Source organism: Thalia democratica, chromosome 5 (genome assembly GCF_965202585.1).
Source record: "Thalia democratica chromosome 5, ktThaDemo2.hap1.1, whole genome shotgun sequence".
Taxonomy (NCBI): Eukaryota; Metazoa; Chordata; class Thaliacea; order Salpida; family Salpidae; genus Thalia; species Thalia democratica.
Window position 1 is genome coordinate 72,162,176 of NC_139169.1, and position 72,089 is coordinate 72,234,264.

Below are 72,089 nucleotides of genomic sequence, written 5' to 3' on the forward strand. Positions count from 1 at the left end.
TTTGGCATTAACTTGTATTGAAATTTATCAGATAGGAAGTTATTTGATGTACGCAAGTATGTATGAGCGTTTCTAAAATAAAATTGTTGTTAAAAAAAGTTAAGGATATAAAAAGTTTTGAAGTTTAAAAAATTTTGATTATTATTTGAAATATATAAAGCTTAAGTAAAATATTTTAAATTATAAAAACAAAATTCTAGGTTTAAAAATAGAAGACAAACGAGTTTTTATTGGTTATTTTAAAACTCAATAGCAATTTAATCAAAACTTCTAACTTTTTTATTCGCGAAGTTTATTTATTAGTAAAATTGAAATTCAAAAAGTTTAAAATCCATAATAGGCACATAAACACAGTTTACCGGGTGGCTTGGCGTTTAGCCAACAGATCCTTTGCTCTACTGAGCACAAAAGATAGTTTTTTTCAAGGGAGTGTTCAACGTTTAAAAAAAGCTTAAACATCTTCTTTTAATTAGATGATGGAATTTACTTTTAGGTGAAAACCCTACGTTAGTGCTTAATACTGAAAATCCGCCCATCCTACATTTGAAAATAACTGCTATATTAACTTAAGCGTGAAAATTTTATGCAAACCAAACAAAACTTTTTTACGATCGAATGTTCAACTACCACAACCACTTTAGCATTTTATTAATACCTCAGTAGTCATGTTATAATCAAGATGCCAGTTAATTACAGCTGTTAATATCAGCTGTTTACTATAGCAACTAAAATGCTAAAGTAACAATTTGTAGCTAACTTTTTCACATTTTTTACCTTAGATTAAAATTTCATTAGTTATTTTTTTTTTACTTTTGTTTTAATAAAATTAGTAAAAAGTTAACTTTTAAAATTTTTAATTTACATTGTACTTTATTATTATAACATTTTGTTTGTAAAATTAAAACAGTATATCATATTAATTTTATACATAAGCTCTTTCTTTTATAACAAAACTAAAGTTCTTTAGCTTAATGCTTTAAAAAAAAACTTATAAAGTACAAAAAAAAAATTTCTGTGATTTTAAGTTTTAATTAACATTTTTGTTTATTGACTATAACTTTTTGTATCATGTGTTTAAAAAAAATACATAATTTTTTCAAGGTACCACAAATTTAAATGTTTCAACATCTTAATATATTTATAAAAGTTTTTAAATTTTAAATTTTAAAAATTTTCAGGAAAAGTTCTTTGAAATATTAATGATATGGTTATACTTAATAAAAAAAACAAATTAATATCAAAATGTTAAAAAATATATTCATCCTCCTATGATCTTAAAAATCATTTTTTTTTCTTTTATTTCTCATTAACAACAATTTTTAATGGGCCATAATAATTTTGGTTAAATTCAATCTATAAAAATAGAACAATTAAACCAACGCCAGGCTTTAAAAACAAGTTTATTGTTAATGAAAAATTGTTTTTAGATTTTTAAATGTAGTTAAAATTTAATAATATATATTATTTTTATAAATAAAATTTTCAACATAATGGTGAAACTATTTTTCATCCTTGTTATTAGTGCAACATAAACCTTGGCAAATTATTAATTTTTAATTTAAATTAATTTATTTTTAAACTACATTTTAAAATCTAGAACAGTTCTATTTATTAGAGAAAAGATTAAACATTGCATGTAACATATTGAGGTGAATATTTTACCCTTATTTATGTAAAAATATTAAAAGACAGCTATTCTACAATATACTATAAATAATTAAACTTAACTATGAAATTCACCTATTTTATATTTTTTTTTAAATATAAACAATTTTGAAAAAATTACAAACAGGTAAATTATACACATAAACTTATTACCCAAAACACTAAACCTAGTGTTAAATTAAAATGAAATAATTCATTCACCTAAAAAAACAATTAAATTTTAAAATATGCTAGATAAACTTATGTGTATTATCATTGTTTTACTAAGAAATGCTACAGATTATCAAACTGCATACAAAAACTGCTTGTTCAAGTAGGGTAGTTTTAGAATATTTTAATAGAAACATTTAGCAGTTTTATAAAGGATATTCATTTAATTTTACAAGATGAAGGCATTGATATTTAAGTAATTTTGTAAAATTCTTGGAAAATTTTTCAATTTTAATCACACTTTAAAGAAATTTAATTAACCTTTTACCATTCAAAGACTTGTTTTTAAATATAAGGAATTTAGTAAATTTAAACTGACAAAATCTGGTATTTTTTTTTAATTTAGTCAAATTTCCTGACTGTTTTCAAAAAAAGATTTACTTTACTATTCCTGTTACTTGTTTTTATTTTTGCTTTTCCTGAGTTTTCTGACTTTTCCTGACCTTGTTGCAAGTCTGCTTAATTTACAAAACTAGTTGTAAAAACTTTGAGTTGTATACTAAAACTTTCAAATATAAATTTTTTTTTAATAAATTACCTAATTATAATAAAAAAAGACTCAATGAATTTGCCATATCAAAAATTTAAAATAGAATTCATCGAAGCAAATAGTAGTTTCAAGTTTGTTAATAAAAATATTAAATTATATTAATAAAAGGAATTAATAAAGCTTTCAATTTTATATTTCATCTTATCAATAATTATAAAATTAGTAGTAAATATTTTACCCTTATTTATGTAAAAAATATTTAAAAACAACTATTCTACAATAAACTATAAATAATTAAACTTAACCATGAAATTCACCTCTTTTATAATTTATTTAAAAAATTTAAACAATTTTGAAAAAATTGTAATGAGGTAAATTATAAACATAAACTTATTACCCAAAACACTAAACCTAGTGTTTAATTAGAATGAAATTATTTATTTACTTAAACAAAAAACAATTCAATTCTAAAGTATGCTAGATAAACTCTTGTGTATTATCATTGTTTTACTAAAAAATGCTACAGATTATCATACTGCCTACAAAAACTGTCTGTTCAAGTAGGGTAGTTTAACAAAATTTTAATAGAAACATTTTGCAGTTTTATAAAGGATATTCATTTAATTTTACAAGATGAAGGCATTGATAATTAAGTAATTTTGTAAAATTCTTGGAAATTTTTTCAATTTTAATCACACTTTAAAGAATTTTAATTAATTCTTTACCATTCAAAGACTTGTTTTTGAATATAAGGAATTCAGTAAATTTAAACTGACAAAATCTCGTATTTTTTAATGTTTAGTTAAACTTCCTGACTGTTAAAAAAAAACCTTACTATTCTTGTTACTTGTCTTTTTTTCTGCTTTTCCTGAGTTTTCTGACTTTTCCTGACCTTGTTTCAACTCTGCTTAATTTACAAAACTAGTTGTAAAAACCTTGAGTTGTACACTAAAACTTTCAGGTATAATTTTTTTTTAGATAAATTACCTAATTATAATAAAAAAAGACTCAATAAATTTGCCACATTAAAATTTAAAAATTTTAAATAGATTTCTACTTAGCAAATAGTAGTTTCAAGTTTGTAAACAAAAATAATAAATTATATTCAAATTACTTTTAAGTGAAATCTATGTCTTAATAAAATAATTTATAATGAATCTTAAAAAATTATAATAATAAAACTTTATTTTCAAGTTTAAAAATTCAAATAATTTGATAAAAGTAGGATATAAGAAAAAAAAAATTTGTCTATTTCATCTAACTTTTGGAAAAAAAAATCAAATAATAAATTAACTTAACATCAATTAGTTCCAAAGCTACAATGTTTTTAGTTTATTAACCATTTAAATAAGTGGAAGATACTTTTCTTTAATTTTTCTAACCAAACATTACCTACAACTATAAGGTTAAAAGGTAGTTATGATTAAATTAACAATAAAGTGACTAAAATTAACCTTATGAAAATAAAAAACATAAACTTACATTTAAGGCATTCATATTTATAAAAACAATATGGTTTTAAATATGTTGGTGTAATTGAATATATGAAACTTTTATGTTCTCAACTTGTAAAATACAGCTTTTTCTTTCATAAGAAATTTTAATTCTATTGCCGGGGATTTTATTTTTTTTATTCTACTGCGGGGATTTTGTGCTCTCCGATTTAACATCTCTGTTAAAAACGAGAAATTAAGTCTACCCTAAAAAATTTAACTTTAAAGTTTATAGAATCAATTCATTTTTGTGTTTTTAAAATGCTCATACTACGTTTATTCAGCATTAAAACTATAACTATAAATAATATCTTACGATTAAAAGCTATTTGAGAAGTCTTTTTAAATGTTAAAAAAAGATATTAGTATTTTAGTATATCAGCTTGTGTAAAAATAACTGCTTTTTTCACTCTTTAGAAAACACGGTATGCATAAAAGCTTTTAAGTTATATTTTAAGTTTAATTAGTTTAAAGACTTGACTAGACACAAAAGTAACGTTATTTGTTAGACATTAGTAAAGTTTCTACATATTTGATAATGTTTTCTATATATTTTCAATACAAAGTTATACAAAAAGAAAACAATATGTGTCTTTTATTTTTCTTATAACCTCCTCCTTAACAACTTATTAAGTTTCAATTTATATCAAAGGATACTGTAGTCTAGCTAGACTGGTCTCCTTGAGCCTGCGTAAACCCTGAAAAAAAGGAAGTTTGAATCAACGTTTTTGAATCTGAAATTTTTAGTGTGTTAAAAGTTTTGGTTGTGCTTTCTTATTAATATTTTAAATGTTGAATGTTAAATTTACAACTCCTAACTACAAAAAAAAAAATTCTTAAGTTTGGATAAGTGTAACTGCAGACAGAATAACTGCAAACAACTGTAGCTAATCTGTGCAATAAATTAGGCTTAGATTTTAAATAATTTTGTATATAACGATAGATTTTTTCAACCATACTCTTCTCCATTTTTATAATAACTGAATTTAAAATGCAATCATCATTCACAATGAAATTATTAATGATAAATTTTTAAGTTTACTAAACAGTTAGTAGAAGATGAGCTTATATGCTGCAAGTTTTTTTTTATGTGAAAATAACATTCAGATGGATTAGGTTAAATAAAACTCTTACTAGCATTATATTTTAATTTTCCTTCATTTTTTTATTTTTATAGTTCACTAAAATCTTATCATGTCGATTCAACTAGTTGACCTTGTCATTTCTACAGTTTTTTTAACGTAATATATTTATTAATTTTTTTTTACTACCAAACCAAACTACAAACCATTGTTGCTTTACCTAAAAAATACTTCAATATTACGAATACTTAAGTAATATTTTTTCTTTATTAACATTCAAACATTTATTTATAAAGTTAAGACTTAATCCTCAAACAGCATAATTTTATTAACTAAAAGTATCAAAATTAAAAAAAAGTTAAAACTTCAATATTTAGGAAAAAGTTAAAGCTAGGAATGTCTATAGTTGTTAACAGTTGAGATCACACAAGAAATTTTTAGTAAATTACAAAAATTAACAGTTGTAATAAAAAACAGTATCAAAAATGGTGTTGGTGTTTTTATAAATTATAAATATTTTTTATTTCTTTGAAGGAAATACATTTTTTATAACTATATCAATACTTCATTATGGTTCTACCATTATAATTTTTTTTTTAAATAAGTAAACATTTCTTCAATTTGCAAACAGTTTTATTAAAAGTTACTTTTTTCATAAGAAATTTTGCCTATGATAATCCTTAAAAAAAATCTAGAACCTCTCATTTTTAAAAACTCAGTTTCTTCTTAGTAATTTACCTATCAAAATTATCTGTCGTATCAAATCTAACAACTTTATTTGTTAATAAACTATTAGTATTTTGAAGATGTTTTAAAATAATATTTTCTATTGCTTAAATGTCCTAATAACGTTTTTGGTTGTTAAAATATATTATTGTTAAATGAGGGTTTAGATAGTGCTGTTGATTTTCCAATTAAAGTAATTAACTTAGTTTATACAAATTTATTTTTATAAAAAGGTGTTAGGTTATTTGAAGAACTGTTTATTTTGTTACCTGTTTTGCTAATGATATTATAAAATAAATTAATATAATCAAGATATGCCATATTGTCAACTAGTTTTACATAAGCTAACTCAAAAATTAAGAGGTATAGTAACTATTTTTAAGTTTGAGTAACAATTATTAGAAATTATACTTAGAACTATACTAGCCTTAATGATAGTATAATAAGTGTTAAGTTTTCAAGGTTTATAGTTTTAATATAAGATTAGATAAAATTAAGTTGTTACTTAAACAAAATCTACAAGTTTATTGTTTTTGAAAGAAATAAGTCATTAAAATTTGTTAAGATATATTTTTATTTTCATTTATTTAAGTTTATGGTTTTATAACTACTATTCATGACTGAATATGCATAAAAAACTTTTATATGATCTAACAAAAAAAAAATGAGTTTAAAGTAATTTTAAGTTGAAAAGAATTTTAAGTATTACAAGTAACATTTCCTGAAAATTTTAGTTAGTTATTTTAAAAACGTAGAAGAAGACATTTTTTATTTATTTGCTGTAATACTTTGCTCTTTTTGTTAGGATCCTAATGTATACTTGACTTTAACTGGCTATATCTTAAAAATTTTTGTGAATACAGTAAAAAGCAATTTACAGCCAAGTCAAAACTCTACAAGTTAAAATAAAGTTGTTTAAACATAGATTTACCCTCATGAGTCCTTTACATTTTATTTTACTTATTTAGAGTTTTTTTAAATTTTTTTGATAGCTTAATTAAAAATTCAAGGTTGTAAACTCTTTTTTTTGAATGTAAGTAAAATAATTTTCTTTTGATTTTAAATGATTTTATTAATGTCAGTTTATATTTGTTTTATAACAATTTTGTGCTAATATTTAATAAAAAATTTTACATATATTAAGAAACTTTGACTTGATTTCAAAATAAAAGTTTTTTATAAAACTCAATGCTAAATTGAAAGCAATAAAATCTTAAAAAAAAGCTGCTTATTTCAATATTCAGGTTGAATAAAAGTATGACAGAATTGAAAATAATTGTTAGGTTTAGTGCTAACCAAAAACCTCTTAATTATAAGGATGAAACTCCTTTGAAGTTTACCAAACCAATTTTTCAAACACTTTTCTTGTAAGTTTGTTTTCATTAAATAACCAATTTTGCAAAAAGTTATGCTAAAAGATAAACTAACAATAGTTTATATTTGTTAGTTTTACCTTTATAATCATATATTATTAAATTTATATAGTTTTAATATTTTGTTTATAAATACAGGGTTGCCAATTTACCTGGAATTTGACAATTTAGGCTAAAAACACCTTGAGAAATTAAAAAAAAAACCTGGAAAAACCTGGAGTTTTTAACAAAAATCACTAAAAATCTAGAAAACCTGGAATTCTAACAGTTTTCACATGTTCACTGGTAAAATTCCGATTTAACTTAAAAAACCTAATAAAAAAAAAATTTTTCATCATTAATTTTTTTTTATTAAAAAGCATATTTAAAGTAGCTTTACAGAATCATTTCATTATTTTTATACTGTTTAACACAGTTTCTTACTTTAAACTTAACTTTAAACTAAAATAGGCCCAAAACTGTGTACTTTTAAAAACCTGGAAGAAATTTGAAAAACCTCAAAAAATTTTTGAAAAAACTAGTGGCAACCCTGTAAATGTTTCAGGGAGTTAAATATTTTAATAAACTAACTATTTATAGGTTGATTTCAAAAATAAAGTATTTTGCATATATAAAACATGTGTGTCAGCTAAGTTTGTAAAACATTTTTTTTTTCAGGTTTATGGCAACTATGATCCGTGAGTTTAAAGCTTGTAAACTTGTTAAACTAAACATCTGTATTTATTGGGAACGGGTCACTTTTGCACGAAGCGACACTTTTGCATGGCGACTCTTTGAATCTTTTGCACGAGCGCCACTTTAGTACAAGGGGACACTTTTGCATGGCGTCACTTTTGCACGAGGGAACACTTTTGAACAGCGTCACTTTTGCACGGTGTCACTTTTGCACAAGGAGACACTTTTGAACGGTCGTCACTTTTTAACGCAGGGTCATTTTTGCACGGTGACATTTTTACACGACATTACGTACGTTGCATGGGGACATTTTTGCAAAGCGTCACTTTCGCACAGCGCTATATTTTCACAGATATACTTACGAACTGGGGAAATTTTAAATAATCATTCAATTTTGAACGGAACTTCACTTTTGCACACTTCTGATTTTTATTTTCTCAAATAAAAATTTAAATAATTTTTTTTTGTTAACTTAATAATATTCGCTTTTAAACGCAAGTTGTTTTGAATGAATAAAATTTAATAGTTTTTTAATGATATTTTAAAGTAAAGTTTTTGTAAATTTATTCTTTCAAGAATTTATTTTACAAACTAAGTTACGGTCAAAGACCTCGTCAGTGCTTAAATAAAGTTCTTAAATAAAACTTTTAATATAAAGTTTTACGTAGAACAATATAACAACGTACACACTATTCATAAATTCATATTTATAACCTTAATTTAAATAAACTAGATGAAAAAAATTTTTATAATTTAAATACTATTTTCAATACTTTGAATAAAAATAATCTGAATCTCGTTAATTTTAAAACAGAGATATAGATTAATTTACTAAAGCTTTAAAACACTAATCTTGAGAATATTTTTTTTACCTATATTCTCTTGATGTTAAAATTAGCATTATATAGTTGTTAAACAATATTTCAAATTTATTTTAAACTTATACAATTGTTAAACTAAAAAAAATTAGTTAATTTATGAAGTGTAAAGGTATTTCAGATTTTACTTAATGCTACTTTATTTTTTATTTTTTAGTGTGAGAATAAAAAAAACAATAAAATAGCGCATTTTTCATGATATATTTGATACATTCATGACTTGGATTATTTCATTACTATAATGTTGCATGATCATGATAAGCCAATAAGAGAGTAACATTTGGAAGTTTGAACTTATTTTCAAAGAAAATATACCATATTAGTCTTCAACCGCTGCAATATTTCAATAATAAGGCTTAGCAGAATTCTTTTTTTATCGGTCAGTTGAAAAATCGAAAAAACTGCCATTTGAATTAGTTTCTTGCAAAAACTTTAAAGAGTTTCGATTTAAATTAAAATAGTTTTATCTGAATTATATTTGTGTTAGTACAATTAATAAGTAATTTTTATCAACCATTGATTTAATTTTAAGATTTAGCTTAGTTTATAGTTTAATTTTATTAGCAGCACCTTATAAAAACATCATTTTATTAAAGAACCGCATCATTTTATTTAATACATAAGTTTTACAGTATTTATCTTCATATTTTATAAAAATTAAGTTAAGTTATGTTATTAAGTTACCTTTAAAAAAAAAAATATTATAAAGAAAACTTTTTGTAAAAAATTGCAGCTAATTACATTTTACTTTCTTTAAAGAAGTTGTAACCTATAATTCAAGTATTCACACGTTTGTTATTAGTGTTGTTTATCTACTTCTAAAAGTTAATCTAAAGTTGTATATATTTTTTTTTTAGTTCATATATTACTAAACAATATTCATAGCAAATAATTAAACAAAACATCCAGTTAACTTTCGTTAATTTTATTTTCTTTCATTTTTCTTTCATTTTTCTTTTTGTTTAATTGATTGTTCATTACTAAAAATCTAAATATTTAAATGATAAAAAAACTATGTGTAATAGCTTGAAAGAAACTTTATAAGCATGTGGTGTACGACTCGATAACCGAAAGGTTCCTTTGTACACCAGGTCATTAGACCGAACTTTTTGAGCGCTTTTTTTATCGTTCAATAAACAATAATTTTATTTGCAGCACCTTTATTTTATTGTTAATGAGTCATTTTTCCAATGTATTTAATTATTATTCATATAGTCAGTCTATTGTGAATGTCCTTGTAGTGTTAGGTTTTTATTTTTGTTGTTAATCAATGCATTTAAATATTTGATTTTGATCATTCTACATCAAAGCGTAAATAAGTGTAAGTTTGTGGTCAAAATTTTGCTTTTTATGTTAACCTATAAATTTTATATCAAATTATGTTTTTATCTTTGTTTTAATAAATAAACTACTTGTGTTAATTTTATTTTTTTGTTATGTGTCTTTTAGTTTAAGTGGTCTAGGTTTTGATACCTGGTCCATTGTATGGACAGTAAACTCGTAAACATATTGTAAAATATATAAAAATACATAGTTATTGATTAATATATTAAAGTAACAAAACTAGAACAGTTTACTTACTCTTAAAGTACTTTTTTATCCTAGTTTCTAAAAAAAATAAGTTTTTTGTCCCTGGTATGAAACTTTTATAAATAATTTTATTTTGTCTTATTGTTAGTTTATTTCTAAATTACCTTTGACTGATAAAGATTTTAAATCTTTCATTTTTTGCCTTTAATATAAGTATGTTATAAAATTTTAGTTTTCAGTTTCTTTTTATGTTACAGATTTTGTATTAGCTAAAAAACGTTTTACCAAAATACAAAATTGATGTTCCGTGCGAAAATGTCATCGTACGAAAATGTCGCTGTGCAAAAATTTCATTGTAAAATGTCACGTTGTGCAAAAGTATCGTTGTGCAACAATGCTGCCGTAAAAAATTGTCATTTTGCCGTAAAAATGTCGCCGTGCAAAAGTGTCTCCTCTTGCAAAAAATATGCCGTGCAAAAATGACGCTCGGCTAAAAAGTGACGACCGTGCAAAAGTGTCTTCTCGTGCAAAAGTAATGCCGTGCAAAAGTGTCCCCTCGTGCAAAAGAGTCGCCGTGAAAAAGTGTCTCCTCGTGCTAAAGTGACGCTCGTGCAAAGGAGTTGCCGCTCGTGCTAAATGTGCGAGTGCGTGCAAAAGTGACGTCGTGCAAAGGAGTTGCCGTGCAAAAGTGACGCTCAAAAAAATGTGACACTCACCCGTATTTATTATACTAATATTAGGAAATATACATGCACGTTGTTTAAATATCTTTTACATTATTTATTGTTAAATGTTTTTTTATTTTGTTAATTAAAATTTTGTAATCTCAAAACAGAGAAAAGAATTAAATCAAAAAAATATAAAAATTGTTAAAATTATTCAATAAAATTTTAGTTGGCCTTGCCGCTATGAATTCGTCCTTCAGTTCGAACTGTTACCAGAGCAACGAAGCTCATGAAATTGTAAAAGACGAACTTTGTGAGTTTTCAACAAAATCACTAAACTAATCGGTAAAAATATCAACTGTTTTCCGTATATTCATTGCAAAACGTTTCAAAATGATAAATTTTAAATAACAGTTTACATGTTACAAAACTAAACAAAATATAAATAAATTACAGTGAAACAGTTTAACACTTTGAATTGTGTAAAGTTAGAGTTTCTTCCTCTTTTATGCGACAGTGAATCCGAATGGCCAGAAATTCTCGCAAAAAAGCAGTTCACATGTGAATCATCATTGAATGAAGTTGATAAAGACGACCACACAAACTGCACATGGTTTGTGAAACTTTATAGAATAAAAATTAACGAGCGTGAACTTAGCGTTTTTTAGAAATTTTATAAAAATGTCCAAACTTAAGACAAAATTATTTTCCTTATCTAAATAGCTAATTGAATTTTTTTTCTAAAGAACGGTCCTTTGTCTTTAATTTAAAAAAATTCATTGAATTGTGGTTTGACTTTTTGAGTGGGACCAGTTTAAAAATTTTGTTTTTTTTACTGTTGTTTTATTTATACAAGCTTTTCTCCAATTTTTTTTTTCTAAGTTTATTTTTTAAACATACTTATTAAAATGAGTTTAATGATCATGATGTTGTAATTTTTTTTCAATTATTTTTTATACCATAAGCCTGAATAAACTTTTTAGAAAAATCCCAATTTTGCATGATTTTTGATTTTCAGATATACAACTTGTTATGCAAAAACAAAATATTTTTTTTAATAATTTTAATTTTTAACAGATTTATATAGTTATGTTTTATGATGTTTTGATATTTTCCCCAGTTTAATATTGCTTTTAAAATATATGACCCATACAAGTTTTACCTAAACTCTTAGCACTTGAGCAAGAAATCCCTCAAATAGCGTTGCTAAGAATTTAGCTACTCATACGCTCTCAAGTAAAGTTCACGCTCGTTAAAAATTATACTTCTTTCGTAATACTTAACATTAAAATTATTTTCAAGCTATTTTTAACCAAATAGTAATGAATTTTTTTATGTTTTCTATATTACATTTGATTTTAGATGTTAAACAGTGTTTTAAAAAGCTACTACTTAAATATAAAGTAAAGTTTTTACTTATTTTTTTTTGTTTATAATTAAAAGCGCATGTTTATACTTTTTTACTGTAAATTGTGTTTGTAAGACTCAATGACCAAGAGGTCTTTTCGTACACCCAGACCCTTAGAAAAAAATATTTTGAGCATGTTCTTTTTGTTTTTTTCAACAAACGTACTAATAGCTATAATAAATATATTTAACACTTAAACACATATTTGTTGCATAGCCCTGTAACGTAAAAAAAATTGTATTTAAAATATAAATCATAGCATAAAACAACTTCATTACCGCCGAAATGTTGTTCGTCTAATAAAGTATTTGCGGACAAAATAGGATCAACAAAACCATCGGCGAAAGTCTACAGAGCAAAAGCCTGGACTTTCGTATGCCATTAGACAAGCTCAAGTTTAACAAAAGAGTTGATCATACCACAAGCTTTAGTAGAATGAGACCGGTTTCGACCTTATTAAGACTCATTAGTCAGTCACAACCAAAAAACCTTGCAGGTCAAAAACCTGATGATCAAATTGGTATGATCAACCCCTTTCGTACAAAATAGATTGTTCTAGTTTTCAACGTAATTTGTTTGTTTGGATTTCTAGCATATAATGTCTCATTATATTTCGTTTTTATGTTTAATTTATTATTATAAGTTTTAAGTAGCTAAGTATATTAAAATACAAAATTATTTTATTCAGCCAACCTGTTGAAGAATTTTATAAGAAACGTACTAGTGAACTAAAAAGTAAGTTTGTTTTTATTCAAAGTTAAATATTCTAAACCGGTATAATAAATTTATAATGTGTATATTAAGATATATTTAAAAAACAATTATCATTGAAAAAATGTTTCATTTATGTAAATTTTAAATATTTGCAAATGTGCAAATGAAATAAAATGTTTTTTAATTTTTTTATCTCTATTTTTATTAGGCTACAGTATCAAAAGCATACTCCTTTTTTTTTGAGCTTAAGATAATTTATATATTTTAAGCTAGAATTTACTAGTTCCACTAATATTTTATACAGAAATAAGTTTTTTTGAAGAGCACAAACTTTTAACTAAAAAAGTTAAAAAACTGACTAACAATTATAGTTACTAAAAGTTATCAATACTAATCATAAACCAATAACTTACCTAGCTGGGTTGGTGTCAAAAAAGAACATCGTTACTTTAGCACGGGATAACAATTTAAGATTAAATTATACCTTTTTTTATGCAATCCGTGCTAAAGTGTCATTCCGTGTTAAAGTATAACTCCGTGCTAAAGTGTCACCCCGTGCTAAATTGTTATTCCGTGTTAAAGTATAACTCTGTGCTAGAGTGTCACTCCGTGCTAGAGTGTTACTCTGTGCTAGAGTGTTACTCTGTGTTAAAGTATAACTCTGTGCTAGAGTGTCACTCCGTGCTAGAGTGTTACTCTGTGCTAGAGTGTTACTCTGTGCTTAAGTGTCACTCCGTGCTAGAGTGTCACTCCGTGCTAGAGTGTTACTCCGTGCTAGAGTGTTACTCTGTGCTTAAGTGTCACTCCATGCTAGAGTGCTACTCTGTGCTAAAGTGTCACTCCGTGCTAGAGTGTTACTCTGTGTTAAAGTGTCACTCCGTGCTAGAGTGTTACTCTGTGCTAGAGTGTTACTCTGTGCTTAAGTGTCACTCCGTGCTAGAGTGTTACTCTGTGCTAAAGTGTTACTCTGTACTAGAGTGACACCCGTGGTTATCTGACCTGGTTCCCTCAAGCTAGTCAATGTGACTATTGTGATTTAATTTACAATTAAATTCCGAAAACCAACATAAACTTCTACGATTATAATTGCTGTTAAATTTTTTAACTCAAAAATATAAAGCAATAAGCAAAGTTTTAAATCAAAGCTTATCACTGTGTAGAGCGAAAAATTAGTAAAAAACTTTCTGGTAAATAAAAATAATATTTTCAACTGAAACGTGATAACTGGGTCACTAAAAAGCAATAGTTATTGTCAAATACTAAGTAAAGAGCTTAATTTCAAGTTATTACTACTTAAAAAAATTTAAATACAAAAAATTTAAATGAAACACATACTATTTAAATCAAAACATATAACAAGTGTTTAGTATAGATTTGTCTATACCAATCAGTTTAAACCTTTGTGTTATAGCATAGCTGATGACGATTTTTATTTAGATCGAATTGAAAACATGAGATTTGTTTTTTTTAATGTAATTATGTTTCACGAACTGAAAATAACTTAAACAGGTAACTTTAGGGAAGAAAAATCGTTCAGCAATTTTTTAGCATTTCTGGTGACCAAAAATGGCTACTTCTCAATAAGCCCCATTGCCATCTTTGTGATTTCAATTGCATTGGCGGGTGAAGCCACGCTCATTGCTGAGCTAGTATCTATATTCAGGTTAATTTATTATACCTTACTAGGTTTTAAAATGATAATCTGACTTCGATTTTTGAAAAGGATTATTTGCTTTTAATTAGCGGCCTGTTTTTTCAAGTTACAAGTTAAAGCAGTTTTAGTTTGATTTGCAGTTAGTTAAAGCTAAAAAAATCATTTTATGAAAGAGTCTTTTGCTTATTTCAAACAACTTTTATTACGTTTAAATATGCACTTGTTTCTGGTTTTATCTCATTTAGTTTTGCAAAAAAAAAACATTTTCAATTATACTTTAAAGTAGTAACAAACTGTTCTATTTCAACAACAGCACCTACAAAAAGCTGAACAGAAGAAAATCAACCGCTGTGAAAGACGTTGAAAAAGCAAACTCCGACGACGAAAAAGCAGGTGACTGTAAACTGAAAGAGGACGAGCGTAAAACAGTGAGAGCAAGGCTTATTTTGTGTGCATTCCTTCAAGTGTTATTTGCAGCGTTTTTTGTATGTTGGATGTTTGGTTTCGAGACGGAGTTAGGAACCCAATACAAGTAGAAAATTGATTCAGTCGTTCGGTAGCTCGCGCAAATGACTCTGGGTCATCAGAATTTTTAATTTTTTTTAAATAAATCGTATACTAATAGTTTCTATTTATTTTATCTTATGTTAATATGTAAAGTATAAATGTTTTTAATCAGTAATAAAAAGCATTATAACCTATTTAATTTGTTGGGTATTCAAGTGTTTACGAAATTTAAAAATAGTTTGTTATTTACTAGTGGGGTGCGGTACGAATCCACTATAAATCACTAGTCAAGGGGACTATAAAGGTTGTTACTAAACTAAGGTTTTTAAAACAACGAATTTTTTTCAAAAACTTTTTTTTATGAAACATAAGTGGATTTTATTATACCAATTACAAGTCGTAATTTTATATTTTTCCGTTTACAACACCAAAACAATTGTTTGAATAAATTTTATTGAAGTTTTAAGGGAAAAAATTATGTGCATTTATAATCTAAAACAGTGTTCGATGCAATTTTTTACAAATGGGGCAATAGCCTCAACGTTTTGACAAATTTAAGTGCTGCGTCTCCATCAAACAAGAAATAAGTAAAAAAAAAAATCCCAGTAACATATCCTAATCTATTACTAAGCTTATGTATATAATATGCTATAGTGTTGACGATGTAGTGGGTATTTGAGTGTATTAAGGCTTTGTAAAAAGTAAAACATAAAAAACTGCTTATCTTCAGAGATCATGTACTAGTAGTATATCTAACTATCAAGTACAAAAGTTGACAAAAGAAAATTTCTACAATCTGTGTACGTTTTTAAATTGTTGTCATTAAGGGATTAAATTTTCTTCAATGGGATTAATATTTAAAAGAATAATTAATTAATGATACTGTTTTAACACAATAGACCCGCTAATTGCCAAAATCGGCTATGCGTATTAGAATATAAAAAATAATAATAAAATATAAAAACAATGATGCAATAAAACAAGTAATAGATACGAATAATAAAAATAATTTAATAAAAAACGAAATCTGTTTTAACATACAGTCATATTATAACATACATTTAACTATTTTCGCTAAAACATTTGCATAATACTTACAATTGTAACCGAGATAAAAAGCTAATTCAAAATTACAAATCTACAACGGTGTTTTAGCTCAATTAATCAATTTTTTAAAATCTTTAAAATGAACTCCGGATACTTTTTAGTTATTGTTGAAAAAACTTAACTATTTAGTTTGGTAAAAAAGTGGTTAGAACTATATTTTAAAATTATGGAATGGATATAAAACTTTTTTCAAACATATATTACAGCTATCTAAATAAAACGCACAAAATTTTTTTAGTATTTAAGTAGTAATTGAGTAATTTAAGTTTATGAGAAAGTGTTTAGTTCGTTAAAAAGGCTTTAGAACTAAACGTAAAGGAAGGATATTTTAAATGTGTATTGATTATGGTTGTATCTACCACTATAAACTCTAATTAAAATGAATAATGAAAAAGTACTCTTCTTTAAACTTCAGCCAACTTTAAGTTAAATTATTACATTTATTGTTTCTTTAGGTTTTAATTACAATTATGAGCAATTTTTTTCTTGCTAGCTTTGAAAAACTTATAAGAGCTTATCAAACTTTTAAGTTTAGATAAGCTTTAGAATTTTCAGAAAATAATTTACGGTTAGCCAAAGTTATCTTCTAAATTGCTACACTAGTTACAAACAAAATTTTCATCCCTTATGCGGAATGTACAAAAAATTTTAAACAACTTATGATAATTAAATCTCATAAAAAATTTAAAATATATTAACATCACTTCATTTGAGTACTTACGATGTTTTTAAGACTGTTAGAAGTACAATAAACGTTTTTCAATGATTAAAAAACTAGTAGTTTTATTTTACTTAACTGTCTTAGGATATTTTACAGCGAATGTTATATGCTAATATGCTCAAATCTTTAAACTATACTATTAAAAGATTTTAATTACCAAATATGTAGTAACAACAATTTGAAGACTGAGCTTAATTACCACTAACAAGTTTTTTTTAACTATTTTAAACTAAAATATTTTGTATTTCATTCCTTTACCCATTTGTAATATTATCTGTTATATCTTTGTAACATTGTAAACTGTACTTACGTAACTTCAATACACTAAATTTGATGGAACAGCTAAAAAAGACAATTTTTTTCACCTTGTACACTTAGTTGTGTTAAAAAAACTTAATTGCTAAACAACTAATTTTACTGAAAACCAGAGATTTAGCCCATTAAGTTTTTAATAATGATATTTAATTCAATAAGATCTATTTTACTAAGATTCATATTAGTCCTATTAAAAAGTTCATTAATTTTACCAGGTGGGCAGTAAAAACGTATAAAAACCTTGCTAAAAAACGGTGTTAAAACCATTGCTAAAGATTAATTTGAGTACTAAATTTATAAAAGCATAAATAACAGTTATACATAAACTTAAAAATTTCTTTAACCATGTCTAAGATATAATAACTAGTTGCTTAACTGTAGATGGTGACTAGCAGCTAACTGTAGATCACTTTTTAGTTATTTGTACAAGTTTAACAAATTGATAACAGAATATTAAAATTTAGTAACACACGAAAAAATTTAAATTATTTTTTTATGCAACAAAACCTTCTTTTAGTTTTATTGACGACTGAAAAACTATTAAATATAAAACACAGCTCAAAGATGGAGATAACATCATAAAACTAAAATATAGATGGCAATTCAAAAAAAAAAAGATAAATTGCAACATATTCATTTAAGATTCACAAAATTAAAACAAAAATGAATGAACAACCATTTGAAGCAGAGTTGCGACTCGTTAAAGCACTTTTAAAATTAAATTAAACCAAATATTTTGTTATAATTTACAACTGAGTAATACAGATAATGAAGTTTAAAAACTTAATTAGCTTCAGATGATGATATGATATAAAAATTACTAATGAACAAACATTATTTTTCTGTTAGAAAAAAAACAAATTTTCTTAATTAACTTTAAATAGAAGTAAATCGTTACAATAGGCTGAACTTAAATAAGCTGAAATTTTTAGACAAATAACTGTTTAGTGCAAGTAGCTGTCAGAATTATTTGACTTGTTTTTTTTTTGCCTTCGTTAATAGCAAGTAAAAATCAAAAGGCGTGATAAAATGTCCGTATATATAATTTAAGCTTTGGTTTAAAGAAAAGAACGAGTGTCTGAATATGTGAGCCATCCAAATTATATTACACACATCGAAGCAAATTGCAATAAAGATCAGAAGTCCATGAAAAAATTTTGTGACACTGTAAAAAAATCAAAGTAAAATTTTGGGCATTATTTATGTTAAAGAACAGATTAGTTTAAAATATGATATTTCGACCACTAACATTAAACTTATGTTTCCAAGTAAAAAAGATATTCATAACATTTATAATAGTCTTTATTTATTTTATTTTCAAGCATAAAAGGACATGTTAATTTTTGAATTTTTTAATCTACAGTAATAAATTAACCTAGGTTCACTTAAAACAAAAACTTTTACATAAAAAATACAAATAGAGATCGATTAACATTTTAAAATTTCCATTTAAAATTTTCAAAAAACAAATTCTTTTTTATCTTGCAATTATGTAGTACTTTTAAAAATCTTAAAGGGTCTTTCAATACTAGGACTTTACAATGAAATTGCAAGTCTGACAGCTGCTAACGTACGTGATTTAGGAAATTAAAAAATTAAAGATAAAGACAAATATGTGGCATATGGATGTAAAGTTTATTATGATAATTTCTTCTCTACAGAAGCGCTAATAATTAAAAAACCTCAATTCAATTAAATAATCAACTTGGTCCTTATATAGAGGTTTAAGGCCTGATATAGTTTAAGAGTATTTCTAAATTATCGTTTTTGTTTTTTGATTAGATTTTGTTTAACTAAGCTTTTTTTGTGTTTATTGCTTGTCTTACTCTGTTTAACTTATTTCCGGTAATTTTAGGAGCATTTAAGTTATTTTTGATAAGGGAGCAGTAATTTCGTAAGCTTGCTTAAATTGTAACAAAAGTTTAATAAAAAAAAAGTGTTTTGCCTTGCAATAAAATGGTACTTAAAAAATGCTTTTTTATTTCTTATTAATTGGCTAAAAAAAAAACTTTAAACGTATTTAACCTTTAGAAAATGACTATTAATCAACTAATTTTTAACATAAAAAAATAATTATGTTAACTAACTTTTTCCAGTAGTTGTGTGACTGAAAGAGGTAGGCAGCCGCAATCCAAAACACCACGGCCACAACTAACCGGCAGATGAAGAAAAAAACGGCGGCTAGCAGCTTGAAGTGTTTGTAATACCTGCTTTTTTCTTTGCCAGTCATTATTAGCACCCAACTACAGAACAGAAACAACATTTGTAAGAATTTTATCGATCAACTTAATAAGTCAAGAAAATGTAAAATTTAAAAGCTTTTTATTGCATTGTGTTGTTTAAGTATAGAAGCTGTTAAAAAACTATAAAAAAAACCAGTTCAAAAAGTGAATTATAGATTACATTAATTAAAATTTCAAAAAAAATTACTGGTAATTTTGAAACAGGTTCGATAATTCTTGGAGTACTCTTAAGTTGCAGAAGAGCATCAGAGTTCTAAACGTCGCCACTATTTATAAATGTTTTTAACTGAACGCCTTACTCCTTTTTCTTGGTCATAATTAAAAAGCTTAAAATTAAAACAAAAATAAATTTGGTCAGCTTATAAATAAATTTAAGCTAAATTTTCATTAAAAAACCAATAATATTTAACGCTGCAAACCCACCAAACAACATGATACAGCTGTAATTGCAATTAGATGGTGAACTATGGTGTAGATATACACTTTACCATATCTGAAGTTCATCACCACAAACAAGAAATCTATAATTTAAATGACCACTTATCAATTGTTTAGCTAGTTTAAGATAAACTTTAAGGCTTACAACTTTGTTATAAATACACATCAACTGATCTTATATTTATTTTACTAGTTGATTTTTTGCACTAACAACTTATTTTCTAACTATGTGTTGTCTTTGTTTTTTTTACGCATAGCTGTAAAATTATTATCTTTATATACAAGTTGATTATAATTTTTTAGAGTTATATTTTAGTTTTCAGGCACTTTTACTGCTTGACAAAAATCAAAGTAACATTTAAGACGTAATGGATCAACTTCCTGTTAGTCCAATAGGTAATTTATGGTAGGTACAAGTTAAACATTTTTAAAACTTTTTAGTGGTTTCCTCTAATTTATCTAAAAACTCACAGAAAGTCTATCAGTTACGTTAAATCTATTAAAGTAGGTTTAGACTTACTTTGTTTCACATCAAAAAATATTATTTTTTCTCAGTTTCTAAATTCTTACTTTAAAATTAATCTTTTATACCATATTTCATAATAACTTTGATTTTGAATGGGTGGATTTTGAATGCGGGTGGATTTTGATAGTATACCAGGATTACATATACAGTACACTACCGCTTAAGTACGCAAATTGAACCTGACCAAAAAGTGCGTACTTAGCACGGGTAGTGCGTACTTTTTGACGACAATGTATAACATGAAATTTTGTTGTTTGTTTTCTTTCTTACAACTAGCAACCAAATAATTAAGCCAAATAAACAAGTCTTTTTATTTTAAATAAAGTTTAATACATAATTCTAACCTGCAAAATTTTTTTTTTAATTTAAAATGATTTATTTTTTCTATAAAAAGTTTCTACATAATTATACATACATTTAATATATAAAGTCAATGTCAGTCAATTTTCCATATTTTGTTTTGTTAGAAAGTACCAAACTACATTTTGTTTACCAAACATTTTCAAAACATTAATGTGTGTACATTTAAATTAAATTATGACTTAACTATGTTGTATTTGTAGGTTTTTTTAACTTTATCATCTAGATTTATTTATTTTATAGCGTTACAGCTCAAATATCATTATTTTTTTACTTTTTTGTAACCACTACATAAGTATTTAGTTTATTAACATTTAATAACAGGGCTGTCACAATCTCAGGCCACTTAGACTACTCAGGATTACTCGTCCTAGTTTAAAAGTTGTGAAAGTCTCAGGCTAACTCAGCTGGTTGGCCATTCTACCTGGAAACATAAGATAATCTGGAAAAACTTGATGATTGAAAATTTAGGCAAAAATCTGAAATTTCTTGGAAGTTCTAATATAACATCCTTTATTTTGATAAATAAATTGTACAGAAAAATTTAGAATTTTTTTTGTCTTTCTTAATAAGTGCGTACTTAAGGCGAGGTGCGTACCAAAAAAAATGCGTACTTAAGCGGTAGTCTACTGTATTTAATTTGAAATTTTTGTGTAATTAAGTCGAAGGCTCTTTAGTCTATATTATACCAGTAACCATGGTTGTTTTGCAAGCAAAACAGAGTTAAACAAAATCCAGTGGCCCACAAACTTGGAAATATATTTGAACATAAGCTACTAAAAAAAATTAAACTTATAAAAATGAGTATTAGAAAAAGCTTTTCTAAATTTTTTAATTGAGTATTGTTTTTCAATTATTTTATGCTTAGTTTAATTAAGCCTAATTAATTTTCTGGTATAATTATATTAAGCATTAAATCTAACAATATTATTTTATTTAAATATTTTAATCTCTTACTGATTAAGTAATAACCAATCGTCCAACATAGATTAATCCTTGCAGTGAGTCCATTCAAACTAAAAATTGTTTTAAGTTTTATAAAGATATTGGTTCTTATCATGTAAATATAATGCTTAATAAGTTTGTTTTTTTTAAGTTTACATAAAACACTTATCTCCCTAATACATAACTTAGACTAATAAAATTAATTAACTTTTATTAAAATTTAAAAAGATATTTAATTGTTAGATATAAGTTTGCATTGATTTTTTGATATGTGTTAAATGTGTTAAACTATACAAAAAAAATAGACACCTTTTTTACAAATGTATGTAAAAAAATTAGCTAAGAGTAAAATTAACCATGTATATTCATCCACTGAATGAAATAAAAATCCTTCAATCAAAACATACGCACTCATACATAATGCTACTACGGAATAAAAACCTGATGTCCATCTATAGAAAGGACCAAACAATTATCAAACAGTTATAACTCAACATAACTTAGTTTGTACTATACCTAAAAATTAAATAATATATATGCTCTTTAATTTATTTGAAGCAAATACTTGGAGCGCCAAACAGGTTTTACGTCTTCCTCCAAGTCGCAGTAGCATTTGAAAAACTTTGACAGGTAGGGAACAACTATCAAAGTCATGAAGAGATGAAACGCAGAACTTAATAGTATTGCTAATACATCTATCACCACAGGCGAGACCATCTAAAATGTTAATTGTTGTATTAGTTCACATTGTTAATAATCACAGTCAATCAATAACTTAACCATGAATCTTAAAAAGAATTTAATAGTATTTTACAATTTAAGTCAGAGCTTTGTACCTGATAGCCAACACTTTTAGCATGTCAGGCTGATGATATAAGCAAGTGTTTGTAGTTTTTTGTATATAATGTTAACTGTTTTTCTTACAAATGTAAATATTAACTTGACTTAGGTTTCAGACTAACAAGTATTTAACCATTATTTTTTTTTATTTACAGCATAATTAAACCCTCTACTTATTCAGTTATGCATACAAAATAACAAAAATATTTAGTACTCAAATGTAAAAAATGTAAATGAAGTCGCTGTTTGGTTAAATAGAAACTATAATTAGACACTAACTAAATGATTAAGCTATTAAGTGAGTTGTAAGTGTTAAATTAATCTCAGTTCAAAAAATTGTATTCCTAATTAAAAAAGTGAGTAAGAATTTATTTATCCTTTTATTTAAAATTTTGTTTAAAAATGAGTAAGAATTCAATTATTTATTTAGTTTTAGTTTAAATGATTGCCAAACAATTAAAAAGTTACTGATATAGAATATATTATGTAAGTATTTTCTATGTAAGAGTGTTTTAATTATAAGTAAGAAAGTAATCAGTAAACTTTAATTGAAATATTTATTATGTGCTACATCTTATTGAAAAAAAGGAGATGTAATTTACTTAAAAAATCTTGGTATCTTTTTTATTTACTTGTCATCTTGAATGAAATTATTAAGAATTTTAGAGGTACAAATAACAGAAAGTTATTTGAACTTTATACGTATGTAACAATCAAAACTGATGATATTTATTTATATGTCATGAAAGTTAAAAACTATATTTTTATAATATAAAATTTAAAAAAAAATTAATTATATTTCACTAATCTGTAATTTTAGACATTAATAAAATTTTTATAAGTATTTCGTACTAAAGGAGACTTTTTTTAGATTAATGTAAAACTTGCAAGAAGATTATAATAACTTATTTTAAACTTATTGCTAAGCAGATCTAGCAAAAACTAGTGTAATTTGATAGAAACTAGTCTCAAAACTCATTTTTATTAACCCTTTTTAGTGTTCAACTATTTTCTTTTTTAGTTTATCCATCATTAAGTTGAAATTACAATTCTGTAAAACTTTTTAATATTCTACAAACAATAGTAAAAGAAAGTTCAACATCAGAAGTTTATCACTTAAAATTACATAAGGATAACTAAGAAGATTAGCAACTAATTTCCAGTTAGACATTACTTTATTCTCACACAAATCGTTTTTTTCAAGAGTTTCACTTTTTTGATAAAAAGCTAGAAGCATAAGCTAAAAAATAGAAACAAATTTTTACCCCCTAATGCCAAGATCAAAGAAAACATTGGTGAAAGTCTACAGAACCTAAGCCTGGATTTCGTATCCTGTGAGACAAGCCTAAGTTAACATTAATAATTGATCATCAATATGATACAAAGTTGTTTTAACACACATTATAATGCATAAATTATTAGTCCTGTAACAAGTGATTTAAAAATTAACTTATGTGTATATAAGAAAGTATTTCTTAATTTTCAAAAACTTGTCCATGTTAAAAAATATAATTTAATTTTTTCCCAAATTTAATTTAGTTTTTACTGTAACATGAGATAAAAAATGCCACTAATAATGAAAAATAAAACACCAAATTTTAGAATGCTTAAATGTCATGTTTTATTCAAACAATATCTGTACCCACTCAAAGTTTTTCAGGATTTTATTATTAATATTAAAATATATGGTCAAATGGGTATGATCAAACAACTTTTATGTTAAGCTTCATTCAAAGTTATTAATTATTTTAATAATTATGTTCTATAGTCTTATTTGATTTATTTATACAACATTAACTCACAAGTGTTAATCATTCTTAAAAAAAAGACAATTAAAATATTACTATAACTAAAAAACTATTTGGTTAATTTTAAATTGTTTTCAAGACATAAACCAAAACTGTTTGATTGTTGATGGACACTTTAAAATAAAAAAGTCAGTCTGAGTAATCAAAAACTGACATAATTTTCTAAAACGAGCTTGGGATAGGCTTAGATTATAACAAAGTTTATAAAGAGTGTGATCAGACAAAAATTATAAACATTTCGGATCAAGCTTAAATACTTTGAAAAATAATAAGGACATCAAATTTATTTAACATCTGTAGTAAAAACAAAAAAATTTAAGTAAAATTGGTTTTCAAGTCATAAAAAACAGCCTTTTATTTAGAAAATAAAACAAGCAGAACTCATTCAGTAAATCATTCAAAAAATATATAAACCTATAATCATTTAAACAGACAAAAACTTTGAGTTTGTCAGCACTGCCAAATGAATCGATTCAAGCTGACACGCAGGAATGCTGAAAAAAAAAAACAAGCTGGCTCAGATTGTGTTTGAATGAAAAATCACTATTGAATGTTTGAAAGATTAAAGATATTTTTTTTTATATGATAACTTTTCATTTCATGTTACAGTAAAAACTTTAAGTACTTTTTTTGTTGAAAGTTTAAATATATTATTTACTATGGAGCAATTTTTAACATTGTTGAGAACTACTACTTTGTATATGCTTCCACTTTAATTTTTAATCAGTAAGTACAGAACTGTTAATATATGATTCCACAGTGTGTGCTTAATATGCTATGAAAAAGGACTTTATTTTAGAAGAGCTAGGCGCAAGACATAATTGTATAAAATAGCTATGAACACTGCTTACTTGAATATTAGAAGCGTATTTAAGAATTTATTGTGTAACCCATACAACACTTTGAATAAAAATTGTTATTTAAGTTTTGTACTAATATTATAAATACTTGAAATTTGAATCGTCTAGCTTTAAAAACTTAGACTCTATAGAAGGTAGTTTAGACTCAAAACCAGATAGTTTTTATATAAAATAAGTAAAAAATGAAACATGTAATCAACTTTTCAGAAAAATGTTCTTAAATTTTTTTTGAGAAATATTTCATATTAAGTAAAAGCTAACTCAGAGTTGCAAAAAAGAGTTGCAGAGTTTTGAATTTTTTTTTGCAGAATTTATGAATTTTATCCTGGTTTCTACTACAAACTTTTTAATTCATTTATAGTTTATAATTAAAATATTTGTAAAATATTAAATACAGTTCTTATCTACTTATCCGGACAGTTTCATTAGAGAATAATTTCAAAAATTTTTTAACATTAAACACTAACATTTTTGTGTGAAACAAATATTTTAGCTTTTATGCTGTTAGAAAATTTTAAGTGATTTTATAGATTTTGCAATTCAGTTTATTACTATGAAGTAATAACTCTACTAAAGCTTACATTCAAACTTTTTTTCAAAACTAGTTTAGTTATTAAAAAATTTTGTTTTTAAAGTAAAACAGTTTAATTTTTTTTTAAACATTGAAGTGTAAAAAATGACTTGAAGTATTTCATTTAAAATTTCAAGTTTTTTTTGTAGTTGATTAAATCATAAGTTTTTCAGAAAATGAATGTATATCAGTCCTTTTATGTTTGTATTTTAATTCAAACTAAATTGTAAAAGTTGTTAATTTATAAAATTTTTGTTTGCATGATATTTTTATTTAATTTTCTTATAAGTTATACAAGTTTGATACACTCAACAAACCCAATTTTATAAATAGATAAGACATCAAAAAAAAAAAAAAACGAGTTGCACTGGCCATTAAAAATAAACTAAAAGTTTGTAAAATGCTAAAAAACAATGTACCAAAGTCTTTTATAATGGAGCAGTTTAGCACAGCATTTTGAAAATGGAAAAAAAGTTATAAAAATTTCAAGCAAAAAAAAAAATTATATACAGCAGTTATAAAATTTATGAAACAAATTGTAGTTATCCAGAAAAATGCTTATTCGGACATGTTTGAAGATAAATATTGCCTATATATATGGATAAGTGAATAAACACTTGTATTATTATTATTCTATAGTATATTATATGGAGGTGTATTTACTAAACCAAGATTTACTTTATTTGATTATTAGTAAACTTTTTGAGCATACTAATGATTGACTAATAGATACTGTAAATAGTTACTACATAAATTTTTATACTATAAGAATCTTACTGCATATTGCTAGAACTTAGTAAACTTTTGACATAAATAAACTTTTCTTGATAAAAAAACAAGCAACTACTTATAATTATGTATACTTTTGTTGATATTGTATTGAAGATACCAATTTAATGTTAATAGCTAGAATAAATATCAACTTATTGTAACTTTTTAGTAAAAAAACTAATGAATGGAAATAAAAATAGTTTTAGTCAAACTAGAATACAGTTTAATTACATTTATAAATTTTAAATTAAGTTCTTGAAAATTAATCAAAAGTTGTACATAGAAGTTAAATCAAAGGTGCATTGAAAAGACAACTTAATAATATGAGTTTCAATTAAAACTTTTAAGGTTAATATAAAGATACATTTTATGAAATCCCTAACAAAAAAAATTAATATGTATCTTCTAAATCGTATATACAACATATAAAGATTATCACGTAATCAACATACAAAACTACAAATAACTAACCGCGAGTCAATTGATGTTAGTTGAAATGATACCTTTTGCTGAGAATCATATTTAAACACAAAACTTGCAACTAACTCAGCTTAATTGTAATTCCGTTGATTTTCATTGGTTGTTTCAAGCTACAAATATTCAAACTTTAACTAAGCTTTTAAACCAAGCAAGAGCTTCAAAACATTTTTTTATTTAAATTAGTTGCAAACCAGGTTCAAAAAGCTAGACAATCATTAAACTGTCAAGAACTTTAAATAGTCAAATTGTTATCGAATGTAATAAAGTAAGAGCTATCTATTTAAGATGATATAAGTTTGAAATTTTAAAAAAATATTAAAATTTTGTTTATAGTCCTCACATTTTTTATTAAGACACAAGTAAAGTATCATGTACATAAAAAAAGCACCAAACAGTAGTCTCGATTTAGCTTTTAATATAAGTCCTTGGAAACTTTTTATCTTCTAGGATGCAACAGCTATTAAGGGCGCTAAAAATTTTACAAATAATTAGCTAGCAAAAGGGCGATATCTCACATTGAGACGAATAGTTTTTTATATCATCCGAGCGGGCGACTTGGAAATTTTAAACCCCGATTTGAATGAAACGACGGACAGGGACCACCCGGAACTGTCCAGACTTGTTTTAATCAATGCAAATCCTACTGTCGCTGGTATTTAAACACTAAACACAGTGCTTTTTACCGGAACCGACCAAAACGCCATGGTCCGATTGCGTTCACGCGATTAAAACTTCCCTTATTTTTTTGGACTTTTTTTAACGTAAGCGCTTCATGAGCTTTGTTTCTAGTAAGTAGTGGCTTGTCACTGACAAGTTGTCAGTGTCAAGCCTATAGTTAGGTGTTTCGTACAATAGCTTAATTAAGTTAATATGTTTTCAATAGAAAATTAAGTGCGCACTTTAAGCCAAAAACATTTTGTGTTCGATACGCAATTTTCCATTAAACCTGTCAACTCTTACGCACTTCCTAATTAATACGCATTTATTGGCCGTGTTTAAAAAGAAAGATAAATGTTTGTTGAACTTTTTTTTATAGTGGCTTATTGGCCTCAAGTTAGTAATAATGATATTGTATTGAAATTTTATTCTCAACAGAGATGAAAGTTTTTTGGACCAGTTACAGTGACAACACAGGTCCTAAACATTACCATTCAGTTGGCTTCGTCTGCACATTACAAGTAAACTTATACATTAAAAAAATAACTATTAAAAGGTTGTTTGCAGTTTTTTCAAGTTCTTAACTTTATCATGCAAAGAACTTTTGATAGGTTTATTGTAGTGAAAATTTATTTAACAATGAAACTAATAAAGCATGAAAGAAGTTGTTTTATTCAAAAGTTAAATCTTTCTAAAACAATACAATTTCAATCAGTTGCAAAACAAACGCTCAAATTTTAATTGAACATAATATATACTTTCTGTCTGCATGTTTTAATTTTATTTTGGAACATTTAGTTTTCAAGTAAATTTATATTAATACTCAAATTTTTAAAATTTCTCATAAACACTTTAGAAGTTATAATATCATATTTTCTTTTTATAAGTTCACACCTTGTTTTACATTCTATTGGATTTAGACTTTCTTCTATCATCCATAAACTTAAAAACTCGTTTTCTTTTAATAACAAGTTTATGAATGATACTTTTGTATGATAACACTTTTTTTAATTTAACCTCTTAAAATATTATTTTTACTTAATATATTTTTTATTAATTTCTACTCGTCTTAAGTTGATTAACTGTTAATGACAAAAAAATATTTTACACAGGTTTAGCTGGCAGCTAGAATTAATTGTGTTTAGTCTTTAGCATTTAGTTGTTAGTAAAAGGAAAGTATTAGTAAAAATTTATCAACTGTTTTTTGTAAAAACATAGTCAAATAACTATTTAAAAGAAAACAAAGTTATAAGTTTTATATGATGTTATTAAGAAAAAATAATATATTCAAACTACTATATGTTTATAAGAATAACAAAAACATACCTTAAATTTAATTTATTAAATGAAAACAATAAAGCACAATGAAAATATGAAATCATTTTATTACAACACTTGAGAGAAAAAACAATAAATACTGCACTATGAAATTTGAAAATATTCTTAAACTGCAATGATGGTATGAAAATGATTCGTTGGTATACAAACAAAAAGATTTTAATGAAAAGATTAAAAGGGATTGAATTTCAAATGACATCAAACTCTTGTTTACAGCTTATTACAAAATAAAAAGATTTATTGTTGATATATATGGGGACGGAAAACAGAGATTAAAAAAATACAAAAAAAATGAACGAGAGTTTTTTTAAATGTATTAGTTTTTTTAAGGTCATTCATGTAAAAAAGCTATAAGCTCACTTCATCAAGGTAATTACTGATGATAAATTCTTAAAATATAATTTTAGAATTGAAATCGGATTATTACATGTTAACATAAAAAGGCAAAACGCAATACCAGTAGTTGTATAACAGTTAGACTTTTGAAATATTATTTGAAAACATTTGTTTTTAGCAACTTTTAGATTTATTTTTCAAGTTCTAATGAGTCAGTTTCACAATTAGAATGAAATAAAGTAACCAAAAAACAATCAAAAACTAAACATTTTTATCGTTTAACTTTGACGGTTAGAGTTCAGCTGATTAAAATTATCTTTTTCTTTTAAATTGTTCATATGTATTTTAAATGTTTAATTAGTTATTTTCACAATCAGAAGGAAACAAAACAACCAACAAAAACTAACTTATTTTAAGATTACATATTTTAAATGTTTAACGAGCTAGGTTCACAATCAAAAGCATTCAAAGTAACCAACAAAATCCGAAAATTTTTTCCACCACTAGTTGTAGGTGAACGCCGACTTGTTCCAGTCGTAGTACTCGCCGTTCTGCGCGCCACCTGCGCCATTTTGCGCGCCACTTGCCGCTCCCATGTTCAGGGGCTGCCCCGTCAGCGGGTTGGTGGTCAGCGTGGGTGGCACTTGCTGGGGTAATGGTTGGTCGGGCTGGTAGTTGGCGTTGGAAACACCATTTCTCGCGTCAGCTGGTTCGACGGGGTAGGCGGGTGGTGCGTTCGAGTAGGCCGGTGGCTCTGAAAAAAAATATTAAAAAAATATTTATATTTTGAAACTTAATGCTTGAATGAGTTGTTTAGTGGAATGTTGAAAACTTCTGAACAGTAGTTAATAGATATTTTACTACCTCTTTAAAAAGTATAGCTGGTGGCTCTGTCAATGGTTACGAGAATTAATAAAGGTTTTGTTTAAATGTACCCTACACAGGGTTGCCACTCTTTCAGTGAAAAATCTTCCCTGAGTAATTTTAAACTTCCCTCAGTTCTCCTGAGTTTTTTTCTTATCCTTAAAAACTTTATTATTTACAAAAAAATACAATGTTAATTCTAAAAATATTGAAGAACTAGCTGCAAGGCTGAAAAAATTCACTTAAAGATTTTAAAAATAAATAAAATTAACTTTTTTGAACAAAATATTGAAACTGGATTAACTAAATCTCATTCTAGATCTAGTAAAAAAAATTCCCTGAGATTTTTTTAAAAATCTTAAAATTTCTCTGAAATTTTGAGAAAAAACCAAAACTGCTTTAAGTTTCCCTGAGTTAAAAAAAACAATCAAAATTCCCAGAGGTTCCCTGAATTTCCTGAGTATGTGGCAACCCTGCCTACACACTTGTTATAAAAAAAACACTTTTACAGTAATTAATACCACTTTTATAACTTTCTAAAATTAGTTTAGAGAAAACTGTTGAAATCAATTTAAAAATCAGTCAGTTTTTGAATACATTTACTTTATATAATTAAAAATATACGCTTTTAACTGTCAACAAACAAATCTAACTGACCGCTAGTAGGCATGGTTGGCATGGCAACTGCCGGTTGAAGGGGGCTTCCAACCATTATTTCGCAGGGGACCCTCAGGTTTATGTGGCACCCACTAATTTGACCTTCCAACTAAAAAAAATATAAAAACTAAAAATTTGCAAAACTTTCAAATATATTAAAATTAAAAATTTAGTGATATAAATTGCAATTTTTTTGAAATTTTAATAAAACATTCTAATGAGCTATGAAAAAAAGAATAAAAAAAATACAATCAAATTGATCTAAATTTAAATTTTGTTATAAACATATACTCGCAATTTGTTTTAAATGCGGTACTAATCAGAATTTAAACGTCAGAAAATAGCTTCAAATAATTTTTCAAAAAAGAAAGTAGTCAAAGTATTTAACGAATACGGTAAGTTATAAGTTATCACATTTAATTACATGTATACATAACTTTTTATTCTTTAATAAAAAGCTAATACCTTCAAGTATTTCCTGAACCATTTCTTAAAATAGTAGCAATTGAAACAGTAAAGCTAAGATGATTAGACAAAATATGTAAAATAACTTAACGCCACCTAAACAAACAATTCTGAAGCATTTTTTAATAAAAGTCAATCATCAGTTATCTTTTATTTGTTTATAAAATTGTTATTTACACTTCACGTACTTTCAATCTGTTGGACCTTTGTTAGATATTTTTAAAATTTATTATACTTTACAACAAATTTAATCATTTTTTCAAGTAGAACTATATTACTGCATACATGTTGACTACATAAAAACTAATTACTGTATACAAACTAGTTATTTTAAAACAAGTTTCAAACCTCAATAACGTATTGTGGAAATATGATGTTGCAATTTGGCAAGTGAGACGGTGCCATATCTACTGGAATCTGTTGAAATGTCATCATTTAAATTTTTATGGTGCTAAGTTTTTAAAAATCAAGTTTCGGCACAGTGGTTTTTTAAAGTTGTGCTAGTTTAAGTTTTCTGTAGTTATGACTTATTGATATTAATAAATTTTGAATATACTACATTAGCCATACTTAATAAAACTTATAGTATACAATATATATATATATATATAATAACTCATAACAGATGTAATGTATGACTCACAGCGCATAAGTCAAACAATATATAAAAAATTTCAAAAAAGAACATGAAATTAATGTAATTTGCAAAAAACACAAGCTTTTAAAACATTGCAATTTTCTTAAACTTATTTATAAAAGCTTTAGAGTGGTAATGAATAAAATATTAGTAGGAAACATGTTACTTAAAAACTTAGTTTAGTTTACAAAACAAACACTATTCAATTTTAGTTGTGACAGCTAACAAGCAGTTCTTTAAACGTAAAGTTTCATTAATTTTTCATTCTTATTTAAATTATCTTTTTCGTAAAGTGTAAAAAAGGTAAACTACGATCACACTTTTTACTGAAACTAATCAGCACAAACTCATTTGAAACGAAACAATTCAGGATACAAGTAGTGAGTTTACATTAATTTTTAAGCAAAAAAAATATTTTTTAATATAAAATACATTTTTACAAATAAAATAATAACAGTGAAATAGATAATTTTTGGCGAAATGACTTTAATGTGAGAGTAACGAGTATCTATGTCAAAATTGTTTTTAAGAAAATGTTAACGCCCCATATGACTTAACGCTACATCTCTAAATTAAAATAAGTAACATTTTACATCAACGAGAATTAAGTTTTATGTAATTAAGTTTTTGTAAGTTTTAATTTGTTTCAATAATTAATTGGAATTGTAAGGTTTTAACTATTTATGTTGCTTTTCTTAAATGAGACTAATTGTATTTAAATTATTTAACTATTTAGAAGATAACTGTATATAAAATTAAACACTTTTAATTGAAATTTTTAATTAATTCAAGTAAACATTTGATTTTTATTCCTCGCATTTTTTATTTTCAATCGCTTTAAACAGAAAAAAAACATTGTTAAAAAAACTTTTCATAATAGTCTAGTTGTTTTTATAAGCTTTATAAATAACAATTACAAACAAGAAAATACACTTTAGCTCAACAATACAGTCTTTTGATTGTTATACTTTTCAACAGCAAAAAACATCAAAAGTAATTTTACTATTGAGTGGTTCTTAAATAACAGCCAAGTTGTTTGTGCAAGCTTCTGAAGAAAGAGTTACCAACAACAAACAGTTTTTATTTAATATTTTAGTGCTTTCTATTCGCATGGTTACATGCTTTTCACACAAGTACACGCCATTGTGTGAGTAATATCACGCTTTGTGACGCTAATGACCAAACAAATATTAGTACATAATAAATTATTTGTAATAAATTTAAAGTAACAAGCAATATGAGAAAAGTTCGAACGTGACTTTATCATGTTGCAAATGTGGAAAATTTTCAAAACTTTTGAGTAGTTTTGGGGAGAAATCTAAAAGGAAACTACTTTCGGAAAGTAACTGAAAATAACATACAGCTAAAAGTTCAATTAAATAGAATGTATACTTTAATTTTACAGTTGTTTGCTTTTTATTAATTGTTTTTATAGTCCACTAGCTTTAACTTTTTAATTATTGAAATAAAGTTTTAATACTCAAAACTTAAAAAACAATACTGTTAGCAATCATATTTGTAAATCACTTAATGAACAAATTATTCTTTAACCTGTACACTTTTGTTGTTCAAGTTTAAAGTTTTTCTCTTGTTGCAAGCTTCGAATTCCTGCTTGACCGGAATGTCGCTGAAAGTTCTGGTCTTTCCGCGAGCCCTCAGCTTCACGTTGCGCTTCAGATTTATCTTGGTGAACGGCAGATTGGTGTTGCTGAAAGTTGTGTTGAAAAACAATTTGAAAAACAATTGTATAATACTATGTATATTTGAACCTAGTAAATATATGACAACAGGTATTATTATGCTGTTTTAACATTCTATACTTTAGTTAACAGTTTTATACAAAATCTAATTCTATAAGGTTGTATTTTATTTGTTATTCTAAAGTTATAAACAAGAACTCATAAAAAAAACATTCTTTTAAAATTTTACTTTTTTATTATATAGCATTTGGCAAATAAAAACTTTGATAAAATTTTATAGAATTTTTTAAACAGTTGACTTTATATCATTGTTAAAATATTACATTTGTACAAAACAGGTACAATATTTTTTTTAGTTCCAGACTTAACAAGCCCTTCAAATGTTGTATTCCTTTTAATTATGTAAAATTACAAACACGACTTCAAAAAAAAATCTTCCTTGGCGACTAAAAAAATGTACAAAACAAAACTACGTAACAAACGTCAAGTTTTCCAGGGTGGCGTTGACGACAACCACTTCACCAGGAACGTATCCAGTTTTGTTGCAGGCCACCTCCCCGTTAAGAGGGCCTGTTTTGCAGCACCAGCAGCATATAAACTTGCTGTCTCTCCCCACTGCTGGCTCCTAATACGGTTTGTAATAACCAAAACCAGTTTGAAATGTGAAAAGTTCAACATTATAGCTTTGTTGGATAAAAACTGTTTTTTTTTTTGTTACAATTTTTTATTTTAAGCATCTAGTAAAAAATCTAAGTTCATATAAAATATTAAAAAAAATAGACAGGTTTATGTTTCCAACTGCCATTAGCACAATCTGTTAAGGTTGAGATAACAAATGGTACTATTAATTAAAAAAACTAAACAAGCAGTAATCTATAACTAAAATTAGGTTAAAATATTGTTAATGATCATAAAAACTTTTAATAAAAGTCCCAGAATAAATTGTAAACAAAACATAGTTACTCAAAAAATTACAGTATTTTTTGCTGTTGAAAACTTTATTAGGTGTATTTTTAGAGTGGTTTTGAAACTAAAACATTTTGTTTTAATAAAAATACTTGCTTAGACCATTTGTAAGTTAAATTGTAAGTTAACATGACCAAACTAAGTAAACTTAAATGAAGCTGACGTACTAACTTAAGCTACACCAGTATAGTAAACAAAACATTATTGTTTGCAATCCTAATGCTTAAACTATAAAATAATAAATTTTAGATAGCTAAAAATATTTTAGAAAAGTTTTAATAAACAAAATACAAAGAACTTGGATCCAACTAAAGGATAGTTTTAAAATCATAAAAGTTCTATTTAACATTTAAAAACTAAGTATGATATCATGTATGAAAACAATTTTTACTTATAAAAAATGTTATATTAAATTTTTACAATTTAGAAAAATAATATCGATACCAACTATGGGGTTTTCAAATCTGAGAAATTTAAATCAAGCTGGCGTACTTACTTAAGCTACATAGGAATAGTAAACGAAAATTAGAGACTGGTTGAAATCTTAATGAAACACCTGTTTAAACTATAAAACAATAATTTTTAGCTAGCTAAAAAAAATTATATAAATAAATTTTGGCAACCCTGAACTTAAAAAAATAATATTGATACCAACCATGGGGTTTTTACCCTGACAGACTTCATGGACGGGAGTGTTGCCCAGCACAGTTATGTTGTGTTTTTCCTTTACGTTGAAGTGCAACCCAGAACGCTTTATCTTGCCCGTCAGGTAATAAACCACAGATGCCTTTGCAAACTTGTTGACTGTTCGATAAGAATGTAAAATAAAACATTCTACTCTATTTAAGTTAACACAATACTTGATATGCAACAGTGTTTTAAGTATGAATCAAAATTAAACACTTTCTTGTTTTTGTAGCTACAAGAACATGCTATTTTAAATTCCATACAAAATAATACTTTATAAGCAGTTTTTTAAATATTCAAGTAGCTTAATGTAGTTTATTAAAATAAATTTAGTTATTAACAAAATAACAACAGAAGGTATAACTTACAGTGAAACGAAGCTGGTATGTTATGTGGTATAAGGAAAGAAAATGGAAATTTGTGTTGGCCCTTATTCAAAACGTTGTTAGGAATGTCTGCCATAATATGTGATTATCATGTGTATTTAAACTTTTAAAAATACAAAATCTATAGTATTCATACGCAAAACAAAACTGAAAGGTGAAAGTTAATGATTTAAAGCAACAGCTTACTGCAAAACTTAGTAAATATAAGGAATAAATAATTAATAAAAACGCTAGTAGCTGTTATTCATTATACTTGTTTTTATTATAATTTAACTTTTAATAATTTTTACTTTTCTTCTTAAAAATTAGTCAAATTGTAAAAAAAAGTTTTCAAAACACAAAACTGTTTATAAATAAGAATTATTACCATTTACAAGCAAAAAAACTGGTATGAGTTATTTTCAAGCTAGTGTTTTTTTAACACATAACAAAAGTATGAGAAACTCAAAGAACCAAAACTTTTCAATATATTTTCTCACTCACTTTGAAGAAGCTTTATAGGAGTTTTGAAATATCTCTCACTGTTGGAGTACACAACTGTCTGCTTGTTGTGGTTTTCAGTCCACCTGAGTGACGATTTGCCACTGCATTTCACTTCAACTTCTGCAAAGTTCACAATAGAATAACTAATTGGTCGACAACTGACTTATTTTAATAACTTATAAATTAGTTTAGCAGTATTACGACAAATACAACCCCTTACAAAAAATAGAAACAATTATTATCAAAGAATTGATATCAAGTTTACACTTAACTGTTTTTTTTATGCAATCATTTATAAATTGTTTCAAAGTTTTTGTTTGAACAAGAGATAAGATTTTAAAACAAACATTTTTTTAAGTACAATTGTTAAATTTAAAACATATGATGCTGAAGTTTTTGATCTTGTACACAAAACAAGTTTAACATCAAACATTTATAACTTTAAACTGTATATCTAAGGGGTTTAATTTAGGAAACAAATAATTTTGAAAATTATTTCGAACACTTTTTAAAATATTTTCTTAAAAAAATATAAATTAAGTTTTTACTATGGGCTTAAAATTAAATAAAAAAGTCTTTAATCTTTATATCTCACTTTTTATTTAAAACTTACGCTTAAATTTTAGCCTTAAAGTTAGTTAAAGCATTTAAAAAAAGTTTTAATAATCCTAGACCTGAAAATATTGCTAGCTTTATCAAAATAGTTTTATGTCGACTTAAAAGTAAAATGATCAAAATATTTTTATCTAAAATTAAATAGTAAAACAAGTCAATAAAGATTTTAATTTTTTTTGTTTTAGTTTTAATTAAAGCTTGAAATTGTAACTCATTTAAAGTTTACATGTTGCATAGTTCGTTTTTAGATTTTTAAACAATACAGTACCTAATGTGATTTATGCAAAGAAAAAAAATGCAAAATAAATTCTGTGCAGATTTTCATTTCGCTTGACATTGAAACTTGTTAAGTTTTTAAGAAAATTCTTACTTGTATTACTTGAATAAAACAAAACAAAACAATTGTTTTGATCTTAAAATTTTGCTCTACTTTTTAGTAGTTTGATTAAAAGTAATCAGATTATATAACATTAGATTCCACAAATTGCTTTAAAAAACAACACAAACTAACATACAATGAGTCTAGATAATTTTTATTTGTACAATAAACAATTTATTTTGAAGGAACTAATACACTTGTAAATATGTTTTCATCACCTTAACCTTGATTAACAAATACATAAGAGCATTCAAAAAATTAAAACCTTTAATTTTTTTTTACTAATTAAAATGATATTAATTTGGACTAATTAAATCTATGAATTATTCAACAGAATTTTTTTAATTAACTACCGTCAACCGAAGTTAAATCTTCAGATAAATCGAAAGTTATAAATCCAGCTACCACAGATCCAGCGTAAAAGTCAGTTTGACCATTGTTCAATAAAAATGTTACTTGAGGTTTCATGCTTTATATGTACTCTGCTAAATAAAATAAAAATATTCAAATATTAAATATAAATATTTTCATCTTTTTTAGAGAATTTATGCACATTTTTAGTAGAAAAGCAAAAAATTATAAATATCATATTCATTTAAATTTAACTTTAGTTAAAGGTAGGTAGACTAAAAAGTAAATGGTTTTTTTATAAAATCTTAATCTTATTTTCACCAAACAAGCTGCATATAATATTAGTAACTTTTTATAAACCTATAAAGAAACAAATCCTTTAAAATCAATACAACAAAGGCTAATATAAGTTATGAATTTTATTACTGTTTCAAATATCTCAAAACTAAATTTAATTTTATCTATCTGTTTTTGGTAATAAATTTCTGAGCTTTATAATATTCAAAATCACTTTGACTTTACTACATACAGAAATAGAAAATTTGGTCATGAGTTTATATAAATACTTCACAGATTCCCTTTTTATTTTACAGAAAATATTTTGTTCTAAATAATTAATACTGAAGCGAGCCATTACATCCAAAAAAATCCTTTTAGCTAATAAATGTATTTGTAAACTGCATGGTCACACTAGTTAAATTTTCTTAATGAAAATAAATTAGAACAATGTTTTAATTATATATATTAAACTTAATTGGAAAATTTTGTTTTTATTGATAAGTAACTTTTTTTTCAAATTATAAATACTTTAATTGTTGTGTATACTTTAAACTTTAAAGATCACAACTACAGTTCTCAACTCATAAATAATCAAAGAGAATAATACAACTTTATTTTTATTTTATTTAAGTTTTAATTTAAGACAAAGCTAATGTCCTTCTTATATCTTTACATTATTTTTCCAAATTTCATTAACAACTGAAGATCTGCTCTGATAACCTTTACTAAAAAGTATAAGGATTGTTACATTTCATAAATATCTATTTGTTTTTTATATAATCTAATAAATATTTAGCTCCAATTTGACTTGCCAAGCCGCTATTCTCCAGCACTTAAAAAAAAAACTATGAATATATCATTATGTTAAAGATATTATTATATTGAAAAAACTGAAGAGCTGTTCTGCTTAACAGAACAGTTAAATAATTGTATTTGAAAACTTAGTTTTTAACAATATATATACTAATAAACTGGAAAGCAGACAAGTTAAACCAAATCATAATTAAAGTAAAAAATAGGTTATTTTTCTTGATTTTTTCATTGAGTTTTTGTTGACATTTGACTTAAATTAAAAAAAAAAGTTTTTGTAAACAGTTCTTAATTCAACTTAGATAAATTTTTAGAATTTTTTTTTTAGACAGTTATTAAATCCGTCTAAATTTTGACTGTTATGTTAACTTAACACAAATTAGATTTTGAAATCTTCAGCGACTTTGAGTTTTATTAATGTTTTGTTGACTCTTGGCTTAAAACCACAATTTTATACAATTCTTAATTTCATTTAGATAAACTTCAAGGTATAAATATTTTATTATTATTTTTTTTTTAAAGAAAAGGTATAAATATTTCATTATTCTTATTATTATTTTTTTTTAAAGAAAAGCTCTGGATTCAGTTTTTTTATTTTGACTCATTATATTAATATTAATTCAATCCTTTTTTTTTTAAAACTAGTACCAATTTTACCTAAATATACTCTGATATGCTTGAATTTTCAAATATGCAACATTTTTATTTTTGTTTATATTCTTCACGCATGAATAAGTTTTTAAACAACAGTATAATTAACTAACATTGTTATATGCAGTTTCATATTTTATTTTTGCTTGAAAAGGGCGCAATCTCTTGCCACCAAAACTGGTCGCGAATAAAATATAAAATTTGCATAAATCTATTTAACAATACATATATAAACTTTGCAACTTAGAAAAAAAATAAATTGATAAATCAGACAAGGACATAACACTAAACAAAAAAAGCAAAAGACAAAGTATATGCATTTATTACCAAAAATAGATTTTTGGCAAAATTAAAACTAAGTAAATATTAAATCATAGTAAAACTAAGCCAGGAAAACAAATAGTTCAAAACATTTTTCTAATACAGCTTAAAACGTTTTTATGATACAACCTTTCTAAAATGCATAAATTATTAAACTAACAAGATCAGCGTATTTTTTTAAACTGAACTTACTGTACAAAAAAACCTTCATTATTACTTTGTCCAAATCATTATAAAATTTTAAATTCTAAATTTCTGTTAAACATTGTTAATAAATTTTACCTTTACTGATGACTATATATAGGAAGAAGTATTTTTACATCATATTGTTTTTTTTTTTGTATAACTTATGCATCTCTGTTTACCAAAGTGCTTTTTATTTTAAATTGAACAGGCTGAAGTTTATAGACAATCTTTTTTTGTCTTTATAAAACAAATGTTCTGGAATTTTTAAAATTTCATTTTCCTAATAAATTTTTTTAAAGCCCTTCAAATGGGCTCTGTAGAAAGTGATTAAGTTTAAATAATCACCTTATTTTCTACAATATATATAGTATAAAGTAAGTATCACAGAAATAAACTTTTGCTTGGAACAACTATTTCTGCATTCAATACTCTTCCTCAGCCAACTTTTATATATATATATATAAAATTTATTATTCTTAGAGCTTTTTGAGACTCCGTAGATCTGTTCTTGAATTTATTTGAGAGCAGTGAAACGCCGTTAGTTGAAATAAAGTTTTAGCACAAGAACATCTGTGATATATATATATATATATATATATATTTATTTATTTATTTATTTATTTGTATACATATGCTTAACTATATTACAAAAAATATAATGTTTATAAATATATACACATTTAAACTTAATTATATATATACATTTATACTTATATATATAGACTTTGTTTTTTTATTTGTTAACTTATTTTGCTTGTTGTCTCAAAACTATATTGCTTACATTTAATAGATGTTTTTATTACATGTTTAACATAAAAATAAAGGTTTATAAATTAAAAAGGTATTAACTTAAACTTTTACAGGCAAATGTTTAACATACTTTTTTTTTTAAGTGTTTTTCTAATTACTGGTATTGAATTTCCGCATTTGATTGGTATAGATCAGGGTTTCCCAAACTTTTTTGCTAATGGCCCCCTTTAAAGAGTTTGAAAAAGTTATGGCCCCCTTTAACATGTAGATTACTCATAAACTACGATAAAATACACATTAGACCTTTTTTTTTTTTTTTTTGCTCTTCATCTGAAACTCAAGAATATCTAGTGTAAGTTTTTAACCTGCCATAAAATACACATAAGACCTTTTTTTTTTTTTGCTCTTTGCATTTGATTGGTATAGATTGTTTAATATAGCAAAAGCTCATTTTACGTTCACCTTGGTGGCAGTAATTACATAATTGGATTGTTGTTATATTTTCTGTTACAGCTTTAGCAGATACATGCTTAAAGCTTTGAGCTTCATAATTTTGTCACAATCTGTGATTTTTAATCAAAATTTTACCCCAGTGAGTATTGGCTAAAAGAGTGCCAACAATTATATATTTCTTATTAAAAACATTTGTTTTTTATGGTTATGTAATTTATCTATAAAAAGATTAGGTTAATTTACACATGATGTAAATTACTTGCTAACTTTTTTTTTATATATAAAGATAGAGAAAAATCAGTTGCATTCCCTCTACAATGTTAAACACTTTCTGAAGATTAAACAAGAAAGGTTAATCATAAGTAATTCTAAATGCACCTTTAACAACTACAGTTAACTTTTTTCAAATAAATTATTGTTGCTTAGGTAAGAGTGAGACTAATGTTTTTCTACCTATAAAAAAAAGTTTTAAATAAATTATTAATACATTTGCAATGAACTTGGTATCATGTATTTGAAGTAATGAACTTTGGCAAACTTTGAAATGACAGTTCAGTCAAGCACGGTAGTCTAGATATTAGTGTTACTCACTCTTGAAAGTTCACCCCTTTCAACTTACATGCTTTGTAATTGAATATATTAAATTTTATTGAATCTAGGATATAAAAAGAATTTTATTTAAATGACAAATTTAATAGTTTTTTTTTTTTGAGTTACATTACAGTAAAATGGTTGTTTTTAAAGGTTTGAGATAGTTATTAAAGTTTAGTGTATTCATTATAGTACTAGTTTAATGTGTATTTACAACAACTGGTTGTGTGTTCACTCTGGTGAAAGTAATATATTTAAAATAATATATTTGCTGGGGATTTGTGTTCAACAATTTTCCCACACTTTACGGTTTTTAGTGTTGAGATTTAGGCCTTGCAAGTGTTCTCCAAGTAATGTGTCACTAACCAAGAGTTTTTTTATTTGTTTAAAAGATATTTTTTTGTTAATTTTATAATTTGATAATAAAAGTTTAAATATTAATGGGACAGGTAAAATTACAACACTCACTTTTCCCCATTTATTGCTGCAACGGGTAGAATTTGTTACTGATGATATTTTAAACATAAAATATATACACATATATATCGTAACTGATGATCACATTAATCTTATTTTGTTATTGTTGTATTGCTTATTGATGACAATAAAAAGATATCTCAAACTATTTGGTCTACAAAAGGTGTACAAAAGAACCTTCAGGTTATCAAGTTGTACACCACTTGGATGCAGTTTAACATAATTTTTCAAGACTATTTTTAACTTATTTTGACCCAGTCCTTTGTCCAGGACTGTATGAGTTAAACATTGATTTGAAATAATTCCTTAAAGCAAGTTTAAAATTAGGTTGTTACTCCTTATTTATATTATTTGTATATAATAGAATAAATGATTAAACCTCTAGAAACGCATCTAAATAACAGAGTTTTATTGATTGGTTAGCTAAAATACCTGCAAATAGTTGGCATATATTTGCAAGCTAATTTGAATCTAGTAACTAAGAAACGGAGTTTAAAATTTAGGTACAACCCCTAAAATAGGACTAATTTAAAGAACAAAAACTTAAAATCCGCCAAGCCCAATCTATTGTTCTCCAAGAAGATTAAGATTTATTTTTATGTAGTTTAAAATTTTATATTATCTCTATTACACTTAACATTATATTTATTAAGTTGTGTATTATTCCATATATGCTTTGCATACAATATTCAGAAAAACTTTTATCTGTTCTTAATTTTTATAGAGCTTTACAAAAGTTATAGATATCATGATATGACGTAGTAACAAACGATATTAAAAGTCTTTTTCACACTTAGCTGAGATTATGTATTGTATTAATGATGTGTGTCTTTTTGTTAATAATTTAAGAACTTATGCATTTTCAAAAAGTTTGTTTTAGTAATTGCTAAAGAAACTATTATTAAAATACAGAATTAAATTACATTTAAAAACGTTTTAAACTGATTGTGTGCGCGGCTTAATTTTACTTTTGTTTTAGTTTTTTTATAATTAAGTTTTATTTAGCTTAAAAGGAATTATCGTTAATGTATACATGTATTTGCTTTTATTGTTTACTTATTTAAACAAATATTACGAATACAAAATACTTATTTTGAAAAAAACTAAAAGTTTGATAATATTTTTCAAAATAAAACAAACAGATTCTTGAATATCTGTCTAAAACTTTCACATTTGTATTTTCAAATTTTTTAAATTTCTATGTTTTTTAAATGAATTTTTTCAATATTTCCGGTATTAAGGCAAACTTGTTAACTGTACAAAACTAAATGCACCAGCTTAATTTTGTAAGAAACTTTAAAAAAATGTAAAAACTTACTCAAAATCAACGCTTTCATTTGTAAGGACTTTGATAGACACATGATATTTAAAGCTAGAGAAAAAAAAAACTTTAAAAGTTCTGTTTACTGAATCACCTTAAATTAATTGCATGTGCATAAATTGCACTAAAATAAATCAAATTTTACTTGACTTAGTGGATCAACCATTATTAATAAGATATTTGAGCCCACTACTAAATTGACTAATAGTTACTGTAAAAAGTTACTACAAAATTATTATACTGTAGAAATCTTACTGCATATTCCTAGGGCCCAGTAAACTTTTGACATATTATCATATAAACTCTTTCATTTCAAAGGTATACAAATTTTCAAACCTGCTTAAAATTTTGTTGATATCTTAAGACAATTAATTAATATTGACAGCTACAACAAATATTTTGCTTGTTGTAACTGTTTTGTAAAAAACCTTGAAATATTCTTAATCTTGTATTAAGTTAGGAAAAAATAAATAATATTACAATTTAAAGAAAGAGGTTGGCAATTTAAAATAATTTGAGTTGAAATAAAATGCTGATAAATTGCATTTATAAGTTTTAAACAAACTTCTTGTGAATTAATCAAAAGTTTTATACTAAAGTAAAATCAAAGGTCTATAAAAAGAATTACTTAGTAGTATAAGTTTCAATCAAAACTAAAAAGGTTAATTTATAATCATATACAAAATCCCTAATAGATATAAGTTGATATTATGTATCTTCTAAATTATAAACACTAAAATTTAATATTATTACTTAATCAACAATCAAAACTACGAATGACTAACCGCGAGACAAATGATATGAGTTCAAGTGATAACGTCTACTGAGTATCACAATTAAAAATAAAACTTGAAACTAACTCAGCTTAATTATTTTCCCGCTGATTAAAACTTGTTGTTTTAAACTACAAAAATTCAAAATTTAACTAAGCTTTTAAACCAAAAAAGAGCTTCAATATTTTTTATTTATTAAAATAAGTAGCAAACCATGTCTAAAATATAAATAATCGTTAGACTACCAGAAACTTCAAATATTCATACAAATTCTTATCGAATTAAAAAAGAAGCAAAAAATAATCTATCTATTAAAAAAATTATAAGTTACAAAAATTTCGAAATAAAACGAATAAAATTTGAAATGTAATCTGAAAGATTATCATTAAAATATCGATTAAGTATCATGTACATAAAAAATAGTAGTCTTTTTTCAGCTCTTAAAATAATCTTTCGGAGAATATTTTAGCTACTAGGACTCAGGAGGCAATAACTAGTGAGGGAGCAATAGTTTAACGAGTAATTAGCTAGCAAAAGGGGCGATTTCTTATGTATAAAGAAATATGTTTTTTAATATCATCAAAGCGGGCGAAATTGAAAAGTTTAAACCCTGATTTGAATGAAACACTGGGCAGGGACCACCTGGAACAGTCCAGACTTGTTTTGATTAATTTGAACTGCCGGTGGTATTTAAACACTAAACACAGTGCTTTTTACTAAATACCGATCAGGACGCCATGGTACGATTGCGTTCACTCGATGAAAACTTTCCTTTTCTCCTCTTCAAGCTTTACTAAAAGTAAACGCTGCGTGAACTTCATTTCTAACAAGCTTAGTTTCAAGCTTTTAATAATGTTTTTTTACAATAGTCAAGTTAATCCATGTCCAATTGAGAACATTTAGTGCGCACTTTTAAGTCAAAAACCTTATGTGTTCGACACGCAGTTCTCCAGACAACTTGTTAATTCTTACGCACTTCTTCTTTGGTACGCACTTTTTGGCTGTGTTGAAAAAAAAGATCAATTTTTATTGAATTGTTTTATGCAATGGCTCATTAGTCTTAAGCATGTATTAATGAAATAATTTTGATAGTATGTTGAAATTAAATTCCTTTTAAAGAGAGATTAAAGTGTTTTCAACAATTTACACAACTGGTTGTTGAAACTGGTTACCAAACACAGATCCTTAAAACTAGTTACAATGACAACACAGATAAAACTTACCATTCAGATGGCTTCGTCTGCACATTACTAGAATATTTTTTAATGATTAGTTAAAAAATGTTTGCAGTTTTTTTCAAGGGTTTAACTTTGCATGTAAAAGGCTTCTTGATAGCGATGGTTTGTTGTAGTAAATTTTTATTTAACTTAAAAACTATTAGAGTATTAAGAAGTTGTTTAGTTAAAAGTAAAATCTTTCTAAAACACTAAAATATTAATCTGTTGCAAAACAAACGTTCAAATTTTAATTGAGCAGAACGTAAAAAATTCGTTCTTGTTGTGTCGACTGAGTCCGCTACCCGGCTTGGTAAAAAGCACTGAGATTGGTGTTAAAAAATCCCCCGCAGTGAGATTGAAATACTATGTTACTGTTTTTATCAATTTTTTAATTAATTAAATACTACTGCCGGGGTTTTTTTAACACTAAACACGGTGCTTTTTACCAAGTCTTTCCGGCACCTACCACTTCATGCAGCAAAAACAGCGAACTAACAAACAGAAATGAACGTTTGACTGCAAAACAAAGTTTTAAAAGAAACTTCCACAAGCTTAGAAAAAATATTTGGTTTTGATAGTTAGTTTGCTCGGTGTGCTCTTGCTACGTTGTTAAACGGACAATTGTGTTTTTTTTTCAAATAAATTTATTTTTTGTAACAACTATAAAACCTCTACCCACATTTAACATTTTCTATGTTTCAATTTTACAAGTTTAAATTAAGCTGAAAAACTTGATACTGTGAGCTTTTAACAAAATAAAAATTCAAACTGTTTGTAGTAACATGTATTGTAGTTAATAACATTTTTCAAATTATGAATGGAAACTTTACGTTGTGTATTTTCTAACAGAAAAATAACATACAATATTCCAACAATATCTTAAAATATTGTTTGAGTAAATAGTTAAATAAAAGTAATTTTAAAACAAATGCTTTGAAAATTCATTTCGTTGACTTTAGTTTTTTTACAAGTTTTAAATTTGTAGTAAAAAAAGAATAACTTGTAGTTCATTAAAAACGTTGCTCAATAATTTATTACAACACAAAAAAATTTTTACTTTTTTAATTTTTTGTTACTTAAAGTTTTTTTGTGTTTTATACTTTGTAATTCTAAATTTTTCAACTTCTCCTAAATATTATTTGCAAACAACCACAATACTTTGGTATAAAAGCAGCATTTTTGTTTTGTAATTCTATATTTTTAAACTACTCTTAAATCTTATTTACAAAAACACAATACTTTTATATAAAAGCAACTTTTTTTTTATTTCGAAGCCCCTTATAAAGCTTAATTCACCAGGTTTAAAAAGTTGTTATGCAAAAAATCTACATTCATATAAACAATTAACATATCAAATCAATACATTAGTATTTAATTTCTTTTTTTAAGTTATGTCGTGTAATATACTACAACTAAAATTTCAAACAATAAACTTCAAAAGTCTTATTTTCATAAAAAGAAAAAGTTATAAAGGTTTAATACTAACTTACGTAAAACAAATTTATTATTAAAAACAACTTTAACTAGTTAAGAAAAGTTTTAAATTGAAATATACTACAAATTTAAATACAAAAGTACAAGAAAATTATACTTTCTGTCTGCATGTTTTGATTTTAAAACATTTAGTTTTCAAGTAGGTTTATGATATTACTTAGTTTTTAAAATTTACTCATAAACACTTAAGAAACTATTTATCGTATTTTGCTTTCTAATAACTTTATACTTTTTTTTTTACATTTTTGATTTAGACTACTCTATTTTTTTTTTCATTTAGTAACAAGTTTATGAATGATACTATTGTGTGATATTAAAACAAAAAACTTTATCCTCTTAAAATAAATCCACTTAATATGTGTTTTTAATTGCTACTTTTGTTAAATTAATCAACTGTTAATGAGAAAAATATTAATTATACAGTTTTTAGTTGGCAGCTAGAATTAATTGTTTTTGTTTGGTCGTTAGCATTTAGTGGAAAATGAAAGTATTAATAATTTGTTATCAACTAGTTTTTATTGCAAAAACAAAGTCAAAAAACTTTTTTAAAGAAAACAAAATTATAAGTTTTAAATGACGTTTTTAAGGAATAAATAATATATTTAAATTTTTAAAATGTTTAAAAAATAAGAAAAATATACCTTAAATTTGATATAGAAACATAAAGTATAGTTTTTATAACTCAAGTCTATATAGCAAATAGTAAAGATGAGTTATTTTATTACGAATAAATTTGTTATTGAACAAAAGCAGGTAAACAATAAAGCACAATGAAAATATGAAATCATTTTATTACAACACTTGAGAGAAAAAACAATTTATACTGCACTATGAAGTTTGAAAATATTCTTAAACTGCAATGATGGTATAAAAATGATTCGTTAGTATACAAACAAAAAGTTTTTAATGAAAAGATTTAAGAGGATTGAATTCATATGATATCAAACTCTTGTTTACAGCTTGTTACAAAATAAAACGATTTATTATTGAGATATATAGGGACGGAAAACAGAGATTAAAAAATACAAAATATAAGTGAACTAGAATGTTATAAAATGTGTTGGTATTTTAAAGATCATTCATGTAAAAAAGCTATAAGCTCACTTTATCAAGGTAAAAACTGATGATAAAATCTTGAAACATAATTTTAAACTTAAAATCGGATTATTACATGTTAACATAAAAAGGTAAAACGCAATACAAGTAGTTATAAAACAGTTGAGACTTTTAAAAAATAAATTTAAAGTATTTGTTTTCAGCAACTTTTAGATTTTTTATTTTCTAATGAGTTGGTTTTACAACTAGAAAAAAATAAAGTAAGCAAAAAAAAATCAAAAACTAAACATTTTTATCTTTTAACTTTAACGTTTAGAGTTCGGCTGATTAAAATTATCTTTTATCTTTAAATTGTTCAAATGTATTTTAAATGTTTAATTAGTTAATTTCACAATCAGAAGGAAACAAAACAACCAACAAAAACTAACTTATTTTAAGATTACATGTTTTAAATGTTTAACGAGATAGTTTCACAATCAAAAGCATTCGAAATAACCAACAAAATCCGAAAAATTTCCCACCACTAGTTGTAGGTGAACGCCGACTTGTTCCAGTCGTAGTACTCGCCATTTTGCGCGCCACCTGCGCCATTTTGCGCGCCACTTGCCGCTCCCATGTTTAGGGGCTGCCCCGTCAGCGGGTTGGTAGTCAGCGTTGGTGGCACTTGCTGGGGTAATGGTTGGTCGGGATGGTAGTTGGCGTTGGAAACACCATTTCTCCCGTCAGCTGGTTCGACGGGGTAGGTGGGTGATGCGTTCGAGTATGCCGGAGGCTCTGTGAATAAAAATATTTATATTTTGAAACTTAATGCTTGAATGCCTTGTTTAGTGGAATATTGAAAACTTCTGTACAGTAGTTACTAGATTTGTTACTATCTTTTAAAAAGTATAGCCGGTGTATACTCTGTAAATGGTTACGAGAATTAATAAAGGTTTTGTTAAAATGTACCCTACACAGGGTTGCCACTCTTTGAGTGAAAAATCTTCCCTGAGTAATTTTAAACTTCCCTCAGTTCTCCTGAGTTCTCTATTTCTTATCCTTAAAAACTTCATTATTTACAAAAAAATACAATGTTGATGTTCGAAAAATGTTGAAGAACTAGCTGCAAGGCTGAAAAAATTCACTTAAAGATTTTGGAAATAAATAAAATTAACTTTTTTGAACAAAATATTGAAACTGGATAAACTAAACCTCATTCTAGATCTAGAAAAAAAAAATCCCTGAGATTTTTTTTTTAAATCTTAAAATTTTCCTGAAATTTTTAGAAAAAACCAAAACTGCTTTAAGTTTCCCTGAGTTAAAAAAACAATCAAAATTCCCTGAGGTTCCCTGAATTTCCTGAGTATGTGGCAACCCTGCCTACACACTTGTTATAAAAAAACATTTGTACAGTAATTAATATCACTTTTATAACTTTCTAAAATTAGTTTAGAGAAAACTGTTGAAATCAATTTAAAAATCAGTCGGTTTTTGAATACATTTACTTTATATAATTAAAAATATACGCTTTTAACTGTCAACAAACAAATCTAACTGACCGCTAGTAGGCATGGTTGGCATGGCAACTGCCGGTTGAAGGGGGCTTCCAACCATTATTTCGCAGGGGACCCTCAGGTTTATGTGGCACCCACTAATTTGACCTTCCAACTAAAAAAAATATAAAAACTAAAAATTTGCAAAACTTTCAAATATATTAAAATTAAAAATTTAGTGATATAAATTGCAATTTTTTTGAAATTTTAATAAAACATTCTAATGAGCTATGAAAAAAAGAATAAAAAAAATACAATCAAATTGATCTAAATTTAAATTTTGTTATAAACATATACTCGCAATTTGTTTTAAATGCGGTACTAATCAGAATTTAAACGTCAGAAAATAGCTTCAAATAATTTTTCAAAAAAGAAAGTAGTCAAAGTATTTAACGAATACGGTAAGTTATAAGTTATCACATTTAATTACATGTATACATAACTTTTTATTCTTTAATAAAAAGCTAATACCTTCAAGTATTTCCTGAACCATTTCTTAAAATAGTAGCAATTGAAACAGTAAAGCTAAGATGATTAGACAAAATATGTAAAATAACTTAACGCCACCTAAACAAACAATTCTGAAGCATTTTTTAATAAAAGTCAATCATCAGTTATCTTTTATTTGTTTATAAAATTGTTATTTACACTTCACGTACTTTCAATCTGTTGGACCTTTGTTAGATATTTTTAAAATTTATTATACTTTACAACAAATTTAATCATTTTTTAAAGTAGAACTATATTACTACATACATGTAAACTACAAACAAACTAGTTATTTTATACAAACTAATTACTTTAAAACAAGTTTCAAACCTCAATAACGTACTGTGGAAATATGATGTTGCAATTTGGCAAGTGAGACGGTGCCATATCTACTGGAATCTGTTGAAATGTCATCATTTAAATTTTTATGGTACAAAGTTTTCAAAAATCAAGTTTCGGCACAGTGGTTTTTTAAAGTTGTGCGAGTTTAAGTTTTCTGTAGTTATTACTTATTGATATTAATAAATTTTGAATATATTACATTATCAATACTTAACAAAACTTATAGTATACAAAATATATATATAATAACTCATAACAGATGTGATGTATGACTCACAGCGCATAAGTCAAACAATATATAAAAATTTCAAAAAAGAACATGAAATTAATGTAATTTGCAAAAAACACAAGCTTTTAAAACATTGCAATTTTCTTAAACTTATTTATAAAAGCTTTAGAGTGGTAATGAATAAAATATTAGTAGGAAACATGTTACTTAAAAACTTAGTTTAGTTTACAAAACAAACACTATTCAATTTTAGTTGTGACAGCTAACAAGCAGTTCTTTAAACGTAAAGTTTCATTAATTTTTCATTCTTATTTAAATTATCTTTTTCGTAAAGTGTAAAAAAGGTAAACTACGATCACACTTTTTACTGAAACTAATCAGCACAAACTCATTTGAAACGAAACAATTCAGGATACAAGTAGTAAATTTACGTTAATTTTTAGACAAAAAAAAATTTTTTTAGTATAAAATACATTTTTACAAATAAAATAATAACAATGAAATAGATAATTTTTGGCAAAATGACTTCAATATGAGTGTAACGAGTATCTATGTCAAAATTGTTTTTACGAAAATGTTAACGCCCCGTATAAGTTAACGCTACCTCTCTAAATTAAAATAAGTAACATTTTACATCAACGAGAATTAAGTTTTATGGAATTTTGTTTTTGTAAGTTTTAATTTGTTTCAATAATTAATTGGAATTGTAAAGTTTAAACTATTTATGTTGCTTTTCTTAAATAAGACTAATTGTATTTAAATTGTTTAACTATTTAGAAGATAACTGAATATATAATAAAACACTTTAAATTGAAATTTTTAATTAATTCAACTAAATATTTGATTTTTGTTCCTCGCATTTTTTATTTTCAATCGCTTTAAACAGAAAAAAACATTGTTAAAAAAACTTTTGATGTTAGTCTAGTTGTTTTTATAAGCTTTATAAATAACAATTACAAACAAGATAAGACACTTTAGCTCAACAATACAGTCTTTTGATTGTTATACTTCAACAGCAAAAAACATCAAAAGTAATTATACTATTGAGTGGTTTTTAAATAACAGCCAAGTTGTTTGTGCAAGCTTCTTAAAAAAGAATTAAAAAAAACAAAAAGTTTTTGTCTAATATTTTAATGTTTTCTATTCGCATGGTTACATGCTTTTCACACAAGTACACGCCATTGTGTGAGTAATATCACGCTCTGTGACGCCATTGACCAAACAAATGTTAGTAATAAATTATTTGTAATAAAATTTAAAGTAACAAGCAATATGAGAAAAGTTCGAACGTGACTTTATCATGTTGCAAATGTGGAAAATTTTCAAAACTTTTGGGTAGTTTTGGGGAGAAATTTAAAAGGAAACTACTTTCGGAAAGTAACTGAAAAATAACAAAAAAGCTAAAAGTTCAATGTATACTTTAATTTTACAGTTGTTTGCTTTTTATTAACTGTTTTAATAGTACACTAGCTTTAACTTTTTAATTTTGAAACAACGATTTAATACTCAAAACAAAAAAAAAACAATACTGTTAGCAACCAGATTTGTAAATCACTTATGAACAAATTATTTTTTAACCTGAACACTTTTGTTGTTCAGATTCAAAGTTTTTCTCTTGTTGCAAGCTTCGAATTCCTGCTTGACCGGAATGTCGCTGAAAGTCCTGGTCTTCCCGCGAGCCCTCAGCTTCACGTTGCGCTTCAGATTTATCTTGGTGAACGGCAGATCGGTGTTGCTGAAAGTTGTGTTGAAAAACAATTTGAAAAATAATTGTATAATACTATGCATACTTGAATCTAGTAGATACATAACAACAGGTATTATTATGCTGTTTTAACATTCTATACTTTAGTTAACAGTTTTATACAAAAATTAATTCTATAAGGTTATGTTTTATTTGTTATTCTAAAGTTATAAACAAAAAACTCATAAAAAAATATTCTTTTAAAATTTTACCTTTTTATTAAATAGCATTTTGCAAATAAAAACTTTGATAAAATTTTATAGAATTTTTTAAACAGTTGAATTTATATCATTGTTTAAATATTAAATTTGTACAAAACAGGTACAATATTTTTCAAAATTCCAGATTTAACAAGTTCTTCAAATGTTGTATTTCATTTAATTATGTAAAATTACAAACACGACTTCAAAAAAAAAAAAGCTTCTTTGGCGACTAAAAAAATGTACAAAACAAAACTACGTAACAAACGTCAAATTTTCCAGGGTGGCGTTGACGACCACCACTTCACCAGGAACGTATCCGGTTTTGTTGCAGGCTACCTCCCCGTTGAGAGGGCCTGTTTTGCAGCACCAACAGCAAATAAACTTGCTGTCTCTCCCCACTGCTGGCTCCTAATACGGTTTGTAATAATCAAAACCAGTTTAAAATTTGAAAAGTTAAACATTATAGCTTTGTTGGATAAAAACTGTTTTTTTTTTGTTACAAATTTTTTATTTTAAGCATCTAGTAAAAAAAGCTAAGTTTATATAAACTATAAAAAACATAGACAGGTTTATGTTTACAACTGCCATTAGCACAACCAGTTAAGGTTGAGATAACAAATGGTACTATTTATTCAAAAAACTAAAAAAGCAGTAATCTATAACTAAAATTAAGTTAAAACATTGTTAATGATGATTAAAACTTTTAATAAAAGTCTCAGAATAACTTGTAATCAAAACATAGTTACACAAAAAATTACAGTATTTTTTGCTGCTGAAAATTTCATTAGGTGTGTTTTCAGAGTGGTTTCGAAAACAAAATATTTTGTTTTAATAAAAATACTTGCTTAGACCATGTGTAAGTTAAATTTAAATTAACATGTCCAAACTAAGTAAATTTAAGGCCATAGGGGGGGGGGGGGGGTAAACCATGTTTTTTACAAGTTGATTTTATTTTATAGAGTTTTTTCTAAGCTTCAAGATGCTATTGATTGTTTTAAAAATTCGAATTATTTTTTGAGATATAACCAGTCAAAGTTGGGCCGAATAATAGGTTTCCTATGGGACGGGAAAACTAAAACAGCAAAAAAAGACTATTTCATTTAAAATCTATCTCCTCCTACATTTTTTAAGCAATATTCTTCAAACTTTCACAGTCTAATCTTTATACAATAACAAAAAAAATTTTACTTTGGAACTAAAAACACTTTTTTTTAATTTTTGTGATAAAATTTTTATTTTTTTAAATTACTATATATCTAAAGTAATGTTTTTTTCTTTTATTATAAGGAACATTTCCTGAAAATTTGAAGAAGATTGCTTGAAAAATGAAGGAGGAGATAGATTTTGTTTGAATTTTAAAATTTCCAATAAAATTGACCCTGAAAAATTTGCAGTCCATACATTTATATAGGAAAGTTTTTACAAAAAATTAAATATCTCAAAAGTTAAATGATATTTTTGAATTCTATAAAAACTAGCTTGTAGTTTGTACTTAAAACTTTCATATAAAAGCCAAAGTTAATTTTTGTAAAAAAAAATGTTGGACCTTGAATAGACCTATGGCCTTAAATGAAGTTGACGTACTAACTTAAGCTAAATAGGTATACTAAACGAAAGTTAGAGACTGTTTGCAATCTTAACACTCAAACTATAAAATAATAATTTTTAAATTGCTAAAAATTTTTTAGGTAAAATTTATTAAATAAAATACGAAGAACTTAAATTCAACTAAAGGATAGTTTTGAAACCACAAAAGTTAACATCATTTTTAAAAAGTAAGTATAATATCATGTATGAAAATAATTTTTACTTAAAAAACTGTTATGTTAAATCCTTACAATTTAGAAAAATAATATTGATACCAACCATGGGGTTTTTACCCTGACAGACTTCATGGACAGGAGTGTTGCCCAGCACAGTTATGTTGTGTTTTTCCTTCACGTTGAAGTGCAACCCAGAACGCTTTATCTTGCCCGTCAGGTAATAAACCACAGATGCCTTTGCAAACTTGTTGACTGTTCGATAAGAATGTTAAGTAAAACATTATACTCTATTAAGTTAGCACAATGCTTAATATGCTATAGTATTTTAAACATGAATCAAAAACTAAACACTTTCTTATTCTTGTAGCTGCAAGAACATGCTATCTTAAATTCCATACAAAATATTACTTTATAAGCAGTTTTTCAAATATCCAAGTAGCTTAATATAGTTTATTAAAGTAAATTTAGTTATTAACAAAATAACAACAGAAGGTACAACTTACAGTGAAACGAAGCTGGTATGTTATGTGGTATAAGGAAAGAAAATGGAAATTTGTGTTGGCCCTTATTCAAAACGTTGTTAGGAATGTCTGCCATAATATGTGATTATTATGTGTATTTAAACTTTGAAAATATAAAATCTATAATATTCATACACAAAACAAAACTGAAAAGTGAAAGTTAATGATTTAAAGCAACAATTTACTGCAAAACTTTGTAAATATAAGGAATAAATGATAAACAAAAACGCTAGTAGCTGTTATTCATTATACTTGTTTTTATTTTAATTTTACTTTTAATAATTTTTACTTTTTTTTTCTTAAAATTAGTCAAACTGTAATAAAAAGTTTTTTAAAACACAAAACTGTTTATAAATAAGAATTATTACCATTTACAAGCAAAAAAAAAACTGGTATGAGTTATTTTCAAGCTAGTGTTTTTTTAACATATAACAAAATTGTGAGAAAGTTCTAAGAACCAAAACTTGTTATTTTCTAACTCACTTTGAAGAAGCTTTATAGGAGTTTTAAAATATCTCTCGCTGTTGGAGTACACAACTGTCTGCTTGTTGTGGTTTTCAGTCCACCTGAGCGACGATTTGCCACTGCATTTCACTTCAACTTCTGCAAAGTTCACAATAAAATAACTAATTGGTTGACTTATTTTAGTAACTTATAAATTAATTTAGCAGTATTACAACAAATAAAACCCCTTACAAAAAATAGATCCATATATGTAAAAACTGATATCAAAGTTTACACTTAATTGTTTTTTTATGTAATCATTTAAAAAATGTTTCAAAGTTTTTGTTTGAACAAGAGATAAGATTGATTTTAAAACAAAATTTTTTTTAAGTGCAATTGTTAAATTTAAAACATATAATGCTGAAGTTTTTGAACTTGTACACTAAACAACTAAAACATCAAAAATTATAACTTCAAACAGTATTTTAAGACACTTGGAAAACAAGGTAGAAAAAGTGTAATAGCTCAAAATGTTTTGTTAACTAAAAAACTTGTTTAGGTTTTCAGAAAATTTTTACCTATAATACTTGAATAAAACAAAACAATAGTTTTGATTTCAAAACTCTTGCTTAATTTTTTAGTAGTTTGATTAGTTAACATTAAATTCTATAGATTGCTTTCAAAAACAACATAAGCTAACATACAATGAGTCTAGTTAATTTTTATTGTACATCAGTTATAAACAATTTATATTGAAGGAACTAATAGACTTGTATATGTGTTTTTATCACCTTAACCTTAATTAGCAAATACATTCTAGCAAACATAACTTTTTTTTTTAATTTAATTTAAATGATATTAAACTTAAACTAATTAAATTTATGAAATATTCAACATAATTTTTTTTCTAATAGATACCGTCAACAGAAGTTAAATCTTCAGATAAATCGAAAGTTATAAATCCAGCTACCACAGATCCAGCGTAAAAGTCGGTTTGACCATTGTTCAATAAAAACTTTACTTGTGGTTTCATACTTTATATGTACTCTGCTAAATAAAATAAAAATATTCAAAAATTAAATATAAATACTTTCGCCTTTTTTAGAGAATTTATGCACATTTTTAGTAGAAAGAGAAAAAAATTATAAATATCTTATTTATTTAAATCAAATTTCAATTAAAAGTAGGTAGATTAAAAATAAATGATTTTTTTATTAAAACTATTATATTAATTTTTTTGTTTACCAAACAAGCTGCAATTAGTATTAATATTTTTTTATAAAACTAAAAACAAACAAATCCTTTAAAATCTATACAACAAAGGCTAATACAAGTTATGAGTTTTATTATTGTTTCAAATATCTCAAAACTAAATTTTATTTAACTGTTTTCGGTAACAAATTTCTGAGCTTTATAATATTGAAAGTCACTTGGACTTTGCTACATACAGAAATAGCAAATTCAGTCATGAGTTTATATAAATACTTTACAAATTCCTTTTTCATTTTACAAAAAGTATTTTGTTCCAAATAATTAATATCTAAGCTAGCCAATATATCCAAAAAATGCTTTTTGCTAACAAATGTATTTGTAAACTGCATGTTAACACTAGTTGAATTTTCTTAATGAAAACAAATTAGAACAATGTTTTAATTAGATATATTAAACTTAATTGGAAAATTTTGTTTTTATTAATAAGTAACTTTTTATTTTAATTATAAATACTTTAATTTTTGTATATACTTTAAACTTTGAAGATCACAACTACAGTTCTCAAGTTATAAATAATCAAGGAGAATAATACAATTTTTAAGTTTTAATTTAAGACAAGCCTAATGTCCTTTTTATATCTTTAAATTATTTTTCCAAATTTCATTAACAACTGAAGATCTTGTTTAAATGAAATAATGCTCTGATTATATAGTTTGAAAATATTTAATGTTATAAAATGTTGTTAATAACTTTAATCCAAGTGTAATTTTTAAACTACATTTTTTATACAATGTAAGAAACAAAATAATTTTATAAATGCAACTGTTGTGTAAATAAAGTCTTTTGTATATTAATAAAAAAATTTAATCAAACTTAATGTTTTTGTATAAGGACTGGTTTATATAGTGTTCTGAAAAATAGGAAAAAATATTATGCTAATTAAGTTTCTCCTTATGTTGTTCCTGTTTCCTCTTGGTTTCCTGTTGCTTTTACACAACATGTGCCACATAACCAAAATGAAAAGAGAGTAGAGAAATGCTAAAGAAGCTTACACAAACCAACAAAAACTTTATTTTACAGACGCAAAATTATTGTTTCTAAATTAAAAACAGTTATAAAAAATCAAGATGTGGATCAGTAGGATGTAAAAACATTTTTTATTTGCTAAGGAAAAAAACGACCAATTTCAAAAATGCACCCGTTATGTATTTGATTGTTGAAAGAAAACTTGTTAACAAACACAACTGGTGTGACTCTAATAAATTTATCAAACTAATTTTTTATATGACAATACTGTGGCACACATATTTATTACAAGTTGTCATCATTTGATATAAAAAGACCTTTACAAGTGAACAAAAACTGAACTAAGTATAGGTAAAAATTAAAATAGAAGTACTTTAAGCCAAAAGTTGATAAAGTATATTATTATTCAAGCTTCAAATAAGTTTTATAATAATTACAATATAACTTGTTAAAAAAAACATCTTTGAACAAGATATAAGTTTTAAAGTCATAACATATTACAAATAAAAAACTTCAAAAAAGTTCAATTTATTCTGAAAAGGTGGCAACCCTATTATCAACTACTAACATATGTCCTTCTACCATACATGTATCAATTAAACTAAAATCTTATATTGAAACAATTAAGTTTAGTTTTTTATCAGTTAAGACAGTATGGAAAAAGCTGACTAGTAAAAGAGCTTGTACACACCTTAAGCTTTTATACTGGTTTGAGTGACTTGAGTTAGCTTTTGACTAACTAAAGACATGATTATTTTTTGTTAACTATTTCAGGTCTAATGTAATATATTTCATCCTTTAGTCTTTTACATTTTAGTACAAAGCTGTTTTTTTTTTATAAAACTAACTTTAATATTTTTTGTGTTGTCTATAATGACTTAACTCAGAGGTACAATTTTGATAGAAGTAAAGTTAACGGCTTGATTTTATAATAACTTGAGTCTGGTAGACAAAAACATAAAAAAAAGTTATGTTATTATCATTACTGACAGCAGTACTTTAACTTTATTTTATGGAAGTATTGTTATATTCTAAAAATATTAAAAAACATAAGTAACAAATATTATGTTATATATAATAATACAAGCTAAATTTGTTTTTGCAAATATCAAAGTTTTCAAGAATATTTATAAGAATAAGGATACTAGTAAAATTTAAAGGGTAATTACTTAGCATAGTGTTGCACCAAAATCAAACTGAAGTTGTATAATGTTTGATGTCTCTTTTAACAATAATTCTAAGCTAAAAATCAATGTTTTAAGCCTAAAATGTTTAATCTAAAAACATACTTTTTTCAAACAAGCTATATAAATACATTGTAAGATTTCATTTTATTATTATAAACTAAAATATTTAACCGATTTACTTTACAATATTGTAGTTGATATAAGTTATTGAATTTATATAATCACTTTATAATGAAAAATAAAAGTAATTATATATAAGTAATTATATATTGTATCTCAATTTTATTAGTTTATGATGAATATATTTAATTTTATTTGTGTATCTAAAAAAATATAAATTTTTAGTCAAAAATTATTGTTAAAAGTGACATCAAACATAATATAGTTTTAACTTGATATTGGAGCAACATCTTTCTAGGTAATTACCACTTAAAGTACATGTTGAGGTATTTATAATATAAGCTTTTAAAAAGATGCAGTAGTGGATTTAAAGGAGAACAAACTTTGTATGTAGATCATTAATAAACAATTGTACAAAAACAGAATTGTTTTTACAATCTTATATTTATTTAAGGAAATTTAACAAAGTTTTCAAAAAAGTTATTTTTTAATCATAGAACTATTAAGTGTTTTTTATAGTAAATTAATAACTTGACTATTATTTTTTTAACTTTTTACTTTTGTAACTGTTTTACTGATTGCCACCTTTATATATTTTTTTAAATGGAGACAACTTGATATAAAAATGTGGAAATAAAACTTTACAAACTAAATATTTCTTAGCTTGCATGAGTCAGCAAAATCTTATAAAAAAGTAATTTTATTTATACTTAAAAAATGTTCTCCTTTGAATTAATGTTTTAAATGTTTGAAATACTTTAGCTATGCTTTAGCTTGTATTGTAGGTAAACTGTGTTTATGTGCCTATTATGGATTTTAAACTTTTCGAATTTCAATTTTACTAATAAATCAACTTCGCAAATAAAAAAGTTAAAAGTTTTGATTAAATTGCTATTGAGTTTTAAAATAGCCAAAAAAAAATCGTTTTTCTTCTAGTTTTAAAATTAGAACTTTGTTTTTATAGCTTAAAATATTTTACTAAAACTTTATTTATTTCAAATAATAATCTAAATTTTTTCAAACTTCAAAACTTTTTATAACCATAACTTTTTTTAACAACAATTTTATTTTAGAAACGCTCATACATACTTCCGTACATCAAATAACTTCCCATCTGAAAAATTTCAATACAAGTTAATACCAAATAAGTTTCTATAAAATTAAATCTCATCAGAACCATCAAATCTCTTTAAATCCTAATAGCAGTCAGTTGTTTCCTTTTTAATTATTACTTTCAGTATTATACTTACAATTTCGTTAGAAATTTTATAATTTAGTCGTTCAAAGGCACTAATTATTTAGTGATAAACAAAGTAAAGTTTATTAATAAAACTTTTTTGTTTCACTTGTTGCCTTTTTATAATATTTCCATACAGTTTTTTAATTTAGTTAGTTCGATAAATTTAAAGGTATTAGAATTTAGGCAACCAATAGCACTTTAATTTAATTTCTAAATATTTAAGACCGATATTTCAAACTACTATAAATCGAGGTACGTCAATTTGTCTACAACTAATAAAGTTAAATGTTACTATTAACAAATAGAAAGTCTTATAATAAATTGCTTTGTTAAAAATAAACAAAAAAGATACATTCGATTTTTTTAGAATTTTGGATGCCAGTAAAACAAAAACTATATAAACAATTAAAGAATTTAAATTAAACTAAATATGTTTTTATTAATTTAAAGTTAAAATGTCTCTGTAAAGACTAAAAAAGTATCAGTAGTGCGTAGGTGTGTCCTAGTTTAACAGTAGAATTAATGACTTTTGACTTGTATCAAACATTTGACAAAAAAGTTAGAGTCAAGAACAGTATAAAAAGTAAACTTAACACAGTAAATATACTATCATGAGAGCATAAAGTAGGTTAACTGAAAATATCTTTTCAAAAACTAAAATTTGAAACTTATTTTATCATAATGTAAATATTAAGCACACAAAATAATGCGTTAATTAAATTTAAGTGCTATACTTAATAATATTTATTTTAAATACTTTTTAAACAACTTGTAATTTTTTTTTTTGATTTTAAATCCATACTAAATGCCAAAGATTAACTTGCATATTCGACTAGTAAGAATTTTCGTACTTTTTAATGGTTTTGAAATATCTACCAAAAAGAAAAATCGTTTTAATTTAATTTTATTCAATTAATTAATCTATAAGCAAAACACAAGTGTTTCTAAATAAAATATATTACTTTTAGTCTTTTTCAGTTAAGCGGAGTGTAAAAGTCGTTATAAAAACTCTTACTTATTGTTTAAATAATACTAGTTAATTTTACTTTGTTTTGTTTTAGCTACAACAAAAGTAAAAATACTCTACTACTAAAGATTAATAAGAATTTTAAATTTAGTTTAAGTTGAATAAAAATGAGTTCTTTACGTTTATAGAAATCAAAATTTTTGATTTTATAATTAGTGAAAAATAATTTTTCAACAAAGCTATAAATCTATCTTAAATACCTTATTAAGGTTAAGTACCTTAAAACTTTAATTAACACAAAAAAAAAGTCAACATTTTTTATTTTTTGATTAGTGTTTTGAAAATACTTTGTGTTGTACACAAAATCAGTTTGTATAAATAAAAACAAGTTAACACAACATTCATGAATCTCAAACATTTATTAAGTTTATAAACTAATTGTTCTATTCGATATTAAATTAAAACCTAAGCAACATCGGATGAATTTTAAGATAGCTGGAACTTCTTAAGTATTGCCTTATATAAAAATTGTAAGGTCTTAAACTTAACAAGAAAAAACAACAAAAAAAATAGTTTTTTTACTTTTGCACCTGTTATAACAATACTGAAATTAAATAAGTATTAATGTGCACCTTCAGTAATGCATTGTTAATAATTTGCTTATTGTAATTAAATTAAAATCTGTAAAAAGTTTTATTATTTTATTAAGAAGTTTTTATAAATTATTTTAGAGGTTTACGAAAATTTCAAACCTTAAATCAGAATCAGAAATAAATTTACCTAAAGGTGTTAGGTAAGTATTGAACATACAGTTAATGTCTTTAAATAAAAAAGATTGCTCAATTAACTGAAATGTAAAGAGCTTATTTAAATAAAGATGTGCAACTTCAATATTTTATTTACTACCAGGTTTAGTCGACGAAAGTTGCGATCTTTTTAAGTATAATAAAGAAGTATTTCATTATAATTTTTAATTCATGCAAAACTTTTTCATTCAACATGTAAGTCATTCAAAAACTATTTCATTATACTTAGACGATCGCAATTTTTTTTGTCACCGAAACCAGGTAGTAAATAAAGTATTTAATTTGCACATCTTTATTTATGTTATCATAGAACGTATAGTTATTTGTCTTAACTAGAGAAGATTGCTCAATTTACTAAAATGTAAAGAGTTTATCTTAATAAAGATGTGCGACTTTAAATACTTTTATCAGTTAGTACTATATTTAAAATTGAAGAGGTCACAATTTTTGTCACCGAAACCCGGTCGTGAATAAAAAATTTAACTCGCACATTTATTCTAAGTATAGAGCATAAATTTATAACGAATTTCGTTGAAATATTTCTACCAACAATAACTTCTACAAACTGGGCACTGAGTTTTTGTATTGATTTCCGAATCTTGCACATCCAAATCATACGGATCCAAATCTTCATCAAAATCATCAGTATCGTAATCATCAACATCTGTTTCAGTATCATATTCGTCATCACCACAAGAGCTTTCTGTTATTGCCTCCGTAACGTTTCTCAAAGGAGTTGATACTTCTATATTAACTTTTGCATGACTTGTTACCTCTGTATTGTCAGTTAAATGAGTTGTTGCCTCTGTACTATCGCATGAAGGAGTTGTTTCCTCCGTACTACTTCTTGAAGGAGTTGTTTCATCTGTATTGTCATTTAAATGAGTTGTTTCCTCCGTATTATCACATGAAGGAGTTGTTTCCTCCGTAATACTTCTTGAAGGAGTTGTTTCATTAATATCTTGTTCGCTCGTTACTTCGTGAACACCAGTGTTAGTAATTGACAAATGAGCAGTAGAATTTACCAAATCTTCATCTTTTTCATCCTCTGAGCATGAAATTGTGTCTTCAACCGATCTGAGCATAATTGGTTCAACAATGTCATTTTGTGAGTAAATCAACTCCAAACTGTCTGCAATGCTCTCTTAATCAGAATATTCATCGCATTGAAAACTTTCATTTTCTTTAGGAAACCAGTTTTCAATGCACTGTTTGTGAAAACAATGACCGCAAGGCATTCTGCATAGTTCTTGATTTTCTGTAAATTCTTCAAGGCAGACAGAACACTGTGGATCCTTTACCAGGTGGCTGGTTGATTCGTCAAAAGTGAAAGAGAGTTCTTCAATTCTTTCATTGGAGATCGTGTTATTTCTTAAGTCTTCAAATCTTTTAGCCAATTTTTTTGAAAGATCTTTAATAGAAAATTTTGTGTTTTTCCACTTTACATCTGTTACGAGCCATAAATCTTCAAGACTATTAACACTTTCTGCTTTAAGTTCAGACATTGGTTTCTGGAAAACACTTTCTACAAATCTGACTATATTTAGTTCGCGAAATTTTGCAGTGATTACAAGTAAATCACAATCCTCCAACTGTTCAAGCTTATGTTGGTGGAAAATAAAATAAAATTTATAATCTAAAAATTTCTCAGCACGTTTATAATTTGAAATATCAACATTTAACAGTTCTTCTCCACACACTTTCATTAAAACCTTTTCAGCTCTAAATAGACTTTTGTGATTTTTTAGAAACTCAAGCATATCTTGTTGAACTTCGAAAAATTTGGCAATTTTTCCTTCATCTAACCATTCTTCAACTTGATAAATATTTGCAGCTAAAACTTCAAGTAGATCGCTATATCTTTTTAAAACATTGAAAAATGTTTTTTTGAAACTAGTTATAAATGTTTTAGCAATATCAGGATAGCTGTTGTTTATTTCTTTTTTCCTTTTTAAAGGCTTACATTTAACCATTTTGTAATGTTTAAATTTGATCTGTAAAATTGACGTTTGAAAAATCTAACTTACATTTTAATGAAGTGTCTAAATTATTGTTTAAAAAGTTTTATATTTCTTAAAATAATTAGTGTGCCATGCATACCTTCTTGTCAGTTAATAATTTTAAATATCATAAAAAAAAACAGTTTTTAAGTATTTTATTATCTCAAAATAAACATACAGTAAAGTAGACAGCTACTTAATTTATTGAATTATTAGTTTTGTAAAAAAAATGTTAAACAAGATTTAACATATAAAGTTTCAATTAAATAATTATCAAATATACTACAAAAGAAAATTTTGTCATTTAAAACATAGATATTTTAAAAACACAAAAAATCAAGAAGCTAAAAAAAATATTCTAAGTTAATTTATACGAGCCTTATTCAAACGCTTGGGTTTTAATCAATATTTGATGAGGCAGCAAAAAAAAACTTTATATATATGTTAGTTTCAATTTTATTTAGTAAAGCTTTACTTTTTGATTAACTTTTAATAGGTTAAGTTAGGGATAAGAGTGTAAATAATTAAAAAAAATAAATTCCTAAAAAAAAAGATGACTAAGCAAATATTAGGAGAAACACATTACCGTTTTAATTGGACTCGTATATTATGAAAATTAAACAAAAATAACTCTTATAAAAGATAGTTATACAATTCTTTCGGAATACAGTTTTTAACAGCTGGTAATAAGACATTTTATAATTTTTTTTTCTGAAAACGATTTTTAACAACAATCTAAATAATACTATTTAAATAAGAATAACAGTTTGAAAATAAGTTTTAAGTTGAAACTGGTTAACTGTAAATTTTGTAATAAGGGTAGAAGTGACAATATTATTGTTTATTGCACGATAAATAAAAGGGCTAAAAAAATTTGGTCTAAGGACCTGGTGTACAAAATAACCTTTCGGTTATCGAGTCGTACACCACATGCTTCTAAAGTTTCTTACGAGATATTACACTTAGTTTTTTTATCATTAAAATCTTTAGTAATAGAACAATCAGTTGAATAAAAAGAATAATAAAAGAAATTAAAACTAAACGAAAATAACTAAATTGTGTGTTTAATAATGTACTATGAACCTTGTTTAGCGACATAAAAACTTGAAAAATTAAAAAAAATTCAATTAACTTTTAAAGGAAGATAAACAAAACAAGTAACAAACGTGTGAATAATTTAATTATAGGTTACTACAACTTCCTTGAAGAAAGTAAAATGTAATACGCTGAAATATTTTTACAAAAATTTTTTTAATAATTTTTTTATGCTAAAAAGGTAATTTTTATTTTATTTAATAATTTAACTTGAACAGTAAAAACATTTCTAGATTTGAAAAGTTAAATAAACTATTTAAAAAAAAATTAAAGAATTTAATGATTTTTACAATAACTGAACTTAACTTTTATAAATTTATGAAAATATGAAGATAACTACTGTGAAATTTATGCTTTTAATGAAAAAAAATAACAATAGTAATATAAACTACAACAAATTTCCTTCTATTTTAAAATACACTTTTTCCATTTTTTTTTTGAATGCTTGTCCTAGTATAAAACTGTAATAATAGAAAGCAAGCAACATTTAGTGGTAGGGAGTACAGCACATTTTTTTGGTCATATTGTAAAATTTATATCACTCATTTTGATTTAGATGTGTTTTAGCATTATTAAAAAGAATTTAATATTAAATAACAAAAATATTTAAAAGAAAAAATTTCCACTTCAAAAAATGATTTTGACCCCAAAATTCACATATTTTTATGATTTTTTACTTAAATTGTAGTTAAGTCACTTATACATGTCCTATGTTTATAATTTTTATCTTAAATTAAAGTTTACAATTATAGGCAAATATTTAAAGACATTTCAACTGTTTTTGTTACATTATGACGTCATAATCACACAAAATATACAAATTTTGTCGGTAAAATTGTGCTTTTTAGAAATTTAAAAAGCTTAGCTTGTTAATAACTCTAATTAAAAGCTTTTATTATTATAGAAAACATTTACTTTTAAATTTTAAACAAACTTTTTACTTACCTTTAAAGATTTAAATGATCTGGTACTGGTATGTATATTAGTGTAATGTTTTTAGGCGATTATAGGTTACTTTTTCAATTATTTTACTTAAATTAGATAAAAATGAAATGGGTCTATAATTTTCTGGTAATGTTTTTAACCCTGACTTAAAAATTAGTATCACTTTTGCAAGTTTTAGGCTACTTGGTAAAACACCTTCATAAAATACTTGGTTAATTTATTTGCTTAACTGGGGATATAAGGTCGTTTACTTTCTTAAGGTTCTTAACAGTTATACTATCCTCACCACTGGCTTTGTTTGGATCTAAACTCTTGATAATATTAAACACTTCAGTCTCTGTTGCATCAAACAAACAAAAAAAATATTACTAACATTTCTGAGATTGTCAGTAAAACATAGTTGGTTACCTTTTTGTGTTGATGTTTGCTTCCCAGTGCTCGAAAAATGAATTTTAAGTTTGTTTAATATGTCTAATGGTTTTATATAAGATTTTCGATAAACTTAATGAATAAAAATAAATAAAAAAACAATAAAAGATTTAAAATTTGTAATCACACAAGGTTTAGTATAATGTACAACCACACTATAAACCATAACAATTAAATAATAGTATTAACCTAATTAATACTTATAATACTTAAGGCTACTCTATATAAAACTAGACATGACATTAAATAAACATATAGTATTAAAGTGCAATAGCAAATACTAAAAAAGTAGAAAACTTTATGTTTTAGAAACACCTTAAAGTACTTTTAGTTCTCAGAGAAAGATATTTAAGATTGTATAAAATAATATTACATTTGACTATTCAAAATTATAATTTAAAAACTACTTATAAGAAATAAAATTGTTTACAAAAGAACTTTACAATGAACAACATAAAATACAAACGGTTAGTTGAGCTACATGTTATCAGCAGCAAGTTGGTCTGAAATGATTTCCTTTCCAACTGATGAGTGTTTATATATGGATGTAGTATGCAAATACAAACTTGCATCAGCAAAACACGTGACCTTGCGAGCTTAATCTTAAACGCATGGATGAACAAGAAATTAAAGACAAAACTTTTGATTGAATCTAAACAATTTTCAAATCAAGTTTAACATCCTGTTACAAACTAGTTAAAAAGAAAACTTGAATAGAAATTCTACCCGTGCGAAAGTAACCCTGGTGAAAAATTAACTCCTGTAAAAATGTCTCTTCGTGCATATTTGGCACATAGGCCTAATCTTAATTTTTTAAGTTTTAATACAAATTCAAACCATAAAAAGTTTTTATTTTAGATTTATAACAAAAATTACAATGTTATTTCTAACAATAGTAAAGTACTAGCCGTAAGAACAAACAATTTTATGTATGAGTACCTTAAAATCAAAAACAAATCATGATTATTGGTTATATAAATATCATAACCAATATTGGTTATTTTAAATATAATGACGTTGAAACCTGATCAACTAAATCTCAATCATTATCTAGAAGAAAATCTTTCCGAAAATTTAACAAAAATCTTAAAACTATCCTGATACCTTTATAAAAAATTAAAACTTTTCTGACTCATCCTGAGTTTAAAGATAAAAATCAAAGTATTCTGAGTTATCCTGAGTACCCTAAGAGTGTGGCAACTTTGAGCACAATTAATTTTTGTATTGAATAATTGGAGTTTGTTTTCTAGAACAAAAACATAAAGCGTGTAATGTTCTTGACTTATTTAAAATTAATTCAATTTAAAACCATGCTGTATTAATACTTATTTATTTGAAGAATCTTAATGTATAAAATTATTAAACGTAATTCTTACGAAAATACAGCTCTACTTCAATATCAAAAAGTCTTACACTATACTTAACATAGAACTTTGTTAAGGAATACCAACTACTTTCCCATAAGTTTTCAAAAGTTTTAATAACAAACAATTAAGTTAAGAAATTATATTTCAATAATTGAAATATTTTAATTTTTATTAATTTTTTTCAGAAAAAATCAAGATGCCAAAGTCTTTTAGAAAAAATTGTAATAAAAAAAATATTTTTTTTAAATTTTGAATGGGTGTTTCTAAATCTTGTACTTATGAAATATAACTATACAATTTCGACAAACTTTCAATTCATACTACATTCTGAGTTTTTTAGATAGACAGAAATTTATTTTTGTTCTTACTAATACTTTTTAAGTTACTAGTATTTAATACTTTAATCCCTTGCTTACTATATATATATATATATATATATATAGTACATTTTTTTATATAACTCAATTAAAATTCAGATGGTAAATATGATTAAATCTAAAAATCTAAATTTGGCATAGTGGTATCCAACAGTAAAAAATTGTAATAATTTCGCTAAAATTTTCACAAAAGCTTTTGGAAAAATATTTTCTGGCAAAAAAATATTTAGTTAAAACAATTATTAGGTAAAATTTTGTAGGCTTAACTTTAAAGTAAATATTTAACAAGTCTCTAAAATGAAACTTTATTTAAAGCTGTTCCTTTACTTAATTTAGCAGGGATAACATCAGGTTTCCAAACTTAAAAAAACTTGTAATAAAATATTCTTGCATATAAACAGTTTTTATAAAGTTTTTCTGCTTACTAGAAAGACTTTGCTAGCTATTTTACTGATAAATTCTTAGCATTTTAATTTTTTTTTTATAAAACTCTAACAGGGTTGCCACTGGTTTTTGACAAGAATCAAACAGACTTTCTGAATTTCTTCCAGGTTTTTAAAAGTACACTTTTTTGGGTCTAGTTTTAGATTAAAGTTAAGTTTAAGGTTAAAAACTATTAAATGAGTATAACAACATTAAAAAGATAGTGTAAAACTACTTAAATGTGTTACAAAAAAAAAATGTTGATGACAATTTGGATTTTTTGTGTCAAACCACTTTTACTACTGGTCGTGTAGGAATTGTTTTCAAATCTAGGTTTTTCTATAAATTTTTTTTCGAAATTTCAGATTTTTTCAGGTGATTTTTTACACTTTTCAAATACTAGGTTTTTCAGCATTTGTCAAAAACCAGGTTTTTTTAAGGATTTCAGTTTTTGTGGCAACCCTGCACTAAAGACTTATGAGTTTTCAATGTCTGCAGGGTAATTAGTTAAAATCACACAAAACTATTTAATATTTAATTAATATAATGGGTATATAAATATTATCTGAAAATAAATAAATAAATGTATGTTTACAGTTAGTTTAACGTGCTCAGGAGATTATATTTAAAAAAAATTTTAAGATAGCTTCAGGATTGCCAGGATTGTTTTTGGTAATTTTTTTTTAGATTTTCAAAATTTCTTCCAGATTTTTAAAATTACACATATTATTATAGTTTAGAGTAAAAACCTCTGTTAAATAGTATAATGACTTTAAAATACTTCTTTAAACTTGTTTAAATATGTTTTTAAATTGAAAACACTTTCTTGATGACAAAACAAAATTATCTTTATGATAAATTCACTCCTTATCATGTAAACATTGCTTGAAATTCCAGAATTTTCCAGGATTCAAAGTTTTCCTGGCAAACCTGTAGTTAAGTTTTGTTCTACTTGTTGTTCTGATTTTAAAACATTTTAGTATTTCATGCTACTAAGAGACAAAAAAAATACTCAAAATTTACATAAACAGTAATTTTTTTTTCATAAACAGTAATTAATAAAGCCCTCAAGGTGGGCTCAGTGTGAAAAATTTAATTTATTAAGTTAAATAACTTAATTCTATATATATATTTAAAATATTTATATCCTATTTTAAATAGCAGAGCAATACTGTTATGTATTTTTTTATAAATTGTATTTTAATATAAATGTTTTACCACGTAACTTTTTATAAGGCTAAAAATTCACCAAGCAAAACAACTTCAGTAATGCTTAATCAAAAATATACATGTCAGGGCTATGATTGGCTTAATTGTTAAGTTTCATTTGAAAGTTAGTAAACTAAATAAAACTTAACTTCTTTTCCTAAGCAACGTAAAAACTTATGCACCCCATAAATAAGTTCAGGTTACTAGTGTGCACCAGTGTACACTTTGACGACCAATGCTTTATAGTTTTGGTTACTTACATAGTTTAGAAAAATTATGTTGTTTCTTATGGCCTAAATTGATAGATAAAGTGGTTAGTTACAACTTAGATGGTTGTATAAGATACGATCGTTGTTCTATTTACGGTTTTTACTAAAGTTCTTAAGTAATTCACGCTCACTCGCATCATTGTTTTTACTTATTCAATAATGTTTTATAGATTATCATTTAATTTAATGCATCTATTTTCTTAATTATTAACTTTGTTTAATATTGGAAAATGGTGCTGTAGCCCATAGAAAAAGTGGTACATTCAACTGTAGCACCACACAAACTAAACCTTAATAACAATTAAAAAAGAATAAGTTTGCACTAAAGGCAATTTTTTTTAAGAATGTAACAATATATAAAACTCAAGATGACTGAAAATAGTTTCTTTGACAAAAACAGTGGCGACTCTGTGGTTACAAACTGAAATATGCTAAAAGATCCAAGTTTATGAGTAGGTTTGTTTGACATTTGTTTTGTTTTTGCAAATATAGCTACAAAAGTAACAAAAAGCATTCATTACAAAAACGTTATAAACGAGCTAAGTTCTCACAACTATGACTTCTTAAGACACATCCACCCAGCTCAAACTATTCTTCTGACCATTTTTGTTGTGCAAGGTTATAAACACTTACGCTTGGTGTGTCTTGTTGAAAAATTAAAATTTTTGAACTCTAGAGTATCTAGTGTAAGTTTCAAACTATGACCTCATGCCCCTCCCCTTTGCTGCTTATGGCCCCTAAGTTTATGTAATGGCCCCAAGGGGGCTATTTGGCTTAATTTTGGAAATCCTAATTTAAATCAATTCTGTGTCTTACATTATTTAATGATGCCATTTGAATTCTACTTGTTAAATGTTAAAACCTGCTGGTTGTAACATAACTGTACTTAAATATTTAACAAAATTTTATAACAAAGCTATTAATGCAAAAAAAAAAAACAAACAGTTTACCTTTTTAAATAAAAAATAGAAATTAATGAACTTTACCGCATGATCAACAGCATCCGAGACAATCCTACGATCGGTTTCGTCCTAATTAGGACTTGTCAGGCAGGAATAGTCGCGAAAAACCGCTGTTATGATCTAAACCAAGCGGGCTAAAGTACAAAGTACTAAAGAGAATTTTTTCAACTTTACCCACTAATGTTCGCTTAAGTACTTTGTACTTAAGCCCGCTTGGTCAAGATCACTACAGCGGTTTCTCGCGATTATTCCTGCCTGATGAGTCCTAGTTAGGACGAATCCGGTCGTAGGATTATTTCGGATGCTGTTGTTGTTGATCTTGCGGTGAAGTTCATTAATTGTTGTTGATGGCGCGTAACATCTCTACTCTGTTGATGATGGCCGTAATAACTACAATTTGAAAATAGGAAATTAAAAACAGAAAACTATTAAAGTCTAAACAAGAATAATAAGTTAACAGATAAACACACTTAGAGCATGTACCTAACATACAAGTTTTAAAACAAATGTGATGAATTTGAAGCAATATTACTTACAAGTTTGAAATACTAGAGGCAAAAAAAAAAGACCAAATTTGTTTCTGTCTTATAGTACTTGTTCTTTTTGCTAGTTTAAAAGATACCTGTCTGTTTCTGATTAGCTTATAAAAATATGCCTAACGTTTTGCGTTTGGTGGCTTACAAACAACGGTAGGTGTCAAGAATGCACCAGTGGTAACTTTTGAACGAGAAATCATTTTGCACGTCGTCACATTTGAATGGATGGTCACTATTTCAATGTCACTTTTACACAGCAGTTACTTTTGCCCGAGTCGTCACGTTTGCACGAGTCGTCATTTTTGCTCGATTCGATGAATCTACTAAAAAATTTATAAATTTTCTTTTCAAACTAATTTTTCTGTTTTTTTATTTAGGATTCATTATTTTTTAACGTTTAGGCCTGAACCTAATTACTACCTTATGATATTTGTTGTAAAACGAAAAGTTACTTTGAAAGAGGCCGTAATTATTTGTAAGATAATTTAATTGCTGAATCTCTTAATTTTATTTAATACATAACTTAAAAATTAATTATCAAGTTAAGTACAGTTCTAAAATTTATATTGTACTAAAATTTATAATTTAACTTGTTAAAAAACTCATAAAACGAAGAACATTAAAATAATGTTTCAATAACTTTTAACAAACATTTTTAAGTATTATCTAGTTTGAGTTAATTGAATGTTTTTTTTAA

At 25.3% G+C, this 72,089-nt stretch overlaps 3 protein-coding genes across 3 annotated transcripts; all 3 read right to left on the bottom strand.

Moving 5' to 3' along the window:
• Positions 1-29,175: 29,175 nt before the first annotated feature.
• On the bottom strand, positions 29,176-33,034 carry LOC145837030 (uncharacterized). Its single transcript, XM_082944797.1, has 4 exons — positions 32,931-33,034; positions 31,721-31,789; positions 30,908-31,016; positions 29,176-30,140 (listed from the first exon to the last, which is right to left on the bottom strand). The coding sequence occupies exons 2-4, from the start codon at positions 31,775-31,777 to the stop codon at positions 29,890-29,892; spliced, it is 417 nt and encodes a 138-aa protein (XP_082800923.1). The 5' UTR covers positions 31,778-31,789; positions 32,931-33,034; the 3' UTR covers positions 29,176-29,889.
• Positions 33,035-33,548: 514 nt separating this feature from the next.
• LOC145836852 (arrestin domain-containing protein 3-like) lies at positions 33,549-37,712 on the bottom strand. Its single transcript, XM_082944623.1, has 6 exons — positions 37,579-37,712; positions 36,232-36,351; positions 35,731-35,817; positions 35,331-35,479; positions 34,192-34,334; positions 33,549-33,717 (listed from the first exon to the last, which is right to left on the bottom strand). Exons 1-6 carry the CDS (start codon positions 37,691-37,693, stop codon positions 33,549-33,551), a joined length of 783 nt encoding a protein of 260 aa, XP_082800749.1. The 5' UTR covers positions 37,694-37,712.
• A 10,257-nt stretch (positions 37,713-47,969) lies between these two features.
• On the bottom strand, positions 47,970-56,274 carry LOC145836002 (arrestin domain-containing protein 3-like). The gene is made up of 9 exons (XM_082943779.1): positions 56,141-56,274; positions 55,262-55,381; positions 54,761-54,847; positions 54,361-54,509; positions 52,760-52,902; positions 52,126-52,282; positions 50,307-50,375; positions 49,494-49,602; positions 47,970-48,729 (listed from the first exon to the last, which is right to left on the bottom strand). The coding sequence occupies exons 1-9, from the start codon at positions 56,253-56,255 to the stop codon at positions 48,479-48,481; spliced, it is 1,200 nt and encodes a 399-aa protein (XP_082799905.1). The 5' UTR covers positions 56,256-56,274; the 3' UTR covers positions 47,970-48,478.
• Positions 56,275-72,089: the final 15,815 nt, after the last annotated feature.

Excerpts from the sequence above, each read along its gene's own strand:
- LOC145836852 (XM_082944623.1), bottom strand. The coding sequence starts at position 37,693 with ATGAAACCTCAAGTAACATTTTTATTGAACAATGGTCAAACTGACTTT. Across the intron at positions 34,335-35,330 it reads GTCAGGGTAAAAACCCCATG|GAGCCAGCAGTGGGGAGAGA; the intron begins GTTGGTATCAAT and ends AAACCGTATTAG. Across the intron at positions 33,718-34,191 it reads GCCACCCTGGAAAACTTGAC|CAACACCAATCTGCCGTTCA; the intron begins GTTTGTTACGTA and ends CACAACTTTCAG.
- LOC145837030 (XM_082944797.1), bottom strand. The coding sequence starts at position 31,777 with ATGGCACCGTCTCACTTGCCAAATTGCAACATCATATTTCCACAATAC. Across the intron at positions 31,017-31,720 it reads TTCCACAATACGTTATTGAG|TTGGAAGGTCAAATTAGTGG; the intron begins GTTTGAAACTTG and ends TATTTTTTTTAG. Across the intron at positions 30,141-30,907 it reads GCCAACCATGCCTACTAGCG|AGCCACCGGCCTACTCGAAC; the intron begins GTCAGTTAGATT and ends ATTTTTTTTCAG.
- LOC145836002 (XM_082943779.1), bottom strand. The coding sequence starts at position 56,255 with ATGAAACCACAAGTAAAGTTTTTATTGAACAATGGTCAAACCGACTTT. Across the intron at positions 55,382-56,140 it reads AGATTTAACTTCTGTTGACG|AAGTTGAAGTGAAATGCAGT; the intron begins GTATCTATTAGA and ends TGAACTTTGCAG. Across the intron at positions 54,848-55,261 it reads TCCTATAAAGCTTCTTCAAA|ACATTCCTAACAACGTTTTG; the intron begins GTGAGTTAGAAA and ends ATATTATGGCAG.